The following is a 71,851-nucleotide window of genomic DNA, read 5'->3' as shown; positions in this document are numbered from 1 at the left end:
AAAGATAGTGTTTCACGCACATTGCGTTCAATGTTCTTTCTCGATGACACTACTTTTCAGCACGATGGCACCACTTTGCGGAGCGATGACAGTACTTTTCCGAGTGGCACATTGGTGTCGACACTACATTTCTTTATCGGGTTCGTAGGGCGAACTGCACCTCACACCCTGTGGGATGTCGCAGTCGTCGTACGACGGGTACCTGAAGCGCGTTGCACTTTATTCATCGTCGTTGCCCATGGGCTTCGGCGACAGTGCCTACGGGCCCCCGACAACGGGAAAGGCCGAGAGAGCAGCTGCAGCACCCTGAATTAACCAGTATGGTGTCGAACGCGCACAGGCAAACATGAACACATCTCGCTCGATGGGCGCGGAAACTGGCTGTCAAAATTCTGGAGTGAGGAATCGCGGCAGCAGCTTGCTAACTGACCTTCATGCACCTCTCGCTTCAACGCGAACGAAACGTCGAGAGCACAGCGCATACGAAGCTACCGGCACTACGCGCACTCTGCAAACATCGCAGATCGCATTGAAGAGGAGGCTCACGTGGGCGCACACTTTGGCCACGTCGCAAATCACTTTCAAGACCCACAAGCGCCGGCAACGCGTTCCTACAGCGTCCGTCACAGGCGTCTATACTACATCATCCGTGATTCGCCTGGCCAATACCGTAGTAGACGCCGCGGTTGTGTCCACTCTGCACGGAGCGGCGGGCGAGGAGGACATCGAACCACCCTGCAGCCGCCGGAGCAGAACACTCCTCTTCCCTCGCCTGACCTCCCCGCCTCGCTCGCGACAGGAGTGGGCGCACATCCGGACAGCGTTTCTCGCTTGCGCACGCGAGATTGAACCACGTTCGCCGGCTCACCCTCCCGTGTTTTCATTCATAAGGAACCTCATGGGGACGGCATAAATGCGCCTAGACTGTCCATATAATTGCTATCGCAATAAGGGTTTGCTGGAGTGGAGATGACGTCTCAAAAGTGAAGCCGGACCGCCGCCATTCTTACCGTGCGCAAGAAAAAAGTAAAGCAAATAGCGCGGAATATGCAAAGCGCTTTCTTCCCACTGCGTCTAATTCAGGATGGTTAATTTAGCTGTACAGATTTCGTTCGACGTCGTTCTTTCTGTGAGTGGTTTTAGAAGGAAGCCTAAACGTCTTTTCAGATATTATGACGCCTCATGATATCAATACGCAGCCAAAGGTAGCCTTTTAGGCAAGAACGTTGAACTATTTTATTCAAGTTAGCCTAGCGTTTGCAATAACTGACCAAAATGGCGTGAGCTGTGAATGGATTTCAGCTGCCGAAGCCCTCTTTGAACACAGGAGTATAGGCAAACTCTGGTTTCACCTGTGCTGGTAAGAAGCTGCGGGGGTTACCACTCCGGGAACTTTTTTTTACAACATTCTTGAACAGAGTATCGTATCCTCCCCGTGGCTACTTTTTACAGCGAAACTTGTTAAGGGCTAGTTCCCCCGTGATCGTGTCCATGTGAAGACACAAAACTCCCCATACGCGGGCCGATCCCCAAGATAATGCAACGCCGACCCGACCCGGGGCGGAGGTGAAGTAGGTGTGAAGCACTCCCCATGCGAGGGCCGATCGTAGACATAGCGCAATGCCGGGCCGACCCGCGGCAGAGGTGAAGCGGGCGTTAAGTGTCGCGGTGAGAGCCAGGGTCCCACGAACACAGTCAGGACGCTACCTTTCGGGTGATCGAGGAGAGCCCCTTTTATTCAGCGAACACCTCTTCACGTGATCCACCGTGCAGACACAGAGGCTGTTGGCGCCGCCTCTCTCATGTGGCGTCGTGTGTACCAACCAGAACACATAACTGATTCCAACACATCCCCCTTTTCAAGCATTTACACAATTATGCATGGGCGCCGGCAGGCTGGGTACACACCAACAAAGGACCACAAAGCAAAATCACTTCATACATCACTCGTCCACACCCAGCCTGGTGGGTTTTCGAACTACTCTACCGGATCTAGTAGTCGTCAAAGTCTTAATCTGGGAATTGTTAGCGTCTGTTTCCTTTTCAGTCAGGGGCACCCAGGATTCGTTCCTGTTGTCGCCTGTTCTAGTATTCAACGGAACACAGCTGGGCTGTTCCTGACTATCTGGAAACTCGTAACTTCCATTGTTTATCTCATCTTTCGGGAGACGCTTGAGCATCCGCCTATTCCGTCGAACTTCGACCCCGTTGTATACGTCTGAATACGGTATGAACGTGGTTGTGGCGCTGCTCCGAGCACGATACCTTTTGTACGGAGGTCAGTCACTCACACCACATCGCCTGTTTCCAGCATGTGGAGATGTTTAGATCGGTGACGTAGGTCAAAGTAGCGGCTCTGCCTCTTCCTGACCTTCCGATCATTATCCATTGCCTTTTTCGGTGAGCACTGTCACGGAGTACGGTGCTGAGGCAGCATTGGGACTCGAGTCCTGAGCCTTCTATTCATTATGATCTCCGCTGGGCTGACTCCTATAACACTAGGCGTTGCTCTGTAAGCTAGTAAGGCTAACTAAGGGTCATTCGATTTCAAAACGAGATGCTTAACCATCTGTAGCATACGCTCCACTCCTCCATTTCCCTGGGGGTGCCTTGGACTCGAGGTAACACTACAGAAACCATATCTTTGAGGCCGGTCCATACGCGGGCCGGTCTCAAAGATAGTGCAATGCCGGGCCGACCCGCGACGGAGATGAAGCTGGCGTTAAGCACTCCCCATACAAGGGCCCACCCCAAAGATAATACAATGCCGGGCCTTCCCCGGAGGAGGTGAAGCAGGAGTTAAGCACTCCACGTAAGAGGGCCGATACCAAAAATAGTGCAATACCGGGCCGACCTGCGGCGCATGTGCAATTTGCCATCAAGGGGCCCAGATGCACAGCTTCGCTGGTCATCCTTCTTCACAGAGTGGAAGGGCACCGAGCTTTTTTCAAGCGAAGCTTCTATTGGCTCACAGGTCGTGTTGTCGTGGTTACGCAAAAAACCCACTTGCTCCCAAAGCAGAGCTGCTGCGGGTACGGACGCTTTGGTGAGTTGACAGCTGCACCGGCGCTGGAGCGTGAATCATTAGCAAGGATTCCAGCTGAACAGGCGTGAGCTCACGCCACGTTCGCAAACAATGAGAGCCGTTTAGCTTCCCCCAGACTTTTTCTTCGCTGTAGTGCACCTACGTGACTGGACTTCGTGTTATTAGAATTTGGAGTTGACTTTTAGTTTTATTGCGTTAAGTTAACATTAAAAAAAAATGTCTGTGTGAAAAGGAGTAGCCGGCGCCAACTAAAGGCGACTTGTTTTCAGCACCATATAATAATTAAAAAGACTGCAGTTACTCTGTCTGGCCGACAACAGCGATCAGGGAATCTCATGCATGTGCGCCCGCTGACAATAACAGCTTGCGGTTTCACAATCAATGTAACAGCGGACAATACAATGGCTGCTGCAGAAAATTTCATGAGAATAGCGATTGCGTTAGCTCCGCTTCGAGCATTCAGGTTTACCACATGAAAGATAAGAAACCAGAAGAACGAAAAGGATAAGGAGATGCGGTGGCCTTCACTTTATTTTTTTTTTCTTACTTACAACCTGTAAAGAATTTTCTGTGTGAAGAAACGCAGAATCGAGACCATACTTTATTTAAGGCGCTTACTTAACTTGGGGCGCGATTATTTCAAGCTTGAACTGTGGTTAGCGCCCTTTTCTGAGCCTTCGCATTGCACAAGCTGTTATTTGCTGGAGCGTCTGGTCGGCTTCGCCGAGAATGCGACAACTTGCAGCTGCCTTGATTACAATACATGCACGTACACATCTGCTGCAGTATAGCCCAGTAGCTATTGAGTTGCGCTGCTGAGCTCGATGCCGAGGGTTTGAACCACCCCTGCCACGGCGTCCGCATTTCGATGGGGGCAGAACGGGAAAATGGCCATATTGTCAGATTTAAATGTGCGTTGAAAGAACCTCAGGTGGTCAAAGTTAATCCCCTACTCCAGCGTGTCACGCAATGATATCGTGATTTTGGCACGTAAAAGGCCAAACTTTTTTTTTTTTTTGACATGAGGCGTCTTTCATTTCGGTCTGCACAAGGGGGTCGCATGGTAAAACCGCATGTAACGGTGGACGCGATGTGAAGGACACATGTAAGAGTAATGGCGCTTACGTCGCTTCAATCGTACTACCCACGTGCCTTACTTTGGTGTTATCATAAGAAGCCAACAAACACTGACACCAAGGACAACATAGGGAAAAATACTTGTGCATAATAAATGAAATAAAGAAACGATAAACTAATGGAAATGAAAGTGGATGAAGAAACAACTTGCCGCAGGTTGGAACCGAACCCACAACCTTCGCATGTAATTTGTAAAACCGCATGTAACCCACAACCTTCGCATGCAGCACAAGTAATTTCCCCTATGCTGTCCTTGGTGTCAGTGTTTGTTGGCTTCTTACGATATGACTAATAAAAATCGGGCCCCTCGGTTAACCCCATTTCTTCTCGTTGATTCTCAGTCATGCGGGTGTCGAGTGCACAGAGGCCAATAAGGCACCAATATAGCTGTGATGAGCAAGACGCAATCGGAGCTAAACTAGTGTCTCATTGGCTTCTGTGCACTCGACACCCGCATGACTAAGAAATGCCTTCTCTGTGCACGACTGCACGACGCAATCGGAGTTAAATTTAGTGTCTCACTCGGCGTTCAGAGAGCAAGACTGAGGGATGCTAAATCACGCCTACCACCTTTGACAACGGCGGGCGCTCTGCGAATAGGAAGCAAGCACCTTTTCCAAGAGCAGACCATGGGACACCCACTATAGCTGTATCAAAAGTTAAGCATGTAAACTCTGTGAAGCGTGATTAAATTTCACTCGTGTATTTTGTTACACGTCATTTCTTTACCCTATCATTCTCATACACGTTTAACAGCATGCGCAAGACATTTCACGTACCCCAGCGCGGTTCAGTCCCTGGTACAGCCTAGCCAGTAAATTTTTTCATGCACCTATATTCACCTTTTAATATGCACCTTAATGCACCTGTGCTGCAACCCCGCGCACATGCTTGAAGGAATTGATATTTGGTGCAGTTTGCTGTCACCCGAGTACATGCTCTTCCAAGACGTACAATGTTTTGAACGTTTGTAGGCGCGAACAATGCTGTGCGGTCCTTCACAATAAAACAGAATGAAGTAGCACTAAAGTGAGGGAGAGATGAATCAAACAAAAAACTTAATAAGATATCAGAAAGGAGGGAGACGAGCAGCTAGAGAGCGAACATGACGTTCCATTCTGGGGCCTTACTGGTTTTTCTCGGAGAGATCGTCTTAAAAAGCCCAGGTTTTTCTCCAAAAGCAATTACGCTAAAAATAAATTGCACTTGGAAGAGAACGAAATCTGAACGTCTCATATGCTAAATAATTGAAATTGGGACCGTGTATGGTTGTGCACTGATCGATCTTCAAGTTCATGTTTATGAAGGCCATGTTCTCCAAATTATTTCCTCGCATCCTCACCTCCCCCACACCCTTTCACCCCAGTATGATGGCTGTGATAGCCAGATTATAGCCTCTACACGGTAGAATCACAAAGTTAATTTGTAATTACGACCAGCGTGTGATCGTAGCATCCCCGGAAGCGACATGTGTTCCAATCTCAAAAACGCAGAATATTCATCAGTTTACGCTGATGAAGTATTCTTTCTAAACTATTGTTTCTGTGTCGCAGAAAATCTGGTGTTGGCGGCGTTATCCGTTAGAGAAATATCGACCAGAATCACGTATCCCAAACTACGCAGGCCCTCCGTGTGGCGCATAAGCGTTGCTGAGCTAATTTAATTTCTCAAAGTAACATGCATCAGAAAATCCGTAAAGTACGTCTTACACACAACCTACAGGCATGATAGCGTCGAACTGTAATTTCAATATACGGCAAACCATAATTCTTTTGCGCGGTAACTCAAACACAAACCCCTTTTCCAGCTGCCGTGTGAGGTCTGTCTGTGGCCTAGGACGCTATAGGTGTGGCTTCTAGGGGGACCTAATGACTGCGTTGTTGTCTTTAGCTTAATGAAGTGTGTTAGAAACATGTACTGATGAACGCTGTCGCATTCCACTCTTAAAGGTGAAGCTTAAGCAACCTCCAAGTTGTTTTCTTATTTTCTTAATAATAGGTTCCTTATTAAAAAAGAAACGGACGGTCAGTCATTACATCTTTTTCTTTACTTTGTACTGAAACTCCACTTCATGTTACGTGATTGCGACATCACGGATTTAGATATATTCTTGTGTGTGCGTGTGTGTGTGTCCCCGAGCCGTTATGGTGGAGCAACAGTTCCAGAAACTTGCTGAATGCAGTCCTTGGTTGCAGTGTAGTCGATCATTGCCGACAAACAGTTGATTAGGTTCGAGCAGCTAGACGGTAGATATAGACGTCATCGAAATCCATGATGTCAATGCGAGAATTCAACGTCAAGGCGAGAAATTCAACGTTTTGTGTTTTTCTGGCTCTTCTAACTTACCAAAGCTAGAAGAGACACGGCACATCACGGCAACAGTGAGTTTTGTGGCATTCTTGTAAGGTGTTTTACTAGTACTCAAAATAACTTGCCTATTTAGTGTCCCCTTAGAATGTGATGAGCAGCTTTCCTGCTGAACATTTGGTCTCATTGTAGACTTTTATGCAGGGCACGTGCATTTAGACACGTAAAACGCGGTATCTTAACAGCAACTTGGTCCTTATTTTTCAGAATGCTCATAAGGGTACGCACTGGAACCTAAATTAAGCGATTGTTACGTCCGAATGCAAGCGAGTTGGCGAACAATCCAACCCAGTCTAGTCTGTTTCGGCTTGTTAGTGTTCCAAATTATAGTGACAGTACAAGGAAGCGTCACAGGCAGAGGACGACGTAGGCAGCCGTGAAGACGAGGTCGAGGGCACGGTCCAGAGCGCGAGCCGCCGTGTACCACTCGCGGGCCACGGCGTTGTTGTAGCACTTGTTCTGCACACCGCCATCGTCATCGCCAGCGCCAGATCGGCCTGCAGGACAAGGACAGGGCAGCCGGTGCACCACGAACTCGGAGAGCTTGACGAGGAACACTGGCAGAGCGCAGGACGGCGGACTCCGAGCCATGTTTGTGCTGAGCACGGTGCTGACCGCGATGAGTGCGTTCATCAACACTCCACCTCTCAAAACGTTTACTGCGAAGCAAGAGGCAGAAGAAAACTATTGTCTTTGATTAGCAGGGCAGATTTTGTTTTCTCAGCCAACCCGACACTATAGTGTTGCTTCACCAGGGCATCGTCAGCTTATTTTATGCCCATTGTAGGACGAAGGCTTCCCCCAGCGACCTTCATTAACCCTGTCTTGTGCTGACACCACGTTATTTCCATTTGTTGGGTGTGTTGGTAAACTGACTTGGAAAGCATATTTAGCACCAGTGAACAAGAACAGAAGGGAGACGACACCACAATGCGCTCCTGCCTTCTTATGCCTGCAAATTTCCTAACTTCGTCTCACCACTTGATTCTCGGTCATCTTCGACTGCGGTTCCCTTCCATTGAAAGGACCCGGTTCCTTTGAACACGCAAGCGTTCACTCGCTACCTCTGTTTTTGGAAAGCTAAACACACGCGCGCTCACACACAAACACACGCGCGCGCATATATATATATAGTTGAAGAAACGAGGGAGCGCACTTACGAAAATTTCATTTTTAATCTTTAAACGTTTCGGCCGTGGCACGTCCTTCATCAGAATAAACCATTCTGACGTATTTTGACGAAGGCCCTGCCACGGCCGAATCGTTAAAACATTAAAAATGACATTTTCGTAAAAGTGCTCCCTCGTTTCTTCAACTACCTATTCACCGGACCTACAGAACAGTTCATTTAACTATATATATATATATATATATATATATATATATATATATATATATACACATATATATATATATATATATACATGGTCAGAGTTTTGCCTTAACGGCGAAGCATGGATTGCGATAGCAAATTGGTTGAAAGGCCACATGGTTTCATCAGAACTCGAAATCTTCAGATTTATTTATCATTGATCCCTTGCTTTAATTTAAAATCCTGTCCACATTAGATACAACCACAGACTTTGAAACGCTCGTTCACCGTCTGCGGCTCGGTAACACCTACGTTTCAAGAGCTGACAGGCCGGAATGCACTTGTGGCCACGCGGATGAGAATGTACAGCGCCGTCTGGTAGAATTTCCACGATACAACACACGCAGAAAAGCTTAGTACGTGATTTAGTGACATTAGACCACAGGCCTTTCAGCCTGAGGAAGTTCTTAGGCTCACGGCCAACATACTCATTGAAAGACGAACGTTACATGCCTTTCAAAGATTTTTAGAAGCGAGCAATATTCTCGAAAACTATTGAGTAGTGTGTTTAAATGCGATAAGCTCATTCTAGGGGATCTTTTCAACGCGACTCTGACCAATTCAATGCCTGGATTAATGTAACTTCATTTTAATCTAATCCGTGCTCTCATAGGGCCCGATTTCAGTGAAGTTATGCGACCGGACTTTGTGTTGACTTTTGTGCATCTGCGTGATCGGACTTTGTGTTGCTGTGTTTGTGAATTGGCTTTCAGTTTTTGTGTGAAATTAGTGTACTTACGGGATTGGACAGTGTGCTAATATGTTTTGGAGTCGACGTTTAGTTTTAATGCGTTATGTAACTTTTTTATATCTCTGTGTGAAAAGGAGTAGCCGGCGCCAACTAAAGGCGACAACATGTCTTAAGTAGCACATAATAATGAAGAAGACTGTAGTTATGTGATCTGGCCGGCAACAGTGAACAGGGAATCTCATGCATATGCGTGCATTGAGAATAACAACTCGCGGTTTCACAATCGACGTAACAGCGGGCAATACAATGACTGCCGCGGAAAATTTCATCACAATAGCGTTCGCGTTAGCTCCGCTTCGAGCATTCATTTTTACCACATGAAATATAAGAAACCACAAGAACGAGAAGGGACAAGGGCAAAGAGATGCGGTGGGCCTTCATTTTCTTTTTTTTTCTTACTTACAACCTGTAACGAATCTGCTGTGTGGAGAAACGCAGAATCGAGACCATACTTTTTTTCAGGCGTTTGCTTGACTTGAGGCGCGATTATTTCAAGCTTCAACTGTGGGTAGCACCCTTTTCTGAGCCTTCGCATTGCACAAGCTGTTATTTGCTGGAGCGTCTGGGCGGCTTCGCCGAGATTGCGACAACTTGCAGCTGCCTTGAATACAATTACATGCACGTACACATCTGCCGCGGTATAATCTACTATAGCTACGGAGTTGCGCTGCTGAGCTCGAGGCAGAGGGTTCAACCCCTGCCGCGGCGTCTGCATCTCGGTGCGGGCAAAACGTACAAACGGCCATATTGTCAGATTTAAATGCACATTGAAAGAACCTCAGGTGGTCAAAGTTAATCCAGCGTGTCACATAACCATATCGTGATTTTGGCACGTAAAAGGCGAAACATTTTTTTTTTCTTTTTTTGACATGAGCCATCTTTCATTTCGGTCTGTACAATGGGGTCGCACGGTGAAACCGCATGCAATGGTGGACGCGATGGGAAGAACACATGTAATAGTAATAGCGCTTACATCACTGCAATTGTACTACCCCGTGCTTTACTTTGGTGTTGTAGTTTAGAGGACAGCAAGGATTTCTCAGTCATGCGTGTGTCGAGTGCACAGAGGGCGCCTTTGCCGCACCATGCAGCACGTAATCGGACCTAAATTTAGCCTCCCGCTGGTCGTTCAGAGAGCAAGAGAGAGGGACGCTTAATCACGCCAACCACCTTTGACCACGGCGGACCCTCTACGAATAGGGGGCAAGCGCGATTGTAGAATGAGACCATGGGACACCCATTATATCTGTATCATCAGTAAATTATGTAAGCTTTCTAATAAGTAAATAAATTTCGCTCTTGTATTCGGTTATACGTCATTTCTGTGCTGTATAGTTCTCATACGATCTCTGTAGCACGCACAAGAAATTGTCAGCTCATGTCAACGTATGTTGACATGAGTTGAGTTCGTCTGTGATATAAGGACGGCTCTTTACACTTGGAATACAAACTGGGAATAGGCGAGATCTTGTACACACCGGTTGCTAAGCGTAGTCCTTTATTGTGCACGGGATCTAACCGCTTAAGGTGCGACTGTCTGGCTGACCCATATATTATGCAGCCGTAGTCCAATTTTTTACGTACCAAAGAACGATAAATACATAGGAGGCATGTACAGTCGGGACTCCACCGCTCCCGGGACAGGACTTTCAGGACATAGAGTGCCTTATTTGTTTTAACCTTTAGGTTATTTACTGTGTCATAAAATTTAGTTTTGTGACGAATATGACACCAAAAAGCTTGTGCTTTTGTCGAAATGGTAGTACTATTTCATTTAGTTTCAGGAAGGGGTCCGGTTGTAAGCCCCTCTTCTGAGAAAATATCACGGCAACAATTCTTTCCGAGGAAAAACGGAAGCCGTTTTTATTAGCCCATTGTTTCAATTTGTTTAGAGTGATTTGAATCATCAGTTCACACGTTGTCATGTTAAATGCGCGGAAAGCCATTCGGAGGTCATCAACATAAAGATGCTGCATAAGGTTAGATGGTATGACTTTTTTAACGACAAAGAGTGTTGTACTTAAAACGCAGCTCCGAGGCGCAGCGTTTTGGTGGGTGAATACACGTGCCAGCATCTTTTCAAGGCGCACCTGAAATGTTCGACTGGACATAAAAGCAGAAAAGCAGTTCAGCATTTTGCCTCGAATTCCTTAGCCTGCCAATTCCCTAAAAATGCCGGATCTCCACGTTGTGCCGTATGCCTTCTCCAAGTCGATAAACACAGCTAGGCAGTGTTGTTTGTGTTAAAAGGCACTGCGTATTTCATGGTCTAATCGAACCAGCTGATCAGTTGTAGAACAACCCTTTCTATAAGCACATTCATGTAGGTTTAAGGAGTTTTCGGTTTTGAGGGTGAAAATTTGTAGGCTGTGCACAACGCATTCGTATGACTTTGCCAAACAGCTGGTGAGAGTAATGCAGTGGTAGCTGCTTGGGAATGTTAAGGGTTTTCCAAATTATATATATATATATATATATATATATATATATATATATATATATATATATATATATATATATATATATATATATATATATATATATATATATATATTATGGCATTTTTACACGTTTTTGCCATTACAGCAGTTTTCCATATGTTGTCAAATAATTTTACTAATGCTTTTGTAGAGGTCTCTGACAAGTGGACAAGCATGATGTAGTGGATGCGGTGCATGCCAACTACAGTTTTATTTCCAGCAGAAAGTACACCATTTAATTATGGGAGTGTGAGTGAAACATTGTACGGTTAACCAATCGGATGCAAGTGTTGTTGGTAGCCTTTGTTTTTCAGCAGAGTTTTTATGTTGAAAACATGTCCGTGAAGTTCGCTGAACTTGATACTCTGCAGAAGTGTTCCCCCGGAATGTTTGCTAGTTCTTCGAGGGTTGTTTGTGTACAGGACTTGAAAGTAACGGAATTTTGTATGATAAGTAATCCCCTTTGAATGTCTTTACCTGTACTCACACGCCTTTGGAGGTAACTGAACTACTAACTGAGGAGACGTATTTCTGCCAAGAGTGCTTTTCGGCCTGTCTACGGATGTATCGTGCATGGACTTTTTTCGGTTTTGAAATTAATTAGGTTGTTGTAAGTTGGGTATCTACGAAGATTGCCCCAGGCCTTATTAGATTGGATTGGAAGAACTTTAATAAAAGTCCTGCAGGACGCACGTCGGCGCGCAGTGGGCGTCTCCCACGCAGGGACCGACAGGGAGTACCTGGCGGCCGCTGCGCGAGCCTGCTGGATGGCCTATTGCTGGTCTTGTAGGAGCGGGCTTCGTAGGGTCTTCTCCAACTTGTCGGACGTAGAGTCGGGTGGAGCGTTTCTGCACTCCTAGAGCACGTGTGCGAGTGTCGCCGTGACCCCGCACGAGGGGCACGCATCGTCTGGGTAGACGTCCGGGTAGATGATGTGTAAGGTGGCCGGGTTCGGATAAGTATATGTCTGTAACAAGCGTAGCATTAGCGCCTGTGGCCTGTTTAGTTTGGGGAGCGAAGGCGGAAAGAGACGCCGTCCCAAGTAAAAGTGTTTGGTGATTTCATTGTACGTTACTGGGGCGTCCCTGTTCGCCTCCAACTCATAGAGACGTGGTTGCCCGGGGGTGACGGCGCAGTCGGATTCTGTTCTTTTTTTCCTGCCATACATTCCTCTGTCGACCACGTGTTTAGTTTCTTCCGATGTTATCCAGTGAATTGGGGTATAGCTCTTTCAGCTGCCGTGATTATGAAATTAGTAAATGTTTCATTAATCTTATCGACATCCAGATCGACTGAAAGATGTTTTCAAACTTGGAAGTTTCTGTGAAAAGCGGCCAGACTGCCTGTTGGATTTTCCTACGGCGCGGCCTACAGGTTATATTGGGTAAAGATGATGACGGTTTGATTATGGCAGGTAAGTAATAATTTGCTGTGCGGATTGTCCAACATTTCCTAGTTAAAATTAATGCAAAGAGACGGTGAACAGAAAGCTAAGCCAAGACAGCTAAATATGCGTGATGTAGGTGAAAAATAAGTAGGTGCTCCTGAGTTTAAAAGACCGATGTCGTTACATAGAAGAAAATCTTCTATGAGTTAGGCTCCTTGGTCAGTTTTCTCCCTTCCTCAAACAGTACAACGGGCTTTCAAATCACCTATACGTGTAAAAGGGTCCAGCAGCTGTTCGATCAGCTTTTCAAGTTCTTTCACATTTACACTTTCCTGGGCTGGTATGTACAAAGAACTGATGGTTATAGTTTTAAGAGAGTAGTGATTGCAACCGCTTCGAAAGGAGTATTCAGAGTAACTTCTCGGGTTGAGGTGCCGCCTTTCATAACAGCAACTCCTCCAGACAGTCGGCTGGTGTTGTCCCGGTCCGTCAGAAAGATGGAAAGAACTTGTAAAAATATTTTGCCTCTTAGGGCCTAGGTTTGTTTCCTGCAAACAAAAGGTAACCGGGGAGAAACTGTTTATGATGTATTTTATGTCACCTAAATTGTGTCGTAGACCTCCGCAGTTCCACTGTATAATAAAAGCCACGAGGGAACAGAACTAATATTATTTAAAAAGAAATTGGTCCTTAAATACAAAATACAGGTGACCAATGTTTTAAAAAGTCGACTGTAGATAAGAAGGGTAAACGTCAGGTTACCTGTCCTTTTTCGGAGTGGTTACTGGGAGTTTATCCCTCTTTGCGCACTCGAGAAAGCGCTGGTCCTTGGGTGTCAATGACAGCGGTGTTTTGATGTCGACCTCGATTGCTCTCTCAGAAGCGCTGGAGCACCGAGTGATTGACGCTGAGGCACTTGCCTCAGGCCTTGATGTTCGAGTTATTTTATGGTAATGTGAGACCATGGTCTCCGGAGCCTTTCAACGCAATGGGATACTGATGGTAGACCCTATAGGCTCGTGGGGCCTAATGTGGCGCTGCCCCTGATGCACCACATTGGCATAGTTGAGTTTAGGTAGGTGTGATAGACGTTTCCTAGCTTCATTGAATTATATTTGTTTCTTTGAGTGTGATCGCAATGACTTACTTTTGCTTTTTTCAAGTGGCTCATGGCCGTGAGTAAGCAGGGTGATCACCTTTGCAGTTTACGTAATGTGGAGAAGAGGTTCAGTTGTCGGATTCATGGTCATTGGAGCTGCATTTTGCATTTGTTGCTTTCCCTCTGCGAGAAGAAGAAGCATGACCAAACCATTGACACTTAAAGCTTCGTCTCGGATTGGGAACATACAGCCTGACATTGACCTTGATGTAGCCAGCCTCAAAAGAACTGGGCAAAGCGCTGGTGGCAAATGTAAGAATGACATGCTTCGTGGGAATTTTTGTCATTTTGTCGGAGGACGATTCTTTGTACTTTTGTGATGTCATGCTCCTGGAAACTCTGAAGGACTTCGTCATCTCTCAAATTCATGAAGGCTTCTTCGGAGATTTCGCCCCTTCTCGTGTTTAATGAGCGGTGAGGTGAAATTATGACTGCTATATTACCGATATGGGTGACATGTGAAAGCTTTCCAACTAGCTCTTCCTCTTTCAATTCTAGGAGTAGATCTCCACTAGACATCTTCGAAGCCATGTAGGCTGCTCTGAGTTCTCGTGTGAGGTTCTTTGCCACCCAAAAGGGGGAAACCTTTCTCGAAGTAGTGTTTCCTGCGCTATGTATAACATGGTACACATATCTTGGGGCATCGATTTGGAATGTAAGCTGAAATGTTGCGTCTGTGCATTCTCTTTTCTGAGAGTGACCAGGTAAGGGGACAAAAGCTTCTTCCATAGAGATTCATGGATGTTCCGCAGCGGTGGTTGCCACCTACAACCGAGCCCAACACTGGGACGTTTCATGTTTCGAGAAACCTGCAGACGCCAGTTATACACCGCCACTGGATATAATACACCGCCAGGGCTGGATATAATAAACAGGGTTAACCGTCGCCACCAGGAAAGTAGGAAGTAAATGGAAGATAGAAGACAGGAAACAATCAAAATAAGAGAGAAAGATGAAGATTGGAGAGGAAGACAGGTAGAGGCAACTACCGATTTCACCCGGGGCGTCAGTCCGGGGTTGCCGTCGAGGCCAATGGGGAGTTGTGCCTCCGCCGAGGGACTTCAGAGGTCGCTCGGCGCTTTCTCAATCCCCAGCACTCAGCAACGGCTCAACGCCCAGGACCACATCTTCCCTGGACACGGCTAAGCAACGCATGGTTAAACGCAAGTGGGTCCAACCGTCGTGTGCTCGGGTACGTGGTGTCGCAACACACCAAACGTCTGCTTACGCAGACGCCCCTGCGGGGTGCAACAGAGGAGGCATCCAACATATTTAACCCTATGTGCAACAACTTTCAACGAATAATTCTACTCAAGTCAAAAACATGTGTAGAGTTATCTCGCTGAATCGGTATTAAGAATAAAAGCTTGCTGTATGTCAAATAAAATTGTTCTTCTATGTTTCAGCAATGTATACCTATTGTCTAAAGCTACTGTGCATGAAGTAAAAACAAAGTAACGTGCGTTACTTTTTTTCCTAACGGTAACGAGTTAGGCAACCTAAGGCAGTAACTCGGTTTTGTATTAGAGCAACGAGTACCATATTTTATTACTTTTTAGGTAACGCCCAAACACTTTACAAAACATTACGAAAATATTACAGTGTGTGGATATACACGTTATGTTGTAAGCTCCTAACAATTGATTGTTTGGTGTCATAGTAGTGATTCTATGGTAGCAGGCAGCGCAAGCACTAATCATTACCTAGGCTCAAGGCGTCGCGTACGACGTGTAAAGGTTTCGTGGTAGTGATTACGTAGGCCAGACAAGCCATGGTGTCAATGTATTGTTAGCCTAACATGAAATATACGTCAGAAAAAATGAAAGTGCGAGGTTCGTGTCTCATTGTATGCACTGTGCAAGTGAGCCGCGGTTCACAGAAAGATTGTGCACAGGCACCACGCTCAGTCGACACGCGAAATTGGACGTCAGTGTTGGGTGCGTCTCGTCTCTGTCTTCGTATTAAGTTGTGTTGTTCAATGCTTCATAAAAACTAGATAGCCTTTAAATTGATAGTTATATACGTCATAGAGAGAGCGAGAGAGAGAGAGAAGTGATAAGGCGAAAGGGAGGGAGGCTAAGCCGGCTGAGCGCCGTTCACTGCCTTGTATTGTGGAAGAGGGAACCGCGACTGCGAGGTGAGGTCAACAAGCGTTTCGCGCAAAGATGAGCTGAAATGTTTTTAAAGGTGCTTCAAACTCCCAATGGTCCTAAACTTAGAGAGAATCGGTAGGTTATATCTGCGTTAATACGATATATTAGAAGCTGCTCTTTGAAATCCTACCAACCGGTAGACCTATGCATCATTTTGTCGCCATTGCTCCTCAAACTTAGGGCAATAGCTTTTCTTTATTTTCCTGTTTTATCCTCGGCATTAGGTGTACAAAGGCAAAAGCAAAGTGAACAAACTGCATAACCTATTTAACACAAAGGCAAGGTCATCGTTAAGAGTATTTCATCTTCAGCCCGTGCAAGCATTAACCGGGATGCGGAACGACAGAATCTAAATGGATCTTATATCACTCAAGTACGCACTAAAATTTTGTCTCTGCACACCACATTATTACACAGGAACATCGAGCAGCTGCTAAAAAATATGGCAAAACAATTGCACTTACCTGTCGTTTTCGCAGAACGAGAGAAACCTGGCGCAACTAGACATCCCGATATTAGCACGCCAGGGAACCGCACAATGCATAAGACACTCCGATTTCACCAACATTCGTCTAACATGTCACTTCCAAAGTGTTCTCTTTCTTTACACCCCGCAAAGCATTTCAGCACATACCGAGTGACCCAAGTTGGCATCGAAGAGTTTTATTGATGAGTGGCCCATACCTAGTGGCACACACCCATTTGTCCAAGTTGGCATAAAATGGGCTTCTGGTTAGGCTCTTGGACAGAGGAACATGAAGTTTCTCGAGCAAGTTCACTGTGGATTACATATAATTGAAATGGCCGCTGTAATAATGCGCACAAGGTGACGCGAGCGAGGTGTCGATCAAGATAACCAGAAGCAATGATCCCCAGATTACGCAGCCGTGTCCCCTCCCCCTCATTAAGCCTATATATGCCAGGCGTGGTCTGGAGATACCACCTTTGTGTCAATGCCACCTAGAAATAGAAACCATAGAACACTACTCTTAATTTGCGGCCACTATAAATTACGAAGAAAAATACTTCTTACAATTCCGCTTGGTAAACTAGGGGTGAACTTAACACCAAAAATATTACTAATTTTTGGTGCCTCAGCACTGTGTTTTAGCCACAGGGACGTCTTTGATGCCGTTTGTGGCTTCATTGAATGAAAAAACGAACAGTATTTTAAATTCCTACTTTTATAAATTCTCAGACTGATATTTCTGTCAAATCCTATCACTACTATGATAAATTGTTCTGTTTAGGAAAATTGTTAATCTGTCCGTTTTGATTGCTCATTTGCAGATAATTTGTAGTTTCTTGAAGTATTATTTAAAAGCTCGGCTGCCCAATTCTTGGCCAATCCCCTAGGGGGGATGTGAGCCATACTATAGGGTCAACATCAGAAGCAGCAGCAGCAGCCGAATGGCTTTTACCCTGACGAGGGTTAGTATTCTGAGACTCGTCTCTGCAATGGTGACCTGGAAGCGCCGAACACAACGCTTGCAACAAAGAAACCGCGTCCGCCACATCTTCTCCACGGGTTGATGAAGCGGCCATTGTTCGCCTTCCTCCATTCTGGGTGTAACATGCAGAAGACTGGTTCGTGAAAGCTCAAGGACTGTTCAGCCTGCAACGTATCCCCTCTCAACATGCACGCTCTTCCCACGTCCAGTCCCCTTTCCCTAGTGACGTCGCGCTGGAGGTGCTCGATCTCCTCTCCAATAAACCCACGACTACGACTGACCATCAGCAGCACGCCCAGTACTGGACGAATGTATTCTCCAGCACTCTACAACACTGGCCAGAGCTCGTCAATATCGAACACCCTTTATATTCCGCGATCTTCAAGACTCGGCTTATGTGTTTCTCCGGTTGGACTCCACTCAACATCTTCTTCAGCCGCCGTACACAGGACCCCATCTTGTCTTAGATCGTAAGTACAAGATATACACAATCTCTCTCAATGGTCGCCACACTATCGTGACAGCTTCATGACTGCCCCGAGCCGGCTTTTGAAAAAAGCTCTCCACCTGCATCGTCTTTTACCACCTCTTCTTCCGCATCCCATGTCACAAACTCACCTTGAAGTACTTCATGCCACCCCTCAACTTCTCGTCGCTCTGTACAGGGGCACAACTTGGTCTCTAAAAAAGGGGGCCTTGTGGCGGCACCCTTGGACAGGCTAAGACGAAATCGCTCTAGCAGCAGCAGTAGCAATAAAGCAGACAGGTTCTTACCCTGACCAGAGTTCGCGTTGAGCCTCGTCCCGACAGGTTCGTTGAAGAGTTGCACATACACAGTGACAGGCACCGAGTCCGTCTGACGGTTGGTTTTGCACCCGGTTCTCTCAGCACAGGAGCTGATTTCTCTACCCATTTGGACATAGACTACCCAGGGACAGAAGTTGGCAGTAGAGAAATGAGGCGCTGACATATATATTTAGAGACACACTGCAAACGGAGTGACGTTCCCAAAGAATTCTAATAGCATTAAAAGAAATATTTAAAATGTATCCAATGCTTCGCGGACGTCAACCCGCGTAATTTATAGGCAATCTTGTCCGGATATATACTCCTGAGGGAAGCGTGACAGAGAAGCCCGACTGCAGCACACGCCTCAGTCATCACGCATTTAGGCGGTGGCAATACGGTGTGTTGCTACATTCTTTCAACGCTAATCACATTAACGTGGACAGGCATATTGAGATTGTTTTTACCAAAATTTATTTTTTATGAAAATTAGCATCAATTTTTTCTGTTGCGTCATTTTCTATTACGAACTAGTTCAAGTTCCGTGCACATATATTGGCTAAAGCCCATCTCTTGACATTTGCAGACCCCTCTGCAAGTGCTGTTGTCGCCGTTATGGCAAGCCTAGAAAGAAGGGGGAAAAATAGGTGTACGTTATGGAGGTTAGTTTGCGATATGCCGTAAGGTCGTTTTCGTCTTCATTACGCATTCAGAAACGCAATGAAATGGAATTTCTACGGTTGCCATTTGGTTAATGAACTTTCGGCCTTATGGTTCAACATATATTACTTTTCATTAGTATATCAGACATTCTGTCTCATCCTGCGTGCTGACCTCAATGATTTACTTCACAAGTTTTTGTTCTTTCTTGTCATTATTCATTTCTAAATTTAATCCTATCTTTTTCCTTATCGCACTATTGATGTGTAAATACTGTTCATATGCTACCGTTGCTCTAAGAATGTATTTATCTACTCTTAATATAGCTCGGTATTGTCTGTGGTTATGAAAATATTGGTCCATTTAATCTGTACTGTGCACGGCTTTTTTCTTGAAACTTATTTAACGCCATACATCCACTTCTTTGCTCTGTGTACAATACAACCCTACAACCAGCATCACTCTACCCCAAAAGGGAGGGTGTAATGGTGAACTACATCATGTAGTGTCGACAAAGCAGCTCTTTCTTAGCCGCGATCTTATATACCCCGAAAGACAAAACCCCAAATAGTAATCAATTTACGAAACCTGACATGCTTAATTTCGGTTGCTTTTGGATTTCGCCCCATGAACCTTGCATAACTTGGCAGTTTTGTAGAAAGGAAGCCTCACTACTGCATATGATATCAATGATCTGATTACATGGCAGCATGAAAAATTACACAGGGACAAGCAGAACACAGGACGAGCGCTAACTTTCAACAAATGATTTATTGCAGCTGGTGAGTATATATATACTCACTGGGACGCCACTACAATAGAGCAGACTGAAGGGAAGGAGGAAAAGACAGTCATGTGACTACTATGCCCAAAAATTCAAGCTCTTTCCTTGATAAAAATATAGACTTTTTTTGCGTGGCGCAAAAAAATATAGATTTTTTTTGCGCTATGTATCCCAGTCTGAATGCATACCACCAACACGCCCAAACTTCTTCCCTGCTAAAGAGCATGAAAAAAGCTCTCCACGCTTTGTGCTTCGTGCAATGACACAGGAGACATCGTACATATTTAGCGACCGTGCGTGAGCTACGGGATGAAACAGACGCTCCTCTTGAGAACCTGCTGAAGAACAGCCTACCGCATGCGTGCCGGCCACAACTCAACACCTTGTGCGTCCTCATTGGGTTAATTTCTCCACAAAGAATAGTTCGAATTAAAACAGCTTGAAACGCAAATAAAATAAAAAAATCTTATGCGAAAAAGACCTTGAGATCACGCGGTGCGTATGGCCACCTGATCCAGAATCTGAATAAGACTAAGCTAGAAATAACGGCGAAAACAGGGAGGTTAAACTTATACAAATATCGGGATTTACATCCTACGCAGGAAATGGAGCAATAGGAATAAGGAGGTAGGCAGAACACCATCAAGGCCTATATAACACGAGGAGGATATTAAAAAAAAATCAGTTTCACTCGTAAGGCGATGCACTGACGCGATAGCTTATGAAATATAACGCGCAATAACACTTGCACAGTTCCGTACGGTGTCGGTTTGCCCAAGTATTCGCCGTGGAGACACCGCATTTTCTTTTTCCTCTTACCTATCTCGTCTTAGTAATAGATCACTAAAATAACGCTATAGTGTAAATCAGTGGCCTTGTGCTTTCGCACGCCTGGATTTGTGTGGATTTTCTGAAATTCATTATATTTGAGCCCTGCAAATATTGAGACAGCCGATGCTGCTTGGCTGCAGCGGCGAGAATTCGTTTGCGCTCCACCTTTTGTGCAGCTGTGCGTTCTTTACGGGAAGAAGCCGTGACGAGTGACACGTCACCAGCGAGTCTGACTGGAGAGCCTGGCTCAGGTCCGGGGACGTCGACCGACAGCTTCAACTGGTAGACCGGGCGGAGAAGGCCAAGCAGGCCCAGGGACTAACTTGAGCCCGATCCCTCAGCCACCTCCCCTTTCCCTTTCCCCCTTTCAATAAAGTTTACCACCACCCCCACCACCACGTGTGACACAACAGGCCTCATTCGATCTATTCTTGACATTAACAAGGTCACACCAGCGGCATTCAGGAAACATGAGAAGTAGCCAAAGCCTAACAGACTAACGAAGACGCAACGAAGACGAAGCAGATGCGTGCAATCGAAACTTAATTCATGACGGTCTCCAGAACTAGGAAGCCAAGACAGCCAGGGGCGCCAGAACACAAAGAAGGTGCTGATGCCGCTTCTATTCAGTACACAACAGCGTAATTTGAGCGGGCGCTCCACAATTATAGCAACTGCTGGCGCGATCGCGCTTTCGTTTGAGGTATCCTCGAATGCTTTAGCAATGACAGAGTGATTGAGAGCGATGTACCGGAAAAAGATATAGCATTGTTTTATCGGTTGTAAAGATGCGCTATGGTTTTGGGACGTCTTACAACGTACATTGACGGAAAAACAACTTGAATGCGCATGCTGTACGATGTTTCATTACGCCGAATGAAGGTGACGTACCCTTTGGTACGTTTTTCCCGATTAAACTACACAGTTTCAGAAATATACGAACATTGGACCTCTATGATAAGTAACTTCTCTTTATGGAAGTACAGCTTAGTCGAATGAGTGTTCACCTTAAGGCCATCTAGGACAATGCGGAGTTTCAACCGGACTGGTGCCCTTTATTTAATAGTTGTCTCTGGTTGGCCTCAATTTTAGGGGCATATATGCCTGCTTATTTTGTCTGTTGCTAGTAATACAAATAATGAGTTTCCAGTCTATATAAAGCTGTTGAATATGGCAAATTAGTTTTCCTGAAGCCCGCAAGGTGGATGAAAGTTTACAACAGGGAAAAATTACATCCACCCATGTTGTAGCACGTAGCAAAGGAACCCATACGGGTTTCTTTGAAAGAAAGGTTCTCAGTTGAAGAAAAATTCATCCTGGTCCGCCGTACCCTTGAAGCCGTTGGAGTCATTGAAGTGTGATTCATTTCCTTTTTGTATTTTTAATGCTCATATGACAATATTACATGTCTGCACTTATATCATCACGAAAAATTGGTTGAAAAGTGGCATTTAATTTTGACTAGCAATCTTTTTGTCCGGAGGCAAAGTGGATTTCTTTTCTTGTTCATTTGAGAATTTTTCACTAAATATTTTGGGATTCCAGTGACGGACACTAAAGTAGGAAGGCGTTCGCGCCCGCAATTACTGAACGAGTACCCAGTAAGGCCATCAAATGTACTAATTGCTTCTCAGCCACAGATACATTTTCTACACAGTCCATACAGGCTGTAGACTGCCAGAAAAGAAATAAAACTATCTATCGGATGTCCATCGGACATCCTCTTCTGCCGCAGGCAGATCAGAGTCTGTGATAGACAGCAACTATGTAGCAAAAATCAAGGAGCGTGTAATGATGTTGTAAGGAGGGAACTCAACTGGAGTATTACTGATACAGTATCATAAGTGTTGATAGCATATATATAACACGGTAGCAGATAGCACATAAATGGCTTGACAACATATTCAAGCTACTTCAATTGAAAATGTATGATTACTTACCTCTGGGTAACTGTTGCACTTCCATTCGGGAATTGAGTATATATTTCTGCGAGGTAAGGCGAAGACATCCGGTCAACTTCAACCACGTGGGAGGCTTTGTTTTGCATACATTAAGCGAATGAGCAATGTCATTGAAAACGTTGAATCACCCGTCGTGGTTGCTCAGTGGCTATGGTGTTAGGCTGCTGAGCACGAGGTCGCGGGATCGAATCCCGGCCACTGCGGCCGCATTTCGATGGGGGCGAAATGCGAAAACACCCGTGTACTTAGATTTAGGTGCACGTTAAAGAACCCCAGGTGGTCAAAATTTCCGGAGTCCCCCACTACGGCGTGCCTCATAATCAGAAAGTGGTTTTGGCACGTAAAACCCCATATATTATAAAACGTTGAATCAGGAAAGAAAAGGGGGGATTCGCAATGTTGACGCAGTTTGTCTTGAATTGAATGTATCTACAACGAAACGAGATATAACAATTCTGTAAACTGCATCTGATGGATCATCTATAATGGTCAAATATGATGTCGTTGTTTACAACTGAGAGAGTGGGTGAGTGAGGAAACTTTATTTCAAATCAAAACGATCTGCGTCCGGCGAGTTAGTGGGCAGAGACACCCGCCGAGGTTACGACCAAGGGTTCTTGTCTCCCGGCGGCTTCCTTGGCCCGCTGGACTGCCCAGAGTTCGTCTTCCAGGTTGGAGCTGAGCAGCGCGGCCTGCCATCGCGCGCGGGCGATGTCGGTGAAGGTCTCGCTCTCATTATCGTGTATTAGTTTCTGGAATTCCGATAGCATGTGTTGTTTATCTATCTGTTGTGTATATTTCTGGATAAATGGCGTACATTATACAGTTGGAGTGAAAAAAGTTACGTGCTTTAGAAAAGCTGCGCACGATTGGGGCACACATGGGTGGTGATTTAAAAGCTGTATATGCTATACAAAATTTTTTCTCTCTAGATGTCCGAATAGGTGCATTGTAGAGAACTGTGTTATAGTTTATCATTACTGAGTTATAAAGTTGTAAACTTCGTGCTTCCGTTCTTTCTTTTTAAATTCCTCTTCTTGAATTTCTTGCGAGAAAATGACGGCCTTAAATAAAAATGATCCTAATGTGTCGTTTATGCAAAGAAACAAGATGAGTCAACAGCGGTTGACATCGAACAAAGACAAAACCTTCTTGGGTACATTAGTGTACCATGTGGTTTGTTGTTTAGGCTGCACCATAGAGTTTCTTGCAATTCCTTGGGGCAACACTGGCGCTGTGATTGTTCAGCCACCACGGGAATGATGGATAGCACATTTATTTGTCTGATCTCCGTGCTAGGGGCTTCAGACGTTCTTGCGGCTTTGTTTATTACTCTTTATCTGGACTAAAATTGCAGTATATTTCAAAGGAATTTGTACTTTTTTTAATGCAGAAGGCAATGAGATTCTGCAGGCACGCACAACCACTGCTAATTGCAATGTTTCCGCTTGTCCATGTGTTTGGGGTGTAATGGTTTCCATATCGAGCTTCTGTGCTAGAGGTCCTAAGCTCAAATCCTGCCGTGCGACAATTTTAATAATGCTTGTTTCATTATTTATAACGCCGTATCTTCTTAAAATTAATCATCTTACAATGTCAAGAAGTGATTTAAAGCCAAAAGGACGAAGTTTAGGCAAATCTATATGCTATCCATCATTCCCGTGCTGGCTGCACCGCCCTGCTGCCAGCTCCCGTAGACACCAGCGCCGCAGTTCCCTATAGCAAATGTATGAAACTCTATGTGCTGCACCTCCTTCGCCATTGGCCCAGACTGTATTTTCTCCGGGATCGGCTCTCATTCTTCGTTGAGTGAAGCCACACTATCAGCTCCCTCTTAGGCGAGCGCAGTTTGAACGAGTGCATCTGGGCTTGATTTCGGTCTTTTTGAGCTAATTACGCATTATTACTGTTCTGTACATAGCACAACGTTAACGTGGTGCACTCTCTTTCATTTGAAGCTTCATTTTGACGCCTTTTTTTTCTTTTCTTTTTGTCGTACGTGCTCTAGGAGGACTCACATTGCCTTAATTTTACGAAAGTGGTAAAAAAAGTCGCAGCGAGTTACCCAGATTTTTCGAAATTCTGGGTGGCCCTACGTAAATTTTTGGGTGGGACAAGTAAAATTTGGGATGGGCTAACTTGAAATTTGGATGTGGGCCAACTTGAAATTTTCGGGTGGGCCAATTGGAAATCTGTAGGTGGACCAATTTAAATTTGGGGGTGGGCCAACTAGAAATCGGTACGTAGGCTAACTAAAATTAAAAGGTACATGACCAACTTGAACTTTGGACATGGATCAACTTGAAATTCGGGTTGGGCGAGCCTAAATTTTGGGATGGACCACATTAAACTTGGGTTTGGGCCTAGTTAAATATGGCGGTGGGGAAACCTGAAATTTGGGAATGAGCAACTTAAATCTGGGAGCGGGCTAACTGAAATTTGCGAGTATGCTTATACGTCGTTAGACAACTCCAGTGGAGTTTCTGCATTGTTTTTCCTGACGCTCACTTCATTGGATGTTGGAACATGGCTACCCCCATGATATGTCTATCTCAAAAATGGTGGTGTTTTCATATGCTGGCATATCTATCGAAATAGTGATCACTAACCGGATATCCATGAACAGTACACCCTGTAGAACGCGAGTGAATGAACGGGCATGAGTAGAAACGTGTTTGCGCCAGCGAGTATGAGTAAATAACTCGTGAAAATATTTGTGAGCGAATGTGAGTATCCGCCTATTCTCCCGACCTATATATGAGAGTCGGTTTGCTGGCTGCTCTTAGTGATGACTCATCACCAATTCCTGGTCTCTACCCTGGTCTCACGGCTTATTCGGGGCTCCCACGCTGGTGACATTGCTGGCTGCTCTTTGATCGACATAAGATACCGCAGCGTGAACGTTAACCACGTACCGCAGCCGTACTAGTTCCTCGCTGGCCACCAACACAGAGCCGGTAAAACGCGACGCGAGAAGAAAAAAAAATATGGCTCACTGGCTAACAAAACCGCGGAAACAAGTTATTTTCTTATACACTGGATGTGTGTAAGGCAACCTTAATTTTATCATTATTTATGCTTATATTTCAAAGCAACAATTCGTTTCTCCGATGCAGATAGCGTATTTGGCTGACGCTGAGCCCGCCGGCTTTCACCTCCTCACAAGAAAGGGCTGCGAAACTACCATTAACGGCTTCGCTGTATAAACGGCTCCTTTCGTCCTGAGGAATGCCTCTATCTGAAAGCGCGACAAGAAAGGAAGCACCACAAAGCACAGTGTACTAGAACACTTATAGTCTATTCTACTACATTGTCACAGGATACTAGTATGGAGAGCACAGCGAGGTTTGTGCCACTTAGTGCACCTTATCATATATGAAGCAATGACTGCAGTACTTACTCGTACATCATCGTGACTACGACTACAAATATTAAGACGAATAGAGAATTCACTGCGGCCATCTTAACGCTGGATTCTGTACGTGTTCTCTAGTCCAGACCACAACCTGGCCAAGTCTTGATCTCTCTGTATAATGGGGCTCTCGGAAGCACAGACAGCGTCCTATGTATCTCCTTTCTTTCAAGGGTGCGAAGAAAAACACCATTGGCTGTCAGTTTTCCTTGCGACTCAAATGTCTACCTGCACAAGATTTCGATAACCATGTGTTATGCGCACACGAAATAGAGCCAGAGTTATTGTGTAGAGAAAGAGGCGGCTTTTTCTGCAGCCGTTCTGGAAGCATGGCTATGCTTCCTGAAAGGCTGCAGAAAAAGCTGCCTCTTCTTCTACACAATAACTCTCGCTCTATTTCGTCTGCGCATAACATAATAATATTGGAATCAGCACCGCAATACAAACTTCAGAACGAGAGTTTCGTAGAACAAAACAGTGTGACTAACCACACGAGGGTAATGCAAGTAATGGGTAATGTAAGCTCAACAATAGAAGACCTTTCAATTTCCACGGAATGTGATATGAGAGAACGGAAATCTAAGCATGTTGGTAAGAATTCGGGTTCCCATGAAAATCGCTCTTAACAGCAATGCAGGAAAACACACCAAAAAATATCATGCATGCTTTCTGAAAGGGAGCGAAATCCCGTCATTGCCTGGATAAACGTGCGCAAGCTTCTACAGATATCGGTCCAGGTATGACAGTTTATTTTATTTTTCTTGGTATGTCTGATTTTGGGCTTAAATATACATACAGCTATAACCTGGATGCAGGTACACAAACATATTTGTTTCGTGCAGGTGGACGAATAGTACTTTATGTAGAATAATCCAATGCTAGCTCACGCTGTAGAATCTACAAACGAGTAGCAGCAAAACCAGAAGCAGCAAAGACCTGCAAGCAACCCAGTTTTTAGAATATATATGGTGTAAAATGATAATTGAATTCTGAGAATTGTCTTCTAATGTGTCAGCATTATTTTTCTTGGCTGCTACATCGCTTTTGCATACGCACTTAGCTAGCTTGTGGGGAGCTCGGTTTAGCGGAGACAAGGAATGCACGTTTTGACCGCCTGTGAGCGGAGAGTCAAGTGGCTTTTATTTGAAAGTAAAAACAAGTTCGCTGAGTGGCTGTGGTGGCGTCCTAAGCGGGAAACTGCATCGATTCCAAGACAGAACAGGGTATAATGACACCCAATTCAAGGGAAACCGGCTTTTTGTGAAGTGGGGACAACGCAGTGGCGGACGGTCACTACAAGCTTATGCATGTCTACTCATCCCTACCAATCATCTACCATTACACTATTATAATGGTTAAGTGTGTTAACTTGGCCAATTATGCTTTTATTTTGCAGATATAAGGCGTCACGGTACGGACAGATTTAGTTGGAGTGCTGTGTTGAATCCCGCTTCAAATCCCTGTCAGAAGCTATTCTTTTTCTAACGCTATACCAATAATCTAATGTTATAGAATATTGAATATAGAACACTTATATATCGAATATTGGTGTTAACTTGACTAATTATACATTTATTTTGCAGATATAGCGTATCAACTGAGCCAAAGCGCCCTGACAACTGTTTATTTTTCCACACCACAGCTTCCCTATCTTTTTCTTTTTTTAATTTGTCCTTTTTTTGCGACGACCTTTACGCCCCGACGTAAACGTCACGATTTTTTTTTTTACAGCGAACCTGCTTATGGCTATGGTTCTGTACCTATTTCGTGTGTGTCAGCAAATATGCGCGAGCAAAAACTGTCATCAACGATGGCTCGTGCCTCTGCTGACGCCTTCGTAGTCGTCGTCTTCTTCCACAGCTATAGCTCTGTTTATGCTCATCATGTCAGCGTGTCCATCCTGCCCCTTCTCTGCGAAAGCGCTGACGGCACTGGCCCACTGCCTGTAGGTGCGGTGATTTCGGTCTCAGATATATAGACAGAATAAACTTTATTTTCCAACGTATAACGTGATCTACCCACCCCCCGACACGCAGGTCAGGGGGCGGGCGCCACCGCCTCAGATGCAGGCTGGGAAGTCTTGGGTCGCAGCGGCCTCTTCAGCCAGTTGGACGAGCCGGAGCTGGAGCTCAGAGTCCGAGCTGCGCAGCAGGGTCTCCTCCAAGGTGACTCTATCACCTATATTGTGCGTCCCCCCCCCCGGGAGAGAGTATACTCACATCATGTGGTCATGTGGTCAAGGGTCCCTCTCGCCCCACAAAGATTACACCCATCGCTCCTGGCCTTGGGGAGCATGTGGTTCGCCATAACCTGGTGCGGATTCGTACAAGTTTGCAGTCGCCTCCACGCGACTGCTTGTCTGTTTAATTTCAGGTCTGGCGGGGATACGAGTCTGCGATCGAATCTATAATGCTGCGTGATCTCCCCATATTTTAGCATGCGCTCCCCGCTCCCTCGGTCATCGATGGGCCCCGTAGCGGCTGGGCGGTAGAGATCTCGAGCCAGCTCGTGGGCCGCCTCGTTGCAGGGGACGGCTTCGTGCGCCGGAGTGCAAATTATTTAAATTTTGCTTCTTTAACTTTCTCTCGCCTAGGATTCTGGCCGCTAAGAGCCAGATCCTTCCCTTGCTAAAATTTTGTATGGCAGTTTTGCTGTCACTGATCACAAATTTCGCGTCCGTTCGAGCGCATGCTAACGCGATCGAAATTTCCTCGGCAAACTTCTATGCTCCGCCCGCGCAGAGCGGTAGCTGTCACGGGATTACCCAGGCCGCTGACGGCCGTTGCCACCGTAAAACCGCCAACACGTCACGCCGCGTCTACACAGGCAACCACACGTTCTTTGCCTCAATATATCGCGAAATGAAAACACGAATGTATATAACGAATGTACAACAGGAATGAACACGGATGTATAAAAATAAATGCGTTCGTACCTTTGTTCAGAATTCTGTGTCACCTCTTCGTCGTACGTGTGCTGCACAGCTTCGCTGGCCATCCATCTTCACGGAGTAGAATGGTGCATTATGTTTTTCTAACGCTACAAGTCATCTACTGTTACATTACTGTAACGATTAAATGTGTTAATGCATCTTTATATTTCTTTTTTGTTACGGAACTGACGCGGCGACGGTGACGTCACCAGTTTTATTAAGTGCGATAGCAATTATATGGACACTACCAACGCATTTCTGCCGTTGTCGCCGCCGTTATGTTCAATATAAAGTCCAAGGGCGATAACAACGTAGCCGCGCACCGTATGCTGTATGTACGAGTGAAAGCTTGCGATGGCGAGCCGATCATGGTAGCTCAATCTCGCGTGCGCAAAGGAGGAAAGCGGGGAGAAAGCACGCCGTCTTCCGTCGCGCGGGCACGAGCGGACGTTATACTCCGGTGGCGGCTGCGCATGGCGAGCCCGCACGGTCCTCGCCATACGTTTACTACTCCGATGGGGACAGAATGCGCCGAGTGCTGATAGCTTCGTGTGCGCTGTGTTCTCGCCGCTCAGTTCGCGTTGAAGCGAGCGGCAGCAAGAAGGTCAATTAGGCCGCTGCTGCTGCCGCATTTTCTCACTCCAGAGTTTTGACAACTGGTGGGCGCAGTCATCGAGTGAGATGTGTTCATGTTTGCCTGTACGCGCGTGATACAATGCTTGGTGATTTAGTTAGTAAGCGAATGTTAGAATGTTATATAGCCGATGAAACTATACTATCCTTACTTTGTATAGCCGTCTCCTAATTTGCTATCTCTATCGATGATTCGCATACCAGGCGAAACTGCTGTTGTTCATGCAAGGTAACGGCGGCTCAATAAGGGGCTCCCTGAAAAGCATTTTAGTGAAAAGCGACGATACCTCAGAAATCTCTATAGCCTGAACGAGAATAGCGATACAAGGCGCGTTCAACTGAAAACCTGTGTCCAGCTGTCGTTGCACTGACGAACAGCTCACGTGCACCCCGGCTTCGCACGAGGAGCTACAAACTTCAGTTGACTGACTGACTGACTGACTGACTGACTGACTGACTGACTGACTGACTGACTGACTGACTGACTGACTGACTGACTAGTTGATTGATTGATTGATTGATTGATTGATTGATTGATTGATTGATTGATTGATTGATTGATTGATTGATTGATTTTTGTTTCAAACTTTAGTAGGTAAGTCTTTTTTTTCTGTAACATCATGACAAAGAGTAGGTTAAGCATTTGTATTTTGTGACAGTCGGAGGTTATTATTGAAGCGCCGCCGTCCGCTGCGATAGGCTTAGTGGCGCAATTGGCAGCAAGACGGCAGCGGGAATGTGCGCCGCCAGTGCCATGGGGTCGCCTCGAAAACACGTCGTCGGCCGCCTTGCCGACGATGGACACATCGTTCAGAAAAGCTTGACTCTACATTGACACGTCAACCAGCAACCGGCTGACACATGGCGCTATCTCACATTCCTCCACCGACGTTCATTGGCGCCTCTTTCTTTCTTATTCAAAACCCTCGCCGCTAACACGCCCTCGTTTGTAGCCTCGCGCACACTTTACCCTCTCTCTTTTATAGGAGAACCGTACCTGTAATACTGTGCCGAGGAGAGCATATGCCGCCTTGAAAAAGACAAGTCCGCTTCTAGAAAACCTTGGCTCCTGCTTTCACCTTGTTCTCGGTTTGCTCATTGTCTCTATTGTGTTTTTTCCAGCTTAATGCATGTGATAGGAGCTCTATAAACACTACAGTTGCAGTTGGCGCGACGGCCTCTGTTTTTAACAATGGCCATAGTTCTTTACCTGGACAGCGCCAGCGATCCGGCCGGCTCAAAATCTCATATGATAAAAAGAACAATATGAAAGGAACAGACACGATAGAAAACGCATTCTATTCTAGGCGTCCAACATGACTTTGTGCACGAATATATAGAGGTCAAAGCGCGATAGCGTTCTTCTTGCTTTTAGACTGCTTAGACTTTATTTTTGGGAGCATGTTGCCGACATAGCCGAGAACCCGAGAACTTGCAGCTGTCTTGAATAGAGTTACATACACTTAGACGAACTTTCTGTGGGCCTAGTAGGTGCATATTTGACAAATATTTTTAAGGTGCCAGTAAGAGACACGTCACAAAAGGAATATCAACACAGCATCGTCCTGTGTTGACATTCCTTTTGTTCCATGTCTCCTGTTTGCACTTAAAAAATATTTTTCAAACTTGCGTACACCTATACGCATGCTGCGATTCAGCCCGCCAGCTATGGCGTTGCTCCGTTGAGTTCCAGGTCAAAGGTTCGCTACCTGCCGCGGCAGTCGCATTTCGATGGAAGCGAGGTGTAAAAACGTCCATTCACTTAGATATATGCTCACGAACCTCAGGTGGTCGAAATTCATAATTCCTATCCTTACTTCGTATAGCTGTCTACGGATTTGCTATCGCAATCGATGCTTCGCCTTTCGGGCTAAACTGCAACTTTTTTCTTAGCATCTATCCCCTCTCCGCTCCACCTGCCACACGCACACTTCCCCCTAATATGACGGCTCTGATAAGGAGAACATAGCTTCTGAACCTTGAAATCCCAAATTCAATTTGGAAAGCCGTATATAGTGTGTGATCGTGGCACCTACGGGCACGAAATGGATTCAGTCCCAATAACGCGCAATATTTGTCAGTTTAAGCTAACGGAGCGTTCTTTCCAAATTTCACTTTTGTTCACTTTTTTTAAACGTATTAGGTCTCATATTAAAAGAGAAACCGAAGGTGAGTTGTGATATTCTTTTATTGCGCAACGAAAGCGCAGTTTCTGTAACGTCATAGTGACGTCATGGATCTCAAAGCATTTTCTTACGCGCTCGTGGAGGGGGGGGGGGGGGGGGAGGGGAGTGTGTGTATTTGTGTGTTTGGGCCGCAGTGGATCAATGACTATCCTAGAATCCTTCTAAACATAGTCTTTGGTTGCAATTCAGTTTATCTTTGCCGATAAAAAAATAGATTAATAAGTGACGGCAAGGAGAGCCGGTGTGGGAAATTCCACGTGGCGTCACCACTTGACCCTCTTTCGCTTTTCCTCTTTCTGGCAAGACCAAGTTTTTCTCACGGTGATCAGGACATTCTGGTATTTACTGGTACAGTAAATCTCAGGTGGTCAAGATTATTCCGGAGTCCCCCACTATGGCATGCCTCCTAATCATATCATGGTTTTGGCAGGTAAAAACCTCATATATGCTTTTCTTACGTCAAACGTCATTCATGTTAGTCAACATGGGGAACTGGGGATACGGGGGAGGGGGAGGGGGGAGGCAAAGAGCTGAAATTTCAAACGAAGGACCAAGGCCCAATAACTTGCTACTACAACCCATTCTTCATGCAAGAGAACTGAAAATAAGGCTGTCTTTGAAAAGTATTTTAGTGAAAAGCGACGAAAGCTTTGAAATCTACATAGCACGAACGTGAATAGCGATGCAAGGCACGTTAAGACGAAAACCTGCGTTCAGCTGCCGTTGCACTGAAGAGCAGGTCGCCTGCATGCGGAGCTACCAATTTCGGTGGACCATTCGTTTATTCGTTCGTTTTTCTGTGAAATCATGACAAAAAGGAGGGTAACTGAACACTCTGCAAAGTCAGTAATTTGGGATAGTCGGCGGTTATTATTGAAGCAGCGCCGTCCGCTGCAATATGCTTATTGGCCAAATTGGCAACAAGACCACATCGGCAATGTTCTCCGCTAGGGCCAGGCTGACGTCGCGAAAACGCGTTGTCGGCCGGCTGGTCGACGCTGGACACAGCGTTCAGAAGCACGTGCCACTGTAGTGTTTTTTTGTTTTTTTTTTCAGATTTCTAGGATCCGGGCTCTGTTGTCGACGCGGTGGACTGCAAATTTTCCACAATAGCTGTTTTTTTTTTTACCTGAACAGCTCGAACGATCCTTCGGGCTCATTAATATGCGCGTGCCGAGAAAAACAACCTTACGAAGAGAATGGGCAGAATGGAAGGCACGATCTGTTCTAGAAGTATAACACGACTCGGTGTGCGAATAGGTTGAGGTCAAAGCGCGGTAGCGTTCTTTCTGCCTTGACATAAGCTATTATTTGTAGGAGCAGCTGCTCGATGTACGAGAGAGCCTGCTAAGGTGCAACGTTGGCGTTTAAAAAACAATACCTTTTTTGTAACTTTCCGTCTGCATAGGATGCATGCATATCTATCTAATGATGTATCACAGATACCTTTAGACCGACCACCAAGGCTATTTTCTTTACCTTGAACACGAAGCCCTTTGCAAGAAAATTGAACTTTAGGGGTTTTTTTTTCAAGCGATCAGCTAAACCTTCAAAATTCCAAATGGTTTAGGCTATGCTACATCAACTAAGCTACCATTCTACATTTAGTCTGCACCTTCTGGATTTTGCTGCATTCTGCAAAATAATAATAATAATAATTTGAACCTTAGCAATTTTACTCCCTTTTGCCGGTGCCAAAAGCGCTCGAAGTATTAAAATAATAAAAAATTGGCTATTTTGGCCGCCACACTACTTCAGCGTCTTCCCATACATACCATATCAACGAAGGGATCATACCAGGTGCCTTTGGAAAACAAATACAGTGTTAATGGGTGCCTGCTAGCTCAGCTGGGCAGGAAAAATTGATTGTTACCAGCACGCTAGAAAAGTTCTTGCAAGAAAAATGAACGAAAATATCGAGTTTTCAACTTCCAGAATATATGCGGAATTTTTTTCAGCTATACCTGTGATGCTCGAAAAGAAACGCTGCTTTAATATTAAAGGAGAAACCGGAGGTGAAATGTTAGCTTTTTTTTCTATTTCGCGCCGGAACTCCAGTTTATGTTACGTCATTTCGACGTCACAAAGTTCAAAGTATTATTTTTCGAAAGTATTCTAACAATTTTTTGGGATTGAGCACCTAGATTCGCATAGCCGCCGTCAAAACCCGAGACGCAAATGCCAGCCAGCCGTCTTTCGCATTTCGCCTTTTCTGGCTAGCCAAGATTCTTCTCACGGCAATAGGGACCCTTTTGGTATTGTTGTAAGGCTATTTACTAGTACAGTCCCCCCCCAAAAAAAACATTTCTCTTTATATGCGCTTAAAGTTTGGAGGACGCTTAAGCTTCGCCTGTAATAGTAGAACATGATAGCACTCAAAGATCCCCAAGTGCTTCTCACGCTTCCCGACAACTGGGGCGTATGTAGCCGTGATGCGTACCGGGAAACGCTGGCCGCGAAAGTTATGCACGTAAGCGGGCTCTCTGGTCGAAACGCGGTCTCTTGCGTGGGCCGCGATGTGACGGAGGCTAGCGCCATCTTGAGGTATTGCAAGGAACCGAGCGCGCCGCTCCGTGGCCCCCGAGACGCGCGCGCAGGCGCGCGCAGCGAACGGACGCCGCGGCTGGTTGGTGAATGGCAGAAACGCTGGAAAAGGGGTTTCTTTGAGTTTCCGCGTAACATAATTATGTTATCTCGTCTAGTCAAATTGCAATCTGAGAGCGATCCTGTCTGTAGTTTGCGTGTAAGTCGTAGTTTAGGACTTTTCCACGCATTTTAGCTTGAGAAATTCAATTAATTCAGCAAATTTATTGCGTCACATGGAGCGTGTGGGTATGGGTGCTCCGAATATATTTTCGCCGGAATGACGTCTGGCGTAGAGACCGGATGTTCAGCGACAAGAGCTCATTAACGCTGTCGCGTTAAACTATAATGAACAGCTTTCCCCTCTAACATTTAGTCTCATTGAAGATGTCTATGCAGAGCATGTGCATTTAGACACATAAACGGCGGTGTCTTAAAAACCATTCTGGCGATTTTGGCGTTCTTTTTTACAACTCTCAAATGTGTACGTACGGGAATCAAAATTAAGAGGCTGTTACGGCCGAGAATGCAAGCGAGCCGGCGAACAACCGAACACACTCTAGTCGGTATCCGCTTGTTAGCGTTACAAGTTATATTGACAGTGCAGGGAAGCGTCACAGGCAGAGGACGACGTAGGCGGCCGTGAAGACGAGGCCGAGGGCACGGTCCAGAGCGCGAGCCGCCGTGTACCACTCGCGGGCCACGGCGTTGTTGTAACACTTGTTCTGCACACCGCCATCGTCATCGCCAGCGCCAGATCGACCTGCAGGACAGGGACAGGGCAGCCGGTGCACCACGAACTCGGAGAGCTTGACGAGGAACACTGGCAGAGCGCAGGACGGCGGACTCCGAGCCATGTTTGTGCTGAGCACGGTGCTGACCGCGATGAGTGCGTTCATCAACACTCCACCTCCAAGAACTTTGACTGCGAAGCAAGAGTCCACTGGTTATCTGCCCTGCGCATTATATGATCTGCCCAACTCAACTTTTTTGCTCTTAATCTCGGCTAAATCACCGCATGCCCCTGTTTGGTATCCAGTCTACACCACTTTCTCCCGGTCTCTTGACGTTCAGTCTATCTGAAATGAGTGTGTGTACAGGAGCATTATAATCACCACCCGGGCTGACCGTCCCCCGGTGTTTTCGATTGCGCGCCTTCTCCGTTCGGCAAGTTCAGTAAAGGTTTTATGTTTGGTTTCTTGCTTTTAACACAGATGATAAAGTTGTGAGCTAGATTCACTTCTGTTGATCCAACTGTTAGACGGCATAAAATACAACGATGACATCTAAACCTCAAGCACAAAAATTTTGTTATCGGTTCAAAAATGTGAAAATGACTTTCAGCAAGGTCACTGGATGGCATAAGTGATGGACATACGTACAATGCGTTCTCGTGGCTGACTACTTGGTGCTGCAGTCGGCATCATGGTTCAGCGAAAGCTACGCGGTCATTGCACTGCATCGCTATAGGTTAGCAGGCACAGGAGGCACAAATGTATAGACCAGACGGACGGACGGATGGACGGATGGACGGATGGACGGACGGACGGATGCTATGAGCATCCCCTTTGGAACGGGACGGTGGGCTGCACGACCAAGCTCTTGTTAATATATTGCCTAATGTCCTACCTATGTCCAAAAATAAAGAAGAAATGAAAAAAAAATAAACAGAATGGATTCTGATGAACATATTTTCTGAACCCATATTGTGAATTTTGTTTTTGCACGCCTCCGTTTGTCATTCGCCTACTTTTCTTCTACCAATCTTCCAATCGATTTTTACTAATCTCTATTGCTGACATATCTTCTTTCCCTCTGCTCTCACTGAACCCAAGAGCATCAAGGAGGCCACAGGTGTCTAAAATATACCGCTGGGCATATATCTTCACATTCTAATGAAACATGCTCCATCATTTGCCTAGCTTTGCCGCAGCAAACACATGCTTCTTCTTGCTTGTTATATCACTTTATAAGTGCGTGTTCTATGGCATCCTAACCTCGCTTCGAAAAGTAATGAGCTTCCCTTTGAGTTCGCCATAAAAATCCCAAATCATCATCATCACCCTTTGAGTTATCATAAAATGTTCCTTTCCTGATTTCGTTTTTTTTTCTTTTCCTCTGAAGTAGTTACTCATAGCAAGTTTCTTTCCATTCCCGCCCCATGAGATTATCTCAGGCTCTCTGATTTTCCGCTTGACCTTCTTTGCTGCCATACCATACAGGCCGCGTACTTGCTGGTAAGCTTCCTAGTTCTTTTCCTCCACTGTGAATCAATGTTTTTTCCTGTCCAAATACCTAAACACTCTCCCAGCCCACTTCCTTTCTTCCATATTGCTCAGTCTTCATAATCAATTTTACTGTGAGCTTCCCTTACTTCAACACTTGTCCAGCCCATATCACCCTGTACAGTTTCATTCGTAGTCTTGTCGTGAGTGCCCAATGCGAGGCGTCCCACTGACCTTTGGTTGCCATCGAGTCCCGATTGTATCCCTGATTTCAAGCAGACAATCACATCTATAACTGCAAGTCCTGGAACCATTACACCTTTTCCCTTTCCACATACCCCGGAACACCTCGTACCTATTGTATCCCCATGGGCAACCAGCGCTGAAGCTTCGCGTGCCGACAGCAGCGCCGTAACACACAGCCTAGCGAGCGGTAGACACAGTTTCCAGTAGCACACGCAGTGATTTCGTGTCAGCAAATTCACCGATTGTCTTGAGTCACACTTTTCACGGCTCCTCAAACGGCAGGGAACCGATGTGCTAGGACGTAGCAGCGCATGCGCTCTACGCAGCGCGCATGGCCATGGACAGAACTTGGCTGGCCGCATCGGGCTAGACAAACATTGATACAGGCGCACGTTTCTTATCGCTAAATATGTCGTGCCATCTTCGTAGCCTCCCTATCGGACGGTTTCAGCATATTTTAGTAACGCATGAAAAATGTCGTAGCGCCTCCTGGCCAGCGCTGGTTCCCCATAGCGCTCTGTGTTTTATTTCATTTCAATCTCGATCCCCGTCGCCGCCTTTTGGCGCACCCTACGCTGGGCCGCCGGTTCTATGGCGGAACAGCTGACGACAAAGCTATGGCGAGCGAACGCTGAAGGCAAGCATGCGATAAAAACGGGCTGAGCTTTATCACGGTTGTTCTTTTTGTTCTTTCCGACAGTTTCCTAGGGAAAAGATGGCAGCTCCACAGAGGCGCTGAAAATTCTGGTGCACACTCGTCCTTGCGACATTTGAACAATTATGTAACCCAGCAGAACTCGTGGAACAGAAGCGGTAACAAACGAGCGTTAATTGCAATTGGTCTTCGTTTATGGTTACGAATGTTACATACACAGAGACAGAAAGAAGAAAAAACGACAGGACAGTCGCTTTTACCCAAGAATTAAAATATAACACTTCGGCCATCGGTGACACCACCTGCAGCGCCTACGTCCCAATAAGAATCAGTTGGAAGAAGCAACTGCGTCCGTCCACACTTCACTTTCTCGTGCGTTCTCTTGTGCTAAAGAAATTTCCATCTACACGTCAATGCATCTATCCATCTATGATTCCTTCGGTGCTCACCTATCCTGGGCACGTGGCTAGAGCCCGAGACGATGTCATCCGTTCGGTAAAGCAGAAGCAGTGACGTCAGCAGGGCGGCTCCAATGAGCGTCAGCTTGCGCTCGGACTCGGGCGGAAGCCAGAAGACCAGCAGCGAGAGCAGCACCACGGCGACGGCGGGCAGCAGGACGGTGAACAGGTGCAGCAAAGTGCGCCTCTCGAGCAGGACGTGGATCGAGATCTCCGGATACTCGTACTCGCCCATGTTGAAGCTCAGCAACGACCTGCCCACGGTAGATCAGCGTGGTATGCATACGTATACATACGTGGAAGGCACCTCAAGGCACCTTCGAGATCCGTAATTTGTTCATCTATCGTACAGATCAGCTGAGTCATCACCCGCCGCTTAGCAGCTTTGGCGTGGCGCTGCTAAACCTGCGTGTGCGGCATCAAGTCCCGGCGCCGCATTTCGATTGGGTAGAAATGCAAGAATGCCCGTGTAGTGTGCATTGGGTGCAGGGTAATGAACGCCAGCTGGTTGAAATTGATCCGGAGTGTCCCACTACGGTTTGCTTCATAATCATACCGTAGTTTGATTTGATTAGGTATTTCACCATGTTTTCTTATATTAAAATAATTTAAATGTATGCAAAGCATTATAGAGTAGAACGTCTCTGTAATCAGTATATGGTCATTTTGCAAACAACTCCTAAGGAGTTCGTAAACAGATTATAAGTGGTTATAGCCATTTACAACATGTTTCCGATCAGTTTCGGTTTCAACGGGATGATAAACATCAGAACATTCCTTCACTAACGTATTTTTACTATCTTTACAGAAAATAAGTATACAAAATAACATATAATGTAGATTGTTGCAGCTTCTTGCTATTTTCTAAAGAATTTTTGGCCGGCTTGTGAGCATTTTACAACCATGTTATAAACCAGAACCAGTTTCTCACTAGTTTCAGGTTCCACAATATGATAACCATAGGGCAAATTCTCTCCTTAATGTGTAACAATATTAGAGCAGCAACAGTGCCAAAGGACACCAGGTAGTCAGTCCATCCGGAATATTCTACTAAGGGGTCTCTGGTAGCCTCAGTGTCGCTTTGGGACGTTAATCCTCACGAATCAATCATTTTGACGGTGTGCTCACCACCCTATTTCCCACAGGGGTGAATGACAGAAAAGCCAGCGTAAAGTAGTTAAACGGTCTGTTCTAGCCGCACTTACCTCTTACCCACTATGGAGATAACTCTGAATTCTGAATGTTCCTGTTCGGGAAGCGTGGGCTGACCCACCAGCGTAAGGTTGACTTCCTTCTCCTGCGAAATGGCGTTGGTGAAAGCAATGCCGCAATTGTGCCGGTCGAACGGGAAGTCGCTCATGTCCGTCTGGGCAAAGCGTGGACAGAAAAAGAAAGAGAAGCGTGATAAAAAAGCTGGCAAATAGGTTAGAAATTAAAATAACGCCAAGTATTTGCGTACAGCTCGACGGTGGTGACACCGTGGAGCTGTACGCAGCTCCTTGGCGTCTTAGTATTGTCAAACGCTACGCTGACTTTGCTACTGAAACAGATAGCCTCTGGACTGAGGTTCCTGATCACTCACTAAACTTTTTTTCCTCTTTTAAATAGGCAATAAAGGTAAACACTTAATCAGTTTAGAGTGGTAAAGTATGATAAAGTAAAATAATAAATAAATTTGACGTGGTCGCCGATGCAGCCGGCGCAAGGATTCCCTCGAGCACGGCCCATCGCCTATTGCTTCGAACCTTTATTTATTTTAATTAATTCGAAGCAAGAGGTTGATGACTAGAAGCGTAAATGAGTTCCAAACCTTTAATTTTTTTTCTCTCTCCAAGAGCTCAGCGCAGGTGTGTCAGCGTGACGTCCAAGATTTCAATGAATGTTCTCGCATTTGGGTCACGATGGCGCGGCAAATGTTGTCGGAAGTTGCCAAGTTCGGCCTTTGGCTCTCGTAGAATACAATGTAATCAGTCTTTACAGATAAAGATATTTACTAGGTGCGATGAGACGCCGTCGAATTCGATGACGTCACTGCTAGCTGGTGCGGGAGTATCGCGACGGTGTCGCCTAATGTCTTTCGTTGTCGATTCTTTTTCTAGATTAGCAATTTTTTTCTGGGAGTAGAGAGTGGATTTGTTGGTATTTCAGTAACACACTTGACTAATACTGTCCAAGCTAGTTTGCTGTCTAATGCTTCTTTAAGCACCTTAGCTTTTGGAACAACCCCAGCACGGACATATAGGGCACGACACGTGTGAACCGGCAGTTACCGTGAGACAGCTACTTCACATGACGACGCACTTGCGTTCGGAGAATGCGAGTCATTGTGTTACGCCTTTTAGCACATGTTTTGACTACAGCTGTTGGCTTTAAAGCCCTCGGCCGGAGACGCTCACCTCGCATACCCCACTGATGGAGTAGAGGGGGCACCACGTAACTTCTCCCGAACTGGTGAGCGATACCATGGCATCCCTGGTTCCACGCAAGTCCAACCTGAAATAGGCGTATTGCGCTGACCTAACTAAGAGCAGGACAAGCTGCAGTCAAAGCCGAGAAAGCAAATTGGCATGCTTGAAATCTCTCGGTGGCTCTGCAAGTCTTTAAAGCTCCGGGAAACTGGAGTGCAAATCTGAGTACAAAATGCAAGTGTCAGGCAGCATTGAAGAGATTTACTACCTTCGCGAAAAAGTTTCTGTTGCAATGAAAAAAATAATAAAGCCTGCGGAGGGAAAGCACGCCATGTAAGAGCGCTCCTGAAGCTTCAAGGTTCTCTTTAGCACTAGATTATACTGTGTAAGAGACGACATGCTAATCCATTAAAACGCATACGTTTAGTTTGTGTGAGGATCGAAGTATAGGGTGGTACAATTGGCTACGTAATTGGGAAGTTTCTTTCCGTTTTTCTTGTCTCTGGAATGAAACTAATTTTGTTGCAGTCACATCACGCTGACCAAGAGCTATGATTTAAAGTACAACTTATTAGATGCATTACCATCAATAAAAGGCGGCTTGAATTTAATCGAGTGGGCTGCATTGGATTTTGTTTCTAGCCTCTTCTTATTTATGGAAAAGAAACTGAAAATAAATTTTTCTGTTTATTCTTCCATTCGGCCGCTAGCCCGTTTGTTCATCCTTTGTCATCGCTTACTTTAACGATAACTTTTTTCTCCTAACTAATAGTTCTTACAACCTACTTACCCTGATGTCATTAAACTCATCTGAAGCAACAATTTTTTCGCAGCTGTATGTAACCACGTGCAAGTTCTATTATTTGCGCGGGTTTTTTTTTCAGTTCAGCTTTAGCATGACTGGTGTGTCATTGTATTACGCGGTCTCATTGTACTATACAGAAGGCTTTATGAATAGCTTTACTGGTGAATTGCACTATTTTTTCATCGCGATATTCTCACATTCGCGTACTTTTCCGTATAAACGTTCACTTCTCCTTACTGCAATGTTCTGCAAGTTAACTAAAAAATAAAATAATTAAGCAGAAACTGAGCGTTTCCGTATTGAAATCGGTGACCAAGGTTTAAATCTGTCTTTTAAAGCTTGCTCTGAATGCTTGGTGAAGTAAACCGACATGCTTTCAGCATTTCAGTTTTGTGTAAATCACTCACGGTGACATGTGGATTAGTGACGGCGTCCATATCTCGGTGGAGTTGACGAAAACGCTGTCCACGCCATCGTACTTGTCGGGGTCCCAACCGATGCGCGTGTCTTTCCATGACTTGGCAAATAAAATAAAGAGCGAGAAAGAGAGAGAGAAGGAAACACGAACTGAGTCGTGAGCATTATTTCATCGTCCTGGTGATGTGGCAGCGGAACACACGCAAGCTACCAAATGTGGACGCCACGAAAATTAATAAAGGTTCACAGAATATATAAGCTGCTCGAAGTGTGGGGATAGATGTGGAACGTTCATTATTTTGTTCAGGTTGGAGGGTGATTCCGACTTAAACGGCTTTCCTGTTGCTGTCCTGCCGCACTTAGCAGAATCGACGTTCGACTAAGTGCGACACGACAGCGTTAAAAAAGGTAAGGTAATCAGTGAATTAAATCAGTAAATCAGTAATCAGTAAAAGGTAATCAGTAAATTCCAGGACCGATAGGAGAGCGTCATCAACCGTCATTTCATTGCCGATCCCGCAATAAAATGCAGCACAACTCGCAGAACAATTTAGATCGGCGATGAAGAGGCAGCAGCTTAAGTAAATTTTTTTTTTAAGTTGACATGTTCTCGCTTTAATGACAGATTTCAGAGTGTTTGGCTGTCGGTAACTTTTAAGATGGAATACTTCTTTATTGGGAACTTATCGATCATGTCATGTATTACGTCGTCTTTTTTTTCTGGTATATTGTAATATTCGTTTGTTCTGTTATCTCCTTTCTTTCTGCCTTTTGTGTTGTTTTGTGTTGTTTGTTTGTTTGTTTCACTATCAGTGCAAGCATGTTATTGCATATTGTATTGCATATATGGGTAGACTTGTAAACTTGTTTTTTCAGACGTTGATCCTATAACAAACGAGAAGACACTGCCGTGCTGATTAGAACACAACCCACAGCCTCTGCATGACGCTCGCGGTGCTTTGAAGATAGAGCTATGCCAAAGTCTGTATGCCTACGTTCGTGTAATGCACTTTGATATGTATACGTATTTCTGCTTACCCTGACCAAATATAATGCTAGATGGCACAAACTCAGGGCCACATGAAGAGCGAAAGAAGTTCTCACAAACATCCCTGGAAACTGCGCACCTAAAGATGGGACGAACATAAGGAGATTGGCAAAGACGAGCTTACGTTCGTGTGGACCTTCTTACGATGGTCCCGTCCAAGTGCGCAGTTATCAATAACGGACCGTACTAATTTGCCAAGCTACGTATACCGATCACAAACAAATGCGTGACACCCTGGTGGCACGGCAGGTGAGTTTCCCTTACCAGGCAAATGAATGCGCTCAGGAATAGATGACGGCGTCTTGGTGTCTGAAAGAGACAGTTAGAAGGTGTAGATCGGAAATATGACTTCCTATATGGAATATTTTAAAATCATTATGAGCCCACCATCGCGACTAGGTGTGGAAAGCATAAGGTAAAATTCAAACTGAAACTTAACGTAATGAAGTGTACCAAACGTATCATTGCTCATTCGTCTTGTGACATCAACAGGTCAGTTCTACTGGTGCCTAACACCCTGGAGAAATGTTTCTGAGCATGCGTTGAGCACCAGTGTCGGATACAAAAATTATCGTCAACATCGTTCACATGTTCCATCACAGTCAACAAAGCGCCATTTGGTATGCAGTTCTCGAAGGCCTCTCCCAATGATATCCCGATATCCTTTGTCTATATACTTCCACATACCTATACCATGCATGCAAATTTCTAGTATCATCGCTATATGTACACCGACGCCGCTGTCAACAATGTCGCGGAATGTCCCCCGGTAAAAATCCTTATCAGATTATGCTCGTTCTGTCCCATGCCCGTTGTGGAGGGAGGGCACTTTGCTTTTTGCCCTCCTCCTGAATGTTATCTGTAGTCATGCGGTTCTAATGAACTTCACTTCACTTGGCATTCAATGTTGACTTTCACAGAAGACGTCCTACCAGAGCGGGGACGCTGAGGGCCTTCAGTTCGAAGGAAACAACGGTCGTTTCGTTCGCGCTCGTCTGCGGCCTCGCAGTCCTCCGGTACTTGACGGCGTTCAGGATGCTAGCTTTGATGCGTTTGATCTGCTCTGCCCGATCATCGAGTGCTGAAAGAAGTAGTAGGGAAACTAGTTGGAAAAAATTGTCACCACAAAGCGGTCGCTGAAGAACAAAAGAACCGCGCCCAACACGATGCCGCTTTGTTAGTAGTGCGAGCATTACTCGAATACATGCGGTAGTTTACGCCCCACGTGCAGTTATGGGGTTATATGTAAAAGTTTACGTATAACACAAACACGCCGACAGCGAGAGCGTCGCTTCTCCACATTAGATAAAGACTGCTGTACACAATCGTACTTTGCAAGAGTATAAAACGCAGCCTAAAGTTTGACCTCCAACCCGCGGAGGTAGGCGATACTTGTTAAAAACTTTTTAAAAGATGTATTGCAGGTGATAAGAACGAGTAGTTAATTACACAACAGAACAAATATATCTCACTCGCAAGATCAGTTCGTGCTTAGGATCGGGCGGACTTTCCCTTTCACATCGTCACGCCGTTCTGGCTAGTTAATGAGCCCAGTCGTAAGGGGGCTTAAATTTACTGCCACAGACAAAATTGTGTGATCCGTTTCTCGTCGTTTTACGGGTGACTGCTGCATTCTAATGCTCTGCCAGCCTGGGTAGTTCGAGACTAGCATATACTTTCTTTCGTTTCATTTGCTGTGGTTAGTGGACAGACAAAAAGCGTCGATTGTGTGGGCGTGTGTGTCAAGGTTGACTAACCGCAAAGGAGAAAGCGGACTTACCTTGGGCGAGACACAAGGCGAAGATACACAGAATGAGAGAGCATTTTCGCAGCCGCAGCGTCCGCATTTCGCGCTTCGTCCGACACCGAGCCGGCGATGCCAACTTGGTGGGGGTGTGCCCGCCGTTCCACTCTCCAGTCTCGCGTTTCTCTTTCGATGCACCAAGGGGGGCGTAGCTGCGTCTCATCTCGTGTTTAGCATGCACTCTGTCCTCGTAGATCAGGACAATGCATCCTCGCGTCCTGCTCCACTAGCACAGTGGCACGCTCGCTCGTCCCCTGGCCTGCCCGTTCTCTCACTAACTCACTCACTCATCACCTTTCTTTTTTTTTTGCCTTGATTGCCAAGCGGCACAGTGTGGGGATATAAATTATATGTGAATGTAGACAACCGCTTCATAAAAAATACTGCAAAGGCGAATTGGGAAAGGAATTGTCGATGGGCCATCGCACATGTCAGGCTGTGCAGCTCTTAATCTCACACCTTTGGGCGCATTTCCACGGACTCTCTTTGTCCTTGTGCGTATCCAAAGCCCGTAGATGCGGGCATGCGCTGCAGAGGTAGGAGCTTCGGACATTAGGTATGTTCTTCCCATACGGTAGACACCAGGTACAGGTGATCGGTGTTGTAAGGGCCACCCCATCCCAAAGTCTCCAGAGGGACGTTCTCCGTCACGGCAAGAATGCGGCGAAGGGAGCAGATTCACTCACTCACTCACTCACTCACTCACTCACTCACTCACTCACTCACTCACTCACTCACTCACTCACTCACTCACTCACTCACTCACTCACTCACTCACTCACTCACTCACTCACTCACTCACTCACTCACTCACTCACTCACTCACTCACTCACTCACTCACTCACTCACTCACTCTTTTGTTAAGACATCTTCACTAGACCCACAAATTGGTTATTTCATTGTCACACTTTAATTCAGTTACTTTATTGACTACCTGGGTGACTACCTTTGTGTGATTAGCTATCATACTCGCTCACTCACATACTTACGACGATGACCCTAAAGGAAGGCTACTGAGGGATGCTACAATAATGTGTAATAACAAGTTGCTCTTCCGAGACAGCAAGGCGACCACTCTTATCATGGGAGGAGTGTCGGTAAACCAGCGAAAAATGCAAGAAGAAACGATACTTGGCGATACCGAGATCACGTTACCATTGCAATGCACCATAGCATCATGAATCTTTAGAGCACCATATCAAGCCCAGGTAATCTTTACTGCTAAAAACAGAAGTAGATTGTATTCTAATGCTACCAAAGGCTCAATCTAGCAGGCTTCGCGAGCTGTTGCGGTGCTAAAACTGCCCCCATGCGTGAAAACTAAGCGTGATTTCACGCTGACACACGAGAGTGAGTTTAAGGGCGAGAAATGCAAGAAAGGGAAGTGTTGCCTCCATGTTCTTCGGCAATAATAATTTTTCCGGCAACTGAAGAAAACGGGGGTGTGAGAGCATACATTGCTAGTGTCAATTTTGATGTTGCACTTCAGTGTTCCTTTCAGAACTCTGATACATGCCCAGCGTGCGGAATCGGCCATCGAGAGGGCGCATTGATTTCCCCACTGGATCGTTAAAGCAAGACTAAACAGCATTACTATAGGAGTTTAGAATTGGAAAGTGTTCTTTGGAATTTTTGTTGTTCCAAATTTGGCTGCAAATGTTCGTTGCTAAAAAAAGCTGAACCTACCTTTTTTTTTTCCCCGTAGAATTTCGCAACTTGATTCCTATTACGTTTAGCACCCAACTGTTCCTTCGCCAACCCTCATAGTGGCCCACCCCTTGGGAAGATGCCAACTCACGCGCAGAAGGCCTCGTCCTTCTGTGACCGGAAATGCAGCTGTAAATTGCTAACTGCCACGTCGTTCCAGTTCCCAGTTCGCGGGCTATTCTTCGCCAGCGTAATTAGACCAGAGTTGATAAGCGGCCACTGTGGAGTTAAAATGGTTCAGGAATCATTCTACGTTTTCAAAAACCCGGGATGGAATGGGAATGAAATGATGGCACCAGTCTGGTAGCTGGAATGGAGATGGAATGTGATCTCGATATTCCATAATGGAAGGGATCGCTAAGTGTTGATTTCAGGCGAGACTATAAAACCGGTAAATTTGACAGTGATATTGAACTCCACTTGGCTAATTTGTGGTATTTCTAAATTTTCGCTCAGTACGGTTGTTTCAGCACATGCCTATAGGCGACTACCTCTGCCGCGGTAGTCATAAACACGATATTCTACACATTCTGCACTTCTGGTTACCCGGAATCCTTTCTTCATTACAATGTTGAAGTTGATTTAAATACAGCAACATTTAGTTTAGGAGTTAAGTTATTTAACTCTGTAGTTTTAGTGACCTCTTTAATTGGTTAAGTAATTAAGTTGTGAAGAATTATTTCATTTAGCAAGGGTATGCTTGGACTAAGAGAACGGGATGCAGACAAAAAAAAACGGTGACGTCGCAAGCTATTGCAAACTGTGCCAGCCCAGGTAATTTTGATAGCGCGCCTCGTTTTTTTTTTTTTTGCTCCATGTCAGTACTCATAAGGCGTGATAAGTGGCAGTCAGAGAAATGCGCAAGTAAATGATGCTCATTAACACGCCAGTAAATGCGAAACGACAATACGCAGCTGACTTCAGCGATTTCTTCGGCTCCGAGCTACTTTACTGCGACAGCAGCTTCTCATACAGTGAAGACCACTCACTTAATTTTGCTCCTCTGTCTTTCTTTCTGAAATAGTTATACTCACCCCGCCCCTTCCCCCCACGGGAAATGCGATATAACACTATCTTGTACTTTGCCTAGCTCGAAAGATCAATAATTAGACATCTTACAGGGATCAACACCCCGAAGACGTAAGAGGCCACAAAGCATGTTGGTTTTTATATAGTATGTTACGTTCTTTAATAGTATTATGTTATTAAGACTTAAATATACGTTGTCTTTAATGTTGTTGTTGCGCCTCCAGGCACAATTATTGGGAAAGTGCTTTATTTTCAGGAATGGGTGAAATTAAATAGACCAGGTCAGCCATCCCAGAATTCAGAATCGTCTAAGCTCACTGTTCCAAGGAGTTAAAAGGAGTGGAATTAAATTGATTTCGCTCTCCAGAATTGAGTGAGAATTTAATGAAGGGATGGACTTCGCAACTTCGATGTAGACGCAACGGCTAGAAGAAAAGCGATGTCAAATACAGTCAAGCACCTCGAAGAAGCATCCGGCTTGCCTGAAGTGGCATTCCGCGCACCTTCACTGAGATTGCAGCTCTACATGTGTCTTCTGGACTGGCGTATAGTGTTTTCACAAGGTCCCCAGCAGCTTCAAATTGAAAACAACGTGAATCCTTTGAAAAAGGTCTGCGGACAACTTACCTTCAAACTCTTCCACAAACGGCGCTTCGTCCATGTGTCAAGCACCAAAACGCAATTGACTCGCGACTACTGCTGGTTCTCCAGATGCCTTAGAGCTAGCTTTCGCAATCGCACAGAAGACACACAAGACGATGCCTAACCTGCCCATGAACCACAAAAATTATGTCTCGTTTGCGCAGAAGAACGCGTCTCCCACGAAGTGTCTTACCAGCATGAACTGCGTTCCCTCGGGTGCGTCGAAAGACTCCCTAGGGACCGGGAAGATCAGACGCACCCGGAAAAGACAAGCGGTGCTGACGCTGGGAGCAGAATACATAGTTTCGAACGTGCAAAAGACGCAACCACAGCGTGCCGGCAGTCAACCTCGGTTTGTCCTTTTATCGAATCCAACAGAACTTCCTTCCTGTCACATCCAAAGAGGCATCTAGAAACAGGTTGCCTATCAACCATGAGGATCGTCGGTGCCCAGTACATGTTCAGTGGTCCAGGAGCAATGCTACGAACAGCACCGACGATTGCATACAGTGCAAGAACGGGTTACTGGTTCAGAAGAATGCGATGCAGTATATAGTGTCAGTGGGAACACAAGTTACGGTAAAAGCGGCCGACCTTCCACCAAAAGCATGTCTAGCGTCACAAACAATTTGAGAAAAGGTTGAATTTGGCTAATTGGCATTGATTCATAATTACTGCAGCGCAAGCAGCGAAGACCAAGGGGAGACGCAAAACGACAGTACCGTGCGCTGGTCCCGTCGTTTCATGCCTACACTTCGTATTCGTTGTTTGCGCAGCAGCAGTTCCGAGTTACAAACAATCCCCGCGCATAGTGCGAGTCCGGGAGGCAACATTGCCAGAAGTCGACAAGTAATAAATGGCTCGTGTGAGGCCCGCGCGGAGTGGTCTTCGAAGTAGACCTGAGTTTCTTTCTCAAGGAATGCAAAGAGCACGCTTCCCTGGAAAACCTTCTCGTCCTAAGAGAAGGCAAATGCCATTCTTCTGTGACACTGCGGACACGCAAGGGGACCAAGAGAGGGAAATCACAGAGGTAGGGCCTACCTGCAACAGGTTCCTCTTGCAGAATTGGATAAGGGTTAGAATTCTGGCGCTTCCGAACCACCGACACGGCCGCGTGGACCCGTCCGTCACATTAAGTGCCTCTTGCATTTCACTCTCAACCGTGGACCTTGACAACGTTCGTTCATAACGTTCTCGTTAACCTCGTCGATGATTACTTTCAGTGAGAGGAGGTCAATATACTGAACAGTCAATGATTTCTACGAAGAGTGTACCGAAGCTTAATTGTAAACGTGGCTCGCAAGCCGCGTTTGTGAGGAAGAATTGCAATCAAGCTTCGTAAGAAATGTACCCGCCGTGGTGGCCTACTGGCTTTGGTGTTGCGCTGCTAAACGCGAGCTGACGGGATCGAATACCGGCCGCTGCGGACGCATTTCGATCGGCACGAAATGCAAAAATGCCTTGGGTGCACGTTACAGAACCCAGCTGGTCAAAATTAACTTGGAGTTCCCCACTACGGCATGTCTCATAATTATATCGTGTTTTCCCCACGTAAAACCCAATAAAATTTTTTTTATTTCCCGCTACAAATGTTTGGCGGCTGACAGTGTAGTTTGCACGGGGACACCTAAGTAATAAATTCGGAGTTCAGGACACCTATATTTCTCTTGCATTTCGCGTAGTTGTGGTACGCGTGTGCGTGTCTGCGCGTGTGTGTGTTTGTGTGTGTGTCTGCGATACATAATACATTTGAAATCTCAGTGGGCCATCTACGCAAACAAAATGAAAGGAAGACAGGACGACCGTTAGCAAATGGCCCATCAGTAAGGTTTACCGGCCTTCATATCGGCTCAAGTTTGCAGAGCCGATGCAACTTCTCTCTTGTGAACAAACTGATGGCTCACGCCAGGAGAGCGATAGCCGTGAATCCGAACACGATGAACAGCAGCCGGTCTACGGCTTGTGCCAAAAGAAGCCAGCGCCGTCTTCGATCTTGAGTGTCGTCGAATGTCAGCGGGTGCATTACATCTCGTGGCCGCACCGACGTCTCCTGCTCGTGGTTGTTTAGGCAAAGAACAGTTCCGGCTGTTCCAGACAGGGCACGGTGTAGGACGTCTGGAACTTTGAAGCCCGTCCTAGAAGACAGCAGGTTCAGAGCGAAAATGTTTCCGGCTGCGGTGACCACTTGCACGACCGCCACCGTACCCAGGAAGAGGACTGTGAGGGAGAGAGAAATAATCGTTTTTAGCCTGATGTGGGTGTATTGGCGCTACTGAAGGCGTTAAAAGCTCATTATTCCTCATCGGAATGTCCAACAGCGCTGCGCACGACTTTTGTGGGTGTGACGAGGCAACAGAGAACCCTGCGGGCCACTGTCCATCCTTCAACAATCAACGATGCGCTCTGCGAACTAGAAATCTCAGCTGCTTGAGTGGCAGACGCGTCTCAAGTGAAAATATCGCCTAAGCTCGGCCTAGCCACTCTTGCATGCACGTGCAATGCCATAAACGTACACTTGGGCTTTTTAAAGGTGATTGTGCTGTACTAAACCCAGTGAGTGTGAGTATGTCCACCTTGACTGCATTTTCTTCATTTTATTTATCTTTCCGTTTTCTTACCAGTGTTTCTCCTTTCCTCTTCCTAAGTGTAGGGTAGCCAACCGAACACGACCTCACTGCTGTTATTCCTCTGCACAAGTGGCGCATGCCCACCGTAGGAGATTGGCCAAGAAACGTTTTTACTAGTATGTTTTTTACTAGGGAGTTTATGAGAGAACATTGTCGCGTTAGCTTCTTCGACACCTACCATAGCCAGTGATATGTTGTCCTTTGTTTCCGTTCTTGAAATGCACAAAATATGGACAGGGAGACTTCGTACCTTTATTCGTAAAATTCAAAGACTGGTCGATATCGCAGTCGCTTCGGGCACAGGGAAGCAGCACAGTGATGCGTCTATTCGAGCGAGTGCGCGGGTGCGTGTGTGGGGAGCGGGGGAGGTGGGTTATGGGTGTGTTTTGATGGCACAAAACCAACCATGTCCTCACATGTGTTCGACGTCGCCACCGACAGCCCGAGGAGAGTCGTCGTCCTGTCCAGCATTATCGCGACCACCAGGAAGTTCAGGCCGACGAGCGTAAGCCTACGGTCCGAACCTGGCGGCATCCAGAAGGCAGAGAGCATCACCAGCGTCACGGCCACCAAGGGTACGTTGACGGCGTAGCGGTGTCGTTTCGACAACCTCCTCAAGTGGAACGACACGTCCAGGAAGGACCTGGCTCGAGAAAGACCAGGTAACAGTAGTAATCGTTACTATCACGGAGGCAAAATGCTAGGGCCGATAGATGGAACCACACCGTGCACAAATATCGCTGAAACAGATTGGTGTGTTTCGGACAGACTGCACAAAGTTTTGGCTGATCAACTTATCTTTGACAAAGACGGCCTCAGTATCTTCGGTGTGTTCGATTTATGCGGTTAGTACAGCGACCAATGGAGTAACCTCACTGCAAGCTGATCTGCAGCGTCAACGTGAGGCCCATTCAATAAGTTCGTTTCATTAGAGAGAACACTAAGTTAATTCACACCGCTGACATTGTTATCCCCTTTTGTATAACGCCTATAATCAAGTATTTATACTGCAAATGTTTCCATATTCCACTGCCGGTTTTTCTTCAGTATTTCATTGTCACTGAGTAGACAGAAATGACATAAATGGCACAGGAAAGCAATGACAAGAAAAACACACACACACACACATTTACGATTATTTGCGATCGAAATCCTTAAATTGATTATATAATTAGAGATAGAGTGAGATTCTGTATTCTAGAGATTTATGCCTAATGTATGCCTTCTTAAGCTACCCAAGCGAAAGTATGAAACGTACACATAAAATTCACAAACAGACGTAATTGGTTTAAACCAAAAAGTTCGTATGAAATATGGTAGACAGATGCTTTCTTATTGATTACCCTTTTTATTAAATTCAGGCAATGGTTCCGTCTGTCCTTTAAGACAGTGAATAATGTTGGCTTTTGCCTATATAATCAACTCTGGACAGCAGTTTGTAAGATACTTTTCTTTTAATTGTTTATTCTGTTGGATTTTTCGTTGTTGTTGATGCTGCATAAATGCCTACTTTGTAGTTATTATGTATTTTCGTATAAGCCATTTTTTGTAAGGGTCAAGTCTGTGTAAGGCTTTTTGTTTGCGTACCAAACAAAAATCATCTTAATGGTGCAAATAAAAGTTCACGTCTGCCTGTCTGTCTATTTGCCCGGCATGCTACCCTATATGACCGGGCTGACCAATGAAACAACACATTCGTGCATAGACACGGATGTAACGTGCACACCAGCAGTAGTTGACTCATCAACATCCTTTCTAGATTGTGTACATAAATGTGCGGCTGAAGAATATCAAGCAATTGGAGGAAACTCTAGAATGTTCGTGCTTTTCTGTAGATATCAGAACCCGCCGTGGTTGCTTAGTGGCCATGGTGTTCGGGTGCTAAGCGCAAGGGTTCAAATCCCGGCCGGCGCGGCTGCGTTTCAATGGGGGCGAAATGCGAAAGCACCCGTGTACTTAGACAAGGCGGCACGTTAAACAACCCCAGGTGGTTCCGAATTTCCAGAGTCTCTCACTACGGCGTGCCTCATAATCAGATCGTGGTTATGGCACGTAAAAAACCCCATAATCTAATCTAATCTATAGATGTCAGCACCGTTATTCAAGAACCACGAATTTTTTTTTCTTTTTTCTTCTTTGTAATGCACATCATATATCCAGATATATATAGAACGGACAAATACAACACATGTGAATGCAGAGCCACTCTGGGGCATATGTTATGGGAATGCCGAGGGATATGTAACAATAACGAGAACGCGGCCTCTAGCAACAGCCTTCGCACGCGCTGGGAGGCCGCGCTGGGAGGCCCCGCCCTCGATGATCAACTATGGGCCGTCCAGAAGGGGTCGAGGAAGCCGCCAGGACCCACGAACTCCTGGCCGTCACCTAGGCGGGGCCTTTGGCCCTCCTCACCAACTCGCAGGGCTCACAAAGTTATTTCCTCCTCCCACTCCTTTGTAATGAGTGCACACACCTATTGAATTCCGTGTGATTGGCGTAGGACATCTTGGTGAGGTCCCACTCCGTGTTACCGGCTGTCTGGAGCTCTTCCCAGAATTCGCCTTCCACCAGCGTCACCTCGTTACTGTCATACGTGTCTGACGCCATACGAATGGTGCAGACCTGCAAGTGGCCCCCGAAGCTGAACTGAGAGCGTGCATTTATACTGACCAGCGCAGACGGGCAATGTTGAGAATAGGGAAAAGGATTTCCTTCCTGAAAGACAATGCCGGATCTTCAGGGCGGCGTTGCCAGCGATCGTCTTCTCGCTAGCCAAGCCTTATAACAAAAGAGTGAACATTTTGCTAGTACTGAAGCAAAATTTTTTCGTGCAACTCAAATAACCATTGCTCTTTAATTAATATGACCTGTGCTGACTTTTGTCCCCTCTTTGCTTTTTCCTTCTCACCCTTCCATGTTCCTATCTCGATTGCCCTCCACTCCTTCCTGAACAGTACGTAACCATTTACACCTTTACGGTTTCATTGGCCAGCCTGCTTTCCTTCCCGTTCTTCAGCTCTCGGTCATCAATCAATCAATCAATCAATCAATCAATCAATCAATCAATCAATCAATCAATCAATCAAATGCTTACTATAGGGCCCAGGAGCAGCTACAGAGCTTTGGTACTGGTGCACTTCAATAGTAATACAAAAGACACAACGTATACAAAATACAAAAATGCCAGACAAAACAATTTGAAGCAGAGAAACAAACAGGGAAAAAGAAAACGAGGATGCGGGTGTAAAAGGAAGTTAATCATACAAATTGGTCATCTGCGCATGCACAAAGCACAGGGAAGGAACTCTGAATTATGGCATTATAGGCAGAATACTACTTAAATGTGTTTTGAAGCCTACCCATGGGATAGTGACTGCTGCAAACAAGGCCATGCAGAAAGTGCGCAATAATGATAATCAGTTTTCTATTTAACGCGCCAAGGAATAATTATGAGGTCGTAGTACTGGCGCACAAATAAAATCATTTTTTTAGATATCTGCAAGAGAACGCAAGTAAGGGAAAAATAAATAAAACGAGAGCATGATTGGGTATAATTTGAGAGGGGGAAAGACAGTAAAACTAAGAGACAATCATAAAAAAATGTCATTTTACGATCAATAAAACACGAGGTAACTTCGCACAAGGCGGGAGAGATAGACGAACAAGGCGGCACAAATACTGCGATGCAAGAGTGCAAAACCGGGAACAAAATAACGACTGCCACTCAAAAAAATTTATAAACAGCCACAAAATAGGCACCATAAAAAAAATTGTGTTTTGTGCACGGTTCGACAATGCTACTACTAAATTAATGATAATACCTCATTGTAGTTCTGCCATTGTGCTGTTTTCAAGGGACTTCCTCCAAAGCAAAGTCGATAAATACCTGCTCGTCGGTCTGGAACTTTCCACCACCGACGGGGCAGGGTAACTTGAACTTGGCAGTGGAATAGGCCCAAACCGTGCCATTGGAATCTATGGTGAGCCAATCGTTCCACGGGTCGTATTTGTCGCTCACTCTGCAGAAAGAGGCAGTGTCAGTCTGGAAGAGTGGGTGCGTGAGCGAAAGAGAGAGAGAGATAGCGATTAAATGTATGGATGTCAACCGGACGCACAGTTGTGAGCAATCTGAAAAAGAACGGTCAATTTGTTTTCAAAAGGTGGCACCTGCTAAGCACGCATGCCCCGCATAAGAGTGTTCGATGAGACTGAGGACTCATTCACTCGGGCGACTGGTAGAGTCGCGCGACCGAGTCGGTCACACATGTTCGTAAATGGTAAGAAATGGTCGCTTTGGTCGCTTTGGTCGCTTTTGTCGCTTCGGTGGAAACGCGACTGTCCTGGGCCAGTCGCTCACTGTTCAATAATTTGGTGGCGCGACAGCAGTCGCAAAGCTGCTGAGCCAATCAGATGCGCAGGAACGGGACGTACGTATACGCCGACGTCTAATTTTACGCACTAATAGAGGTACGCTTTGATGTGAACGGCATCAAACTCGAGACACTTCAGTGTGATGATGGGCTGGTCTCGCTCGCCGGTGTGAACGTCGGTCGCCGGTAATCGCTTCTTGGTCGCTGCAGTCACGATGGATGACGCCACCTCTGTCAATCGCCAATTTGGCGAGCCCTAAATGGTCAAATGAAAAGCTAGTTTTTACGAGTTATTTGATTTCAGTTCGCGCTGAATAAGAATAATCCTCGCTTACAGACGACTTCATAGTCAAAATGTACAACTAAAGCGCGTCCGGGGAAGGAGGCGCATGATTAAAACGAACAATCGCTTATAATGGTGAAAGAAACAAAACATATAATTGAAGTTTCGGGGTAGCTACTTGGGTCTTCCGCGTTGCTTTTCATCGTTGACAAGAGACCTGTGGCTGTCCCGAAGTGTCCATAATAGCTTTCGTTTCTTGCAACCTTAGGCAAGTGCTCGCCTTATTTTGATCGAAATACGGATTCGGTGTCCTCGGTCCTGTCGCTCACGATTGTTCTTCCAGTTGGCTATTCAACAAGGGGGTTTAACAGTGGTTAATGGTTTCACAGGGGCCCAGGACCCCGTCAGGATTGACCCAATTCGGCTTTAGTTGTATAGCTCCCGGACATTGTTATGCATAAGTAAAACCTGAATTGAACTGAATTAAGGGCAGAAAAGAAAGAAGGGTGAGGGAGGAGCAGCTGCACATCACGCCTAATATGACTACGAGTCCAGACAACTTCTGAATTAATAGCAATGCCTGCATTGCTTCGTGAGCCTTCGCCGCACAATCTTATGATCCGAGAGCATTTGCCTCTGAACATCGCTTTAATCCAGTCGGTTTAGCACAGCCTGAAGAAGATGGCGCTCTACGGTCGTAATGAGGACAAAAACACAAGGAGTGTTGAAATACAGGAAAAACACGGGAAAGGCGGGAGATAGAAATTCAAGACGATGACCAAACGAGAACAAGGTAAAAGTGATTAACTTCTTGACAAGTGGACTTGTCCTTTTCAAGGCGACATATGCTGATACGTATGTGCAGGTAGGGTTTTTTCAAAAAGGGACAGCGGGTAAGATGGGTTGCGGAGGCAATCTTAGGCAAGTTCTTTGGCGTGTTGTAGCGTCTCTTCGTTGTTCCACGTGTGCACCCATGACTGGGCGTAATGCCGTATTAATGAGCAATGAGTCAGCTTTTGTAAAAGCCATCCCTACGGCGAGAGGCAGCGCAGTAAATTTGCGTGGAAGTGAGGTAGGACGCGCAATGAGAAAGAGAGGGACAGAAGAAAGGGGAAATGCATGGAGGTTAACCAGATGGGAAGATCCGGTTTGCTACCCTACGCCGGGGACAGAGGGGAGAGGGAGGTAAAGTAATAAAGAAAGAAAGGAGCATAGACATACAATCACAGTCGGTCACTGTCACCGCACAGCACAGTAGCACAAGCGGCTGTAGCCTGAACAGATGTTTATAGACGCGCAATGAATAACGTGCTGGTTCTGAGGTATCACCTTTTATTGGCGGTTGAAGATACCGCATACTGACGGGTGCGGAATGCATACACGCACGCTTACCGAGTTCTTAGTGCCCTTTAGGGAACCGTAGGCATTATAAGTTAATCCGAAGCTGTCCATTGTGACACATTTCATGCATCACCAGCTTATTTCGTTGCGTTCTAAAACACCATGATATATCTCATGCTTGTTATTTGCTTTGCCGAATAAAACGCTATCCGCATCTTCTTCAAGAAACCCAGACGTCTTTTGCTACTAAAAAAAAAACTTAGACATGTAGTTGCGCGCTAATCTCAACTTATACGTGGGAATGTTGAAAACTTCGAATGTAAAAGCAAAATCTTTGGTTTTCAATCGCGGCATTCGATTCGTGAATTCGATATTCAATTTCTTCGAATTTTTGTTTACGGCTTAGTATACGGAGGTTTCACAATTGCTAGAGCCATGAAGACAAATGCAAAATAAGGTTGCTTCGCATTGTCAACCAGCCCCTTCGACGGCCAGTTTTAAGAGATCAACGATTATCGTCAGGCCTTCCTAATTCACAAGCTATTCAGTTCAGCTGGCTTTAATTTGGCGTCACTCTGCGCTGAACGGAAATAAATCAGACTTCTTGTAATATCTTTCCTTTTCGTATTGAACTCCACACTTGACGTACGTATGTTTTGCATGTTCGTATTAGACTGGGTTAGGAATTATAACTTTTTCGCCCATCCCTAAGACTTACACGTTGAGAAGGTCCACTTCAGGCGACCATATTTGGCTCTTGTGAACGTCCAGGTACACGGTGTCGTCGTATTCCTCCTTGTTCCAAGTCAACCGGTGGTCGTGCCAGAACTGCAGCATGCAGCAAGCAACGTAACCACGAATGAGCAGCACTGACTAAAGATCCCATTTTGCATTTTTCGTTTGCTTCTTTCGTCAGAATCATAATTCATCATCTAAAAATTTGGTCATATTACAGGTATGTTGCATACATAAGGAGGTCGCATAGTCAACGACTGTCTCAGGACCTCCTGCGAAAAGACAATTTTGATAGTTAACAACTCGAAGCAACAGTAGCATATGAATAAGATAGTATACATAGTGGAAAAAGAATTTAAAAGAACAAAATGACAAATTATTCACAAAAATACCAAGGTTTTGGTAACAAGGCAAGCGTAAGAGAGAAATCGCATCTAATGTGCCGTTAGGGACCATTGAGGTTCAAATAAATAATAATAACATGAAAAAAATACAAGAATTTATACGTGTTTGTACAAGAGTAGTCATGAAAGGAAGAAAAGCAGATAGACTAAACATTCTTGTTGGTCTGTCCATAGTAAGTGAATTTGTAGTTCTCTTTCATTAAAAAAAATTATTGTAAGCGAATCTGGTGGTAATATAAATCATCAGGTTAAATGTTGAATATGGGATCGGCCGTAGCTCATAAATTACAGATCGTTAGAAGTAATGCTTAATTAAGTTGTGCCTAAAATACCTAACATTGCTAAACTATCTAAAATACCTAAGCCATACTTTCTTCAATGTAACAAATACGTGACCTTTCGGGTGGTATTATCATATTTCATTATATTTGTTGATATGAATAGATATATGTTCTTTAGACGTCATGGTTTACTTATAAATACTTTAAACGCACACAAAGATATCTACAGCGCTACGCTGTCATAGATAATTTGTAGATTTGTAGATTTGCCTATAAAAAGATATATGGCATCCTGCCGCCATGGTTCTCTCCCACATCCTTTTTTCTTGCCTACAGGTCACGTTTCACTTGTAAATAAATAAATCATATAAACAAATGTAGGGGACCACTTACCGCACCCAGCCACAGGACACCCGTAAACCAGTCGCTTTCACCCCTCTGAAAGTGAGACCAGTGTATTTTATTGAGTTGTTCAGCTTCCCACGCGGCTCCAACAGAAAATAAGGCTATTCAAATCATTGGTGGCATGAACTACTTCGTTTTCATTGACCTGCACAATAAATTACTGATGGCAATTGAACTGACGATAAACGTCATTCATTTAATTGAATGAAAATTGAAATTGAAGGTGAAGAAAAAAACAACACCAGTTCCCTCGTCCTCTTCACAGATGGTAGCCGAGCACATGACTTTTGAGTGGCCTATGGTGTAGGGCTGCTAAGAGCGAGGTCGCGGGATCGCATCCCGGCCACGGCGGCCGCATTTCGAAGGGGGTGAAATACGAAAGGTCCCGTGTACTTATTTAGGGGCACCTTAATAAACCCCAGGTGGTCCAAATTATTCTGCAGTCCCCAATTATGGCGTGTCTCATAATCATATCGTGGTTTTGGCCCGTAAAATCCGAGAATTTATCATTTAACGTTCCAGTGACACTGACTAACACGCCTAAGGCTAGCTTAGATATACATGCACGTAAATATCCAAGAAAGTGGACGGCTCGAATCATTGGGAGGTTATAGGTTTGGCTCCTGCAGGTGGCAGTTTGTCCTTCCTTCCGCTTCCTATTTCCTGCTTCTTTATTATGAATGCGGAGATTATCGCCAACCAACTGACATTCATATTTATTTCTGTACAATAAGTAAACCATGCTATTCTATACATAAACAACAAAATATATATTTTCCCCCTAAATTTACATTGTCCCATGTCTTCGTATATGCACAGTCCCTCAGTTCTGATTCTTTTCACTCTTGGCGCACTACGCCCTCTACCGCTTCCTCCATTTTTTTTTGTTAACCACTTTCTTCGGCAATCAGACTCTCCTCGACAACCCAGAACTATTGCCGAACATTGCCTCAATAGTAATGGCGGCAATGGATGAAGGTTAGTGCGACTTTCTATCTACTCTGGGCAAATGCTTTCATCCAAATCCAATATATTGAAGCCACTATTTCAATATTCGGTTAATGACCTTGACACCACCACCCCAAATTGCTGAGTGCACCGAAATTTTTCATTTCGGTAGCAATTAACGGACAGGCGCGTTTATGGTGTCGCCGTTGCCGTGAGGTTCCGTATGAAGTCCAAGGGAAATAAAATGGTCGCCACGCGCTGTATGACGTATGTGCGAATGTAAGCGTGCCAGGATGAGCTGGCGATGGCGGCTCAGTCTTGCGCACGAAAGGGAGGAAAGCGAGGAGGAAGCTCGTCACACTGGTACCATTTAAGACACGGGAAATACGGGAGATGGAAATTCAAGACGATGAGCAAAACGAGAACAAGGTGAAAGCAGGAGCCAAAGTTTCGACAAGTGGACGCGTATTCTTCAAGGCGACATATGCTTTCCTCGCCACGGCATGTATAGGTGGGGTTCTTCTAAAGGGGAGAGGGTGTAAGGCGAGAGGGTGCGGCCACGAGGGAAGGTGTGTTAGCGTGTCAAATTGAGAGTAAAGGAATGCTGTGCACAAGGCCAAGGCCAGAGTCACCCCCCCCCCCCCCCGGTATGTCCATTTAATATGATATCACGGGCGTCCGCTTACGTCTGGAGACGATGGACCGAACGAACTCGTACTTCGCATTTCCTTCAGTGTGGTAGTATGATAGGGAGTAGTACGGTAGCGAATAGTCTCTGTAGAACATGTTTGTACTGTACAAAACAGCAGCAGCCAGAAACTAGCAAAGGTAAGGGGGGAGGGGGAAGGCCGATAAAGCATCCCTTTCAGAGAGCGTCAACAGGACATTGATGGTGTCGTTGTCCTGTTTTTGTGTCCCTGTCCCGTCGGCGTTCTCTTTAGCTCTGACTCTACACACAGCTGTTCCGTCATCCATATCCACAAAGAGAGAGAGAGAGAAAAAATCCCGTGATGTTATTACGGATACAGTAGCAGCGTGCACCGCACGTATGGCCTTGGCAGCGTTCGATTCTTCCACGTCACTGCAAGGTGACAGTATGACAGGCAGGAGAGGTCAGCCTGAGGCTCATTAGTCTATACAGCTACTCCAGACCAGGAAAAGAGGCAGAAGGAAAGAAAGTTGAACAAGATGGGTGACAACCCTTGCCGAAACCAAGGAGGGGTCCAGGCCCACCCCACCAAATCGCAGGGCACTCAATAAAGTTATTTGAATGAATGAATGAATGAATGAATGAATGAAGATCACTGACGATGACGAGAAAGAAAAGAGGCAAGGGACATGACGGGCAAGTGTGCAACCTAAAGTCCAGACCCATAATGGACCGCCGGTGTGGAGGCGCATCTAGTTTTCGGGCCATCCAACAAATCCATCACATTGGGCCCTTTGGTTTAGTAATGCTTCCTTACGACGTGCATGATGCTCTTGAACACAACGGAAGCCTTTATGACGGTCGGCTCGGAGGTGGAGTTCGTCGGCCTGGACGTCGCGTCGTAGTTCCTCTCTTGAAAGAGCAGCCGCCGAAGGCGCTGGGCAGTGTGCTCGTAGCTTCCGTCATTATGGTTTCCTGCGAACAATAACAGCACGTTTCTTTTTTTTTGCGTCTTTCGCTTGCGACATGCAGGCCGGCATTTTGGGATTTGTTGGACACACAACACAGATACTTAAACAAGCGCACCAAGCACGCACATAGGCGAGCACATGCACACAAACGCATACACGCAAACAATGCCCCCTCCCCCCCCCCCCCCCCCACACACACAGACTCACAAGCACAACAATACCTACAGGCAGGGTCAAAAATTCACGGAATAAGGGCACCGTCAGAAAGTCGAATATCAGCTCAGTTTCAACTTGTAGCAGCTGAAACAATACAGCCAATAGGTAGGCCCCGTACAGCAACACACGTAGCATGTTTTAAACATTCTGTCTGTACATCCCTTGAACGGTGTTTGAACGGTTTCCTTTACAACTTCTAAAATACTTGTTCGCGCATCTACAGTTCTGCATTACGCGTTGTTTAACGCATTTAACGTAGACATAAGGCACAATCGAACCTGCGCGAAGGACCTGTGTACGTGTTTCAGGTACGTGTTGTTCTTTCTTGCGTCTTTCATTGTGCGAAAATTAATAAGCATAAAAATAAACGAATATGTTCTCGTAGTCATCGTCGTCGTTGGGGTCATGCGCTTTCTTGCAAAGCAGCGTCGGACTCCTTCGCTGATGAACGGGTTCTAAAGCAGCCACGGAGAGCGCCATTGTAAACATGTCGTTGTCAAGACAAAAATGGGACTGCTTACCGTTTCGCGCAGCCAGGACAGTGCCGACAAATAGAGCAAGGTGAACGAGCGAGTTGTGTACTTCCATCGACAGCTGCTCAGCTGGCGTCCCGCCGAGGAAAGAACGACCGTATTACGCCTCAGGGCACTGCTGAAAGACATCGTCGACGTCCCACAGGAGGCGTTCGGTCGTCTGTCTTCGGTTTCAGTGATTCCCGTGCTCTATACCGCATCTTCCATTGAATTGGTCGCCTGCGTCTGTCAGAACCAGCAAACTTGAATAACTTTCGTCAATGGGTCGGAACTTCGTATTTCAAGAAGCCCGCCAGGGCTGCTCAGTGGCTATATGACGTTGCGCTGATGATAACGAAGTCCCGGATTCGATGTCGTCCTCGGTAGCTGCATTCCCGCGGTGTGTGGACGCAGAAATGCGCATCTGCCAAGCAGTCTGTAGAAGTGCAGACGAATCGAAATCGATTTCGAGCGTATTCATGAAACGACGCTCGGGCAAAACGCCGGATTCACGCAAAACTTTTATTGAGTGTGACGCATTCTTCCTAATCTTCTGTTCCCCCCCCCCCAAAAAAAAAGACAATCTCGAAGTATGCCGTATGGTCCACTCTTAAAGGGGACACATAGTTAGCATTTAAGTAATTTAACTATAACGTACCACCGACCTCGTACGAATAAACGCATTTAGTGTGACCTCTTAGCGAGATTCATACAGGAAAATTTTGGCTGAACAAGAGAGTCCTCAGCGTTGTTCAACGTTTTGACAAGGAGACAGGTCCTCCGCGACGCTTGGCGGTGCACGCCTTGACCGAGAAGTCTTGTTGCCAAAAGCTGGTTGAGGATTTTACTGCTAAGCCCCTGTTGAACACTTGCAAGCCTCTATCTTCCCCACGAAACTTTGGTCTCGGTTGCATTTCCGTACTTGTAAACAACAACAACAAAAAAAGAAATTCTCAAGGCTCTTTCTCCCAACTCTCCCCATTTTCCGCTTTGCTGTGCCTTCATGTCGAAATTAAGCTTAAGCTGATCAATACGGGAATATTAATTTGGTGTTCACTTTAGCCGTGTACCATACTCTGCTAACTGGCGTCGTCTGCTCTCAAACGCGGACTGCAGACGTGCGCGGAAGCGAAGGGGCGGGGAGGAACAGGACACTGCAGCAACAGCTTGACGACGCCCCTTCCCAAGATCTGATCTCGCATCACAGAATAGCGGCGGAAACTCGAACGTCTGCGCGCGCTGCCTCCAGTTGTCAATTCCGTAGTCTCCGATGAGGTGCCGAACTGTTACTCCTCACATGATGCCTCATCGCGTGCGTCATTGGATAACGAAAATGGTATAAAGCCTAGCGGACATTTAGGTTACGTCGCGAGAGATAGAGATTATGTACTTATTCGTGAACATTGTCTGCTTGCTAAAGTGTATTCTTTCTGTATTTTCATGTTATGTAAGCCTCTGATATTTGTCATGAATGTATTACTACTTTTTTCATATTGCTTTTGTTCGCTAGAAATTCCTTGAACTAATCCTGCATTTTTTTTTACTCTTGGAATGTATTCTCGCCCCTCCCCTCTGCAATGTACAATTATGTACCTTGAGGGTATCACAAATAAATGAATGAAAATGTATGATTGGAAGCATGGTGGGTATGGCTGGAGCTGGTATGCTCTGTCTTTCTTTATATACTGACTAAATTAGGCCTCGCCGCAAATCTTCCGAAATAAAAAAAGAATATGCTCTGCCCTGCCACTCGTCGCACGGTAAAGAAGGAATGGGACAAACAGAATGATGAGCACTACGATGACGACCTGAAAAAAAAAAGGGATTTGTGTCTACAATAACCCCGTAACGCACTGTTCTCTCTAAATGCCCAAGACCAGTTTGTAGCGACCCGTGCCTAATGTCTCCCTTTGCTCGAAGGGAAGAAAGTAGGGGGTGGGTGGCTCCCACTAGGGTTGCCAACCATTCCGAATTCAGCGGGACGATCTCGACTTTTGTGTGAATTTCCCGTGTCCCGACTCAACCCAGTCGGGACAGCTAATGTCCCGATTTTAGCGTTTTTCTACCAAAAAACGATAAAGAAATATATTTAACTCTTACAAAGCCTGACAGCCAGATTGCACGTCATCTTTCTCAAAAAGAAAAAAAAATATGTGGTTTTTACGTGCCAGAACTACTATCTGATTACGAGCCAGGTTGTCATGCAGGACTCCGGATTAATTTTGTCCACCGGGGCATCTTTAATGTGCACCTGATAGACGGCACACAGGCGTATTTCCATTTCGCCCCCTTCGAAATGCGGCATCCACGGCCGGGATTTCATCTTTCCACCTAGTGCTAAGCAGCGCAAAGCCATGTCCGCTAAGCAACCACGGCGAGTCCTCCTTTTTTGTCTTCACTTGCATTGTTATAAACACAAAGGCAGTGTTGTTCTTTGGGTCGTGGTGCTAGTTTTGTTAAATGCTCTGACCATTCACAGCACCTGTATCTTTATTGTTGGTAGCCTGATGGCCAAGCAACTACTGCACTTTTCTGGTTATAAAGCATGACGTGGCGGGCCAAAATTAAATTTGTGTAGCTTTTTTGCATGGACCGGCTACAAGATGCTGTCGCTGTCAAGGTCGGTCGTCGCCAGTCACCTCCCAGTCCAAGTACGCCGGCCTTTTAATTGAATAGTGTATCGTATTTAATGGATTACTTATTTTATTCTATTGTGTGCACTCGCATGAACCGCTGTTTGCATTCCGGCTTATCTTGTGCGTGACGGGATGCGCGTCCACGTAAGCAGTGCATGACATTAATAAAGCTGTGCCCTGTGCGGGGCATAAACATAAACATCTGATGGAATTGCACGCCGCTTATGGTGATACTGAAGAAGTTTGTGAGCATCGCATGAGCAATCACCGAATTATTGATGCGCACTTCAATGGTGGCGACATGCAAGAACGGACCGTGTGCTTAGATTTAAGTGCACGTCAAAGAACCCCAGGTGTTCAGGATTAATGTCAGACGCATTGCATTTGGACAAAGCGTCCCATGGCACTGCCGTACCTACCTTCAATTTAACAGAGCAGCCTACTTGACAATAGGTAAACAGCATCAAAATTTCAATTGACAAATGGCACAAATGCAGTGGTACGCACTCAGTCCCCCAAGTTGCCAGGAACCAAAAAAAGACTAACTAAATAACATTACAGCAGGACCGTGTTGATCCTCTCCCACCAACCGTTTGCAGTCGCTACCGCAACTCTACCTCGACCTTAAACACCGGTCAGTTGCGGACATTGCCTTATCGCAGCTCCACCTCGGGCCCTATAAGTAGCTGCCATTTGCGGACATTGCCGCCGTGCATTCAACAACCCTTCGCTGTCCACCTCTGCCTCCTGCTCCGGGATGCACCTTGAAAGCAGTGCGCCTGCGACCCCATCGTTACTGACGGGGAGAGTCTCCGACCTGAACAAGTGCTTCCGTGGATGGCACTTGCCGCAACCTGGGTCACAACCGTAGGTCCACAGTTCCTGCCGGACGGCGGGTCCACACCTCTAGCGAGGTTTGTGTGGTGCATCCTCACAACCACTGCTCGAACCCGCCGCCTACCCATTCGGTTACCAGAGGTGTGGTTCTTGCGAACCAGCCAAGTTTCTCGTTATGCCGTGATCCTGATCACTCGGTAACCGAAGAGGTGATGGTACACGGAGGAGTGGAAGCTTATGAATGGTGCAGACAGAGCAACAGGGGAGCATTTCTAGCACCTTAACGCTGAGGTGGCGCGGAAGCGATATAATGTTATAGAGCTTAACAGACAACATACCCAGATATGAGGAAATTTTATCCGCCTCAGTGGAAGTTCAGTGGTCATACAGCATTGTGCTGCAGAATCGGAGTTCGCAGGTTCAGATCCCGGCCCTGGTAGCCGCATTCTCGTGAGGGCGGACGAACAAATCCTCGTGTAGCAGGCACTGTGTGCACATTAACGATCCTCCACGGATGCAAGAGGAAGGAAGGAGGAAAAAACTTTATTTTTCAAAGGAATTCGGGACCTCCCAGGTCCCCTGGGTCCCCACACGACCCCACTGCGCTCAAATGGTCATGTTTAACATGTCCATGACGCTGGCAGCAAGGATGGAGAGGGATCTATAGCGCACGAGATTCTATAGCACACGGACACAGCATACACATGCTTTCATCACGAGTGACGGTGTCTCAAACTTTTTTTTTAGGACCAAGGGGTCCTGAAATATATCGCATGCTGCACTCTTTGAAGAAAATACCTAATTAGTATTCAAACTAACATAACTTGAACGTATTATCAACTAATTTGGGAAAAGGGCTTTTGCTGTGGCGTGTCCGTTAGAATTATATTTCTAAACAGTGGCCCAGCAAGGGAATGATCAGCCTGTAGCCAACGTTTGGACCAGACGGCTTGCCGTTCTCAGGGCTTGAAGTGTCTTCGTCGGGTCATGACAAAGAAGAGTCCCCTTGTCTAAACGTTGGCTGCAGGCAGTGTATTCTCTTGTTGGGCAGACCGTTCACAAGTGCACATCTGCATGCTAACCTCTCGTCTTCTTTGTATTCATATTTTGGTAAAAAGATTATTGTCGATGCCTTCGCGCCAGAACTAAGCCATAACGAGCCCCGAATACCAACTTGTCGTTCTCTTTAAGACGAAGCTTTAGCTCGGGTGCCCTATATAAATGTATGTAAAAGGACAATTCGTTTTTCTCGGCAACCACTGCCCCAAATTTGACGAGGTTTGTTGCATTGAAAAGAAAAACTTGAAATATAGTTACTGCTGCTTTCGAATTTCTCATTCGGGTCCTCAATATTGTTGCGGGAAGAAAGCAGGCCCACGAGTGTAAAATAACTTATATTTACAAATGATGGATATGGCGTTCAGGCAACCGCCAGACTTCGTCTTTCTCTAGTCCAACTCAACGTCTTCCTTCACTTCACCGTAACATCACCCTCCCGGTGGGGGAGCTCCGTCCCGGTGCAAGTTAAACAGCCTCACTTATTGGGGGGACATAGGGCTTGAGCCTGGTGACGTGAACAACATCACTGGTTAAGTTGGGAGGCACGGAAGGCTGACCGAGTGGGGCGATCTCGTAGGTCACGTCGGACAGTTGGCGTAAGATCTGGTACGGACCAGAAAAACGGGACAGTAATTTTTCCGACAAGCCGACACGACGTGAAGGCGTCCAGAGAAGGACAAGGGAACCAGGTGAAAAATGGTGGTCTCGGTGCCGAAGGTCGTAGCGTCGCTTTTGAGAAGCTTGCGAGATTGTGAGGCGATGACGGGCGACATCTCGGGCCTGGGCGGCTAAGTCAATAGCCTCGCGAGCGTAAGCAGTGCTGGGTGACTGTACTGCGGAAGGTAGCAACGTGTCAAAAGGCAAGGTGGGGTCGCGGCCGTACAAAAGGAAAAATGGTGAAAATCCGGCAGTGTCGTGACGGGACGAGTTGTATGCGAAAGTGACGTATGGTAAAGCGACGTCCCAGTCGCGGTGATCGTTGGAGACGTACATGGCGAGCATTTCAGTGAGTGTGCGGTTGAGTCGCTCGGTGAGGCCGTTCGTTTGAGGGTGGTACGCGGTAGCAATCCGATGTTCTGTAGAACAGGAGCGGAGCAGATCATCAACGACCTTCGATAGAAAGTAGCGGCCGCGATCCGTCAGCAACTGGCGAGGGGCGCCGTGGTGCAGGATGACGTCTTTTAGTAAGAAGTCGGCGACATCGGTAGCGCAGCTGGTTGGCAGGGCTCGTGCGATGGCATATCTAGTGGCATAATCGGTTGCTACAGCAATCCATTTGTTTCCTTTGATGGAAATTGGAAACGGACCAAGGAGGTCGAGGCCCACACGGAAGAAGGGCTCTGTAGGTATATCAATGGGTTGAAGCAAACCAGCGGGAGGCATAGCAGGCGTCTTCCGGCGCTGACACAGGTCGCAAGAAGCGACATAACGGCGCACAGAGCGATAAATGCCAGGCCAGAAGAAGCGGCGCCGCAGGTGGTCGTAAGTACGAGTGACGCCCAGATGTCCAGCAGTAGGAGCGTCATGAAGTTGCTGGAGCACGGTGAGTCGAAGGTGCTTGGGGACGACTAGGAGGAGCTCCGGGCCGTCAGGACGAACGCTACGACGGTATAAAGTTCCATCGCGCAAGGTGAACATCCGAAGGGACGGGTCATTGGGCGAGGAGCTTAGGCGGTCCATAAGTGTTCGAAGAACAGGATCCTTGCGCTGCTCGTCGCCAATGTGGAGGAAGCCGGAGAGGGACAGAATACTGATGTCCGAGTCTGCATCGGTATCGTCCGGTTGATCCACGGGATTGCGGGACAGGCAGTCAGCGTCTTTATGCAGGCGTCCTGACTTATATATAATAGAAAATGTATATTCTTGTAGGCGCAATGCCCAACGTGCAAGTCGTCCAGTTGGGTCCTTCAAAGAGGAGAGCCAGCAGAGGGCGTGATGGTCGGTGACAACGCAGAAGCTCCGACCGAAAAGGTACGGGCGAAATTTCGCGACCGCCCATACGAGCGCGAGACATTCTCTCTCAGTAATGGAGTAATTTCGCTCGGGCGTGGAAAGGCGGCGGCTAGCGTAAGCGATGACACGGTCTTGGCCCTGTTGACGCTGAGCGAGGACAGCGCCGATGCCATGACCACTCGCGTCAGTTCGTACTTCAGTGGGCGCAGAAGGGTCAAAGTGGGAGAGAATCGGGGAAGTGGTAAGCCGCTCAATCAGGGTAGAGAAGGCTTTCTCCTGTAGCGGTCCCCAAGAGAAAGAGGCGTCTTTCTTAAGAAGGTCAGTGAGAGGGTGAGCGATGTCCGCAAAATTTTTCACAAATCGCCGAAAATAAGAGCATAAGCCCAGAAAACTACGGACATCGTTCGTTGAACAAGGTACAGGAAAATTTCGCACGGCGTGAACTTTCTGTGGATCAGGTTGGATTCCGGCGGCGTTGACGAGATGACCAAGCATGTTAATTTCACGGCGACCGAAATGGCACTTGGAGGAGTTTAGCTGAAGGCCAGCCCTGCGAAACACGGAGAGTATGGTTGTGAGGCGCCGCAGGTGGCTCTCAAAGTTCGGCGAAAACACAATCACATCGTCGAGGTAACACAGGCATGTAGACCACTTCAAGCCGCGCAAGAGAGAGTCCATCATGCGCTCGAATGTAGCTGGCGCATTGCATAATCCAAAGGGCATGACTTTAAATTGGTACAGACCGTCCGGTGTGACAAAGGCGGTTTTCTCGCGGTCCATCTCATCGACGCTAATCTGCCAATAGCCGGAGCGGAGGTCAATTGATGAAAAGTATTGGGATCCGTGAAGGCAGTCAAGAGCGTCATCAATGCGAGGCAAGGGATAAACATCCTTCTTTGTTATCCGGTTGAGGTGACGGTAGTCAACGCAGAAGCGCCACGAGTTATCTTTTTTCTTTACTAAGACAACCGCTGATGCCCACGGGCTACTGGAGGGTTCAATGATGTCCTTGTCCATCATCCTGTCTACTTCTTTCTGTATGATGGCCCTTTCTGTTGCCGAGACACGATATGGCCGCCTATGAATGGGGCTGGCGTCACCGGTGTTGATGCGATGCGTGACAACAGATGTCTGGCCAAGTGGACGGTCGTCCAAATCAAAGATGTCCCGATAAGATGACAGGAGATGACGAAGAGCTGTTGTTTGCTCGGAAGGAAGGTCGGGGGCGATCATCTTAGAAACATCGTCCGCAGGCGTCGAGTACGAAGGAGTGGATGACAAAGGTCCGTTCGTACTGAGGAAGGATTCAGAGGTCAAAAAAGAAATCTGAAATTCTTCCAAAGGAGTGATATGCGCTATGGCGATACCGTGTGGCAAAACATGTGACGAGAACCCAAAATTGAGGATGGGCACGCGAGCGCAGTTTTCGCGGATCCGAATTAAGGTGCTCGGTAGGGCAATATTACGCGACAAAACCACGTCAGTAAGCGGCGACAGGACGTACTCGCCATCAGGTACGGGAGGACAGGGCGTCAGCAGGACATTTGTAGCAGCCTGTGGAGACAGCCTTGCAAATTCAGCATCACATAAGCGGTGTGGAGCACAAGTGGTTGCGTCGGCAGGAAGTGGCAGGTCCAACTGTACAACACCTGCGGAGCAGTCAATTTGGGCAGAGTGTTTCGAAAGGAAGTCGAGGCCGAGAATTAGGTCGTGTGGGCAGTGTTCAAGGACGATAAATAGAACAACGGTATAATGGCCCCCAATGGTCACACGTGCTGTGCACATTCCAAGGACAGGTGACGTACTCCCATCGGCGACTCGCACGGTGCACGGTACGGCGGGGGTCAGAACCTTTTTGAGCCGGCGGCGGAGAGCAGCGCTCATAACTGAAAGCTGCGCTCCTGTATCAACGAGAGATCTAACAGGAACGCCATCGACTTCAATGTCCAGCAGGTTTCCACATGTAGGCAGGGTCAATAGAGGATTTGTGGGCCGGGTCGGAGTTGCAGCTTCACCTCCGGGAGCTGCACCGCCTAGTTTCCCGAAGCGAAGCGACCGGTTGCAGAAGGGGACGAAGAGCGGTGAACGAGAGGCGAACGGGACCTACGACCTTGCGGAGACGGGGATCGGCTGGATCTTGGTGGAGCACTGTCGGCGTTGCTGTTCCTAGTCGGCGTATAGGGCGAGAAAGTGCGATTGTCGGGTACTTGGCTGTAGTGACTCGGAGACGACCACCGAGGAGGCGACGACCAGTGGTTGCGGCAATGACGGGCGATGTGTCCAATACCGGAACAATTAAAACAGATGGGTTTATCATCCGCTGTGCGCCATTCAGCTGGGTTGCGACGGAGTGGTGGAAAGCTTTGCGTCCGGGAGCGAGCGGTCGGAGAAATTTGGTAGGTGTTGGTATGGCGGACTGAGCAGAGAGATGGAATGCCCAAACTTGCTATTTCCTCCCGAACGACCGCTTGTATAAGGGAGATAGCGGGTACGCTTTCCCGACAGTCTGAACGAACGGGAGCCGGGGCCATGGCCTCAAGCTCACGGCGAACGATGCGCGTTATTTCTTCCGGTCCTGCGGGTTGAACGAACCGCGGCGGGTCTTCGCAAGAAGATGTCGCGGCGGTATTGGGCAACCGGTCGAAAGTTTGAGTGACGCGGCGGCCCTTCGCTTGTTCGAAGCGCCGGCACTCCTTAATAATTGCATCCACAGTGGCACAATCCTTACACATCAAGAGATTGAAGGCATCATCTGCAATACCTTTCAATATATGGCCAATCTTGTCTGCCTCGGTCATGTTGTCATCAGCCTTGCGACAGAGGGCCAGCACATCCTGTATGTACACGACATAGGATTCTGTGGACGTCTGAGCGCGGCACGCAAGTTCTTTTTTAGCTGCCAGCTGACGACCGACAGGTCTGCCGAACAGGTCTCGCATTTTTTCTTTGCAAACATCCCAGCTCGTTAGGTCAGCTTCATGTGTGTCATACCATTGCTTCGCAGTTCCCTTCAGATAAAATATTACGTTTGCAAGCATCATTGTAGGATCCCACCTGTTGTTGTCGCACACTCGCTCGTACATCGTAAGCCAGTCCTCGACGTCGACGTTGTCCGTGCCACAAAATGTTCCCGGGTCCCGTGGGTGAGTGAGGATGACCGTGGGCACGGGCTGCCGAGGCGTTGTCGCTTGTGTCGGTTGATTTGCCATTGTGGCAGCAGGTAGATGACGTCCGCTGCGAAGTTCCGTGGTGGTACCCCGCACCTTCCACCAAAATGTTGCGGGAAGAAAGCAGGCCCACGAGTGTAAAATAACTTATATTTACAAATGATGGATATGGCGTTCAGGCAACCGCCAGACTTCGTCTTTCTCTAGTCCAACTCAACGTCTTCCTTCACTTCACCGTAACAATATTTTATTAAAAATTGGCAAAATCGAAAATATTCAGGAAATGGAGACTATCGAGTTTACAACTCTGTAACTCAACAACAAAACTCATAATACAGTTCTGTGAATTGCATCTAATAGCACATCTAAAGCTGACAAAATTGATTTGTTACACATGAATCTCAAAAAACAGTATTGTGGAAATACAGCTTTTGCAGAACCCTTGTCAACAACGTAAGAAATTTCAATTTCAATTTCGTTATCAAATTCATCAATATTGTCCGCTTTAGATGTACTAGTAGATGCAATTCACAGAGCTGCATTATGGTTTTTCTTTGCTGAGTTACAGAGTTGTAAACTCGACAGTCTCGTTTTTTTTGAAAATTTTCGATTTTTGCCAATTTTTAATAAAATATTGAGGACCTGAATCAGAAATTCGAAAGCAACATTCACTAGATTTCAAGTTTTTCTTTTCAATACAATAAACCTCGTCAAATCTGGTGCAGTGGTTGCCGAGAAAAGTGAATTCTCCGTTTACATGGCCTTAGCTAGGAGCTGCCGAGGTGAAGCTTCCACTTAACAGTGGACCGCGTACTCTTCGAGTACGCGTCGTCTGCTCTGAATGCGGACTGCAGACGTGCAAGCGATCCCACGACGCAAAGGAAAGTGCGAGAGGAAATGAGACACGGCGATGATGACGCGACGCCCCTTTCCGTGAC

General features: G+C 46.3%; 3 protein-coding genes across 4 annotated transcripts in view; 1 reads left to right on the top strand and 2 right to left on the bottom strand.

Annotated features, from left to right (window-relative positions):
* Window positions 1-31,594: 31,594 nt before the first annotated feature.
* Window positions 31,595-44,236, bottom strand: LOC139046795 (neuronal acetylcholine receptor subunit beta-4-like). The gene is made up of 8 exons (XM_070520702.1): window positions 44,114-44,236; window positions 43,266-43,414; window positions 42,598-42,642; window positions 41,276-41,385; window positions 40,052-40,148; window positions 38,861-39,021; window positions 37,647-37,909; window positions 31,595-34,996 (listed from the first exon to the last, which is right to left on the bottom strand). Exons 1-8 carry the CDS (start codon window positions 44,178-44,180, stop codon window positions 34,686-34,688), a joined length of 1,203 nt encoding a protein of 400 aa, XP_070376803.1. The 5' UTR covers window positions 44,181-44,236; the 3' UTR covers window positions 31,595-34,685.
* Window positions 44,237-49,321: 5,085 nt separating this feature from the next.
* LOC135896311 (neuronal acetylcholine receptor subunit alpha-5-like) lies at window positions 49,322-61,484 on the bottom strand. The gene is made up of 8 exons (XM_065424675.1): window positions 61,271-61,484; window positions 60,380-60,537; window positions 57,954-57,998; window positions 56,859-56,968; window positions 54,033-54,165; window positions 52,620-52,768; window positions 50,560-50,786; window positions 49,322-49,733 (listed from the first exon to the last, which is right to left on the bottom strand). Exons 1-8 carry the CDS (start codon window positions 61,335-61,337, stop codon window positions 49,417-49,419), a joined length of 1,206 nt encoding a protein of 401 aa, XP_065280747.1. The 5' UTR covers window positions 61,338-61,484; the 3' UTR covers window positions 49,322-49,416.
* Window positions 61,485-71,824: 10,340 nt separating this feature from the next.
* LOC135896310 (acetylcholine receptor subunit beta-like) overlaps window positions 71,825-71,851 on the top strand; it is a 23,268-nt gene continuing 23,241 nt past the window's right edge. Inside the window, exon 1 of one of the 2 annotated variants that reach the window (XM_065424672.2) lies at window positions 71,825-71,851. This exon is cut by the window's right edge and continues 148 nt beyond it. The gene's annotated coding sequence lies outside the window, so the exon portion shown is untranslated. The other variant, XM_065424673.2, reaches the window with a different exon arrangement.

Source organism: Dermacentor albipictus, chromosome 6 (assembly GCF_038994185.2).
Source record: "Dermacentor albipictus isolate Rhodes 1998 colony chromosome 6, USDA_Dalb.pri_finalv2, whole genome shotgun sequence".
NCBI classification, from domain to species: domain Eukaryota; kingdom Metazoa; phylum Arthropoda; class Arachnida; order Ixodida; family Ixodidae; genus Dermacentor; species Dermacentor albipictus.
This window is presented reverse-complemented; position numbering and strand designations above follow the sequence as displayed.

What these genes read in the sequence shown, in the direction of transcription:
- LOC139046795 (XM_070520702.1), bottom strand. Translation starts at nt 44,180, where the DNA reads ATGCGGACGCTGCGGCTGCGAAAATGCTCTCTCATTCTGTGTATCTTC. An exon ending in TCACTAATCCACATGTCACC is followed by an intron (nt 40,149 to 41,275) that starts GTGAGTGATTTA and finishes CGCCTATTTCAG; the next exon opens with GTTGGACTTGCGTGGAACCA. An exon ending in TAGCCACGTGCCCAGGATAG is followed by an intron (nt 34,997 to 37,646) that starts GTGAGCACCGAA and finishes CTTGCTTCGCAG; the next exon opens with TCAAAGTTCTTGGAGGTGGA.
- LOC135896311 (XM_065424675.1), bottom strand. Translation starts at nt 61,337, where the DNA reads ATGGAAGTACACAACTCGCTCGTTCACCTTGCTCTATTTGTCGGCACT. An exon ending in TGTCCTGGCTGCGCGAAACG is followed by an intron (nt 60,538 to 61,270) that starts GTAAGCAGTCCC and finishes TATTGTTCGCAG; the next exon opens with GAAACCATAATGACGGAAGC. An exon ending in GTGTCCTGTGGCTGGGTGCG is followed by an intron (nt 56,969 to 57,953) that starts GTAAGTGGTCCC and finishes TGCATGCTGCAG; the next exon opens with TTCTGGCACGACCACCGGTT.